The sequence below is a fragment of the Miscanthus floridulus genome, chromosome 19 (assembly GCF_019320115.1).
Source record: "Miscanthus floridulus cultivar M001 chromosome 19, ASM1932011v1, whole genome shotgun sequence".
Taxonomy (NCBI): Eukaryota; Viridiplantae; Streptophyta; class Magnoliopsida; order Poales; family Poaceae; genus Miscanthus; species Miscanthus floridulus.
Window position 1 is genome coordinate 78344052 of NC_089598.1, and position 72089 is coordinate 78416140.

At 42.5% G+C, this 72089-nt stretch overlaps 2 protein-coding genes and 1 long non-coding RNA gene across 4 annotated transcripts; 2 read left to right on the top strand and 1 right to left on the bottom strand.

Moving 5' to 3' along the window:
- The first annotated feature begins 24950 nt into the window (after nucleotides 1-24950).
- On the top strand, nucleotides 24951-32416 carry LOC136527653 (V-type proton ATPase subunit B 1). 2 transcript variants are annotated; one of them, XM_066520445.1, is made up of 15 exons: nucleotides 24951-25086; nucleotides 25434-25501; nucleotides 26273-26328; nucleotides 26438-26536; nucleotides 26663-26722; nucleotides 27046-27157; nucleotides 27320-27525; nucleotides 28254-28382; nucleotides 28752-28889; nucleotides 29768-29918; nucleotides 31160-31242; nucleotides 31439-31486; nucleotides 31563-31616; nucleotides 31730-31813; nucleotides 31895-32416. In XM_066520445.1, exons 2-15 carry the CDS (start codon nucleotides 25444-25446, stop codon nucleotides 32078-32080), a joined length of 1464 nt encoding a protein of 487 aa, XP_066376542.1. In that variant the 5' UTR covers nucleotides 24951-25086; nucleotides 25434-25443; the 3' UTR covers nucleotides 32081-32416. The 2 variants fall into 2 exon arrangements, with proteins under 2 accessions (XP_066376542.1, XP_066376541.1); XM_066520444.1 differs by lacking the exon at nucleotides 24951-25086 and having other exon boundaries at nucleotides 25390-25501.
- A 2536-nt stretch (nucleotides 32417-34952) lies between these two features.
- Nucleotides 34953-40256, top strand: LOC136527652 (transmembrane 9 superfamily member 7-like). The gene is made up of 7 exons (XM_066520443.1): nucleotides 34953-35181; nucleotides 37392-37556; nucleotides 37680-37789; nucleotides 38070-38163; nucleotides 38249-38361; nucleotides 38512-38659; nucleotides 38740-40256. Exons 1-7 carry the CDS (start codon nucleotides 35050-35052, stop codon nucleotides 39895-39897), a joined length of 1920 nt encoding a protein of 639 aa, XP_066376540.1. The 5' UTR covers nucleotides 34953-35049; the 3' UTR covers nucleotides 39898-40256.
- A 16687-nt stretch (nucleotides 40257-56943) lies between these two features.
- Nucleotides 56944-61473, bottom strand: LOC136526765 (uncharacterized). Its single transcript, XR_010776577.1, has 3 exons — nucleotides 61266-61473; nucleotides 60864-61156; nucleotides 56944-57150 (listed from the first exon to the last, which is right to left on the bottom strand). It is a non-coding gene; the product is annotated as an uncharacterized lncRNA (long non-coding RNA).
- Between the last annotated feature and the right edge of the window lie 10616 nt (nucleotides 61474-72089).

Genomic DNA, 72089 nt, shown 5'->3' on the forward strand with positions numbered 1-72089 from the left:
GTGCAGCAGCGTGGCCATGGCGCCATTAATGGTGAAATGACACGCGCGTGACCTCAGCAAGCCCACGTGCATGAATTCGTGATGACAACGACGCAGAGGCATAGGCGGACGCGACGATAGTGTGCTATGGCGTCGACGGTGATAGCATGGCGCTACACGGTGACGGGACGACGGCAGTGACACGGCGAGGCTAGCAGCAGCAGACCAGCGAGGGCATCAGGCCCATGACGACAACAGCAGGTAGAGCGGCCAAGCCAACCGGCCCCTAGCGACCCGTCAAACGCGGCGGTGCACGGCGCGGGCGTGTGCGTGCTCTGCTCGTGCAACACGTGCTTGGGCGCGGCAGCAGCGATGCGGAGCCTGTGCGGCAGTGCGTGTGTGTGCGCGCTAGACAAGCCGGCGCTGCAACGCCGAGTGCCGAGGCATGGTGACCGCGCCAAGTCGCTGAAACCAGCCAAGAGCATGATGCGCACGATTTTAAAGTGCTCAAAAAATCTAACACGTTGATCTAATCGCCCAACCACCTATTGAATTCTTAAGAGGGCATATTAGGCTACTAAAACAAGCCCTAAAACCATAGCACTCCTTAACCCAATTACTCTACAAAAATTGTCAAACACAGCTTTGTCAAACCATTTCTCAGACTTACGAAATCGACTAAGTCTTGATCGGATTCGCGTCAAATTCAATTTCCAACCTATTAGACCAGTTAGCTAGTGAATTCATTACTCAACCGTAGGTATTTCATAGTCATCTATAAGGTTTGTACTTCTAACTTTATTAAAGTTCCGTATATACGTTCTATAGTGTTTTAGTTCAATAAAAATTTGCGAACATCCGTACTTGATAATTTCATACGTCACGAACAGCCTTTTGTTATGCATTTTCGTTGGTCATTTTAAGTTACGTAAATTGATTTACACCCTATATTACATACATTAACACATAAATATGATGCTCATGCAGTGTTTTAGTAAACGATTTACAGTGTAATACCGAGGATGTTATAATAAGATATGTGCATTTCTTTCCACCTAATGGAAAGATCGGAGATCTTTATGGACGTAGTACCTTAACAACAGTGAGGCACAATTTCCTTTGATCTTTAACAAACAAGCCCTAATTGAGGTTCATTAAATTCTTTCATTAGTCCATTGGGATAAAACCAATGTTGATGTCCATTGTCCATGTGGGATAGTGATGCCATCGAGAGCGAGTTCAACAGACTCCTCTGAAATCAGTATCCACAACATGTGACAAACCATTGATTTAATTAATTTACACCTAAGGTAAATTAAAAATTACTATGGTGATGTTGTATCCAATGCAAAATTTAGGGGGTTCCATATCTTGTCACTTTGTTTTGAATAGTTAGAGGTAGTCAACAAAACTGTAAACCTTCCAACAGTTAGAGGTAATCACAAGATGTGTAGACCTTATGAACAAACATTATTAATGTTGACATACACATTGTAGATAATCTCTATGTACGGAACATAAAGTAGATCTCTGTCGACAGAATATCGTCGGCAGTCCTCTGAGGGGTATCCCACGAAGGTAGATTGACCGGCAGAGGAGCGTGAGATCAAGAACAAGAAGGCAACAGAGACACACGAGTTAGATAGGTTCAGGCTATTAGTATGACGTAGTACCCTACTCCTGTGGTCTGTTGGTTTGTATTAGCTATCGTATAATATGTCGTAATTTTAGAGGGGGTCCCTGCCCGCCTTATATAGTCCGGGAGACAGGGTTACAAGTCGGTTAGATCTGAGAGATAACTAGAAAGTAATAACTAATTATAGGAATCTTGGGATCATACATATCCTAATAGATCTCATAGTATCTTCAGGATATCTTCCCGATGTCTTACGGAAGGCACCGAGCAGAGTCGTGCCCCGCAAGGCTTCTTCTTGTGGGCTGGGCCATCCCTAGGGGCATAGCCCATGTGGTCTGCCGTGGGTATCCGGGGTCATACACCCCACAGCTAGTCCCCGAGCGCCTTGTACCCGTTGTGCAACGTCATCTTGAGCTCGTCCGAGCAGGGGCGAATGACGTCGAGCAGTGTGAACCGTTGCCGAGCAGCATGACCTGTCGCCGAGCAGCGTGACCTATCGCCGAGCAGTGTGAACCATCACCGAGCAGCGTGACCTGTCGCCGAGCAGCGTGAACCATTACCGAGCAGTGTGGCCTATCGCCGAGTAGTGTGACCCAAGTACGGCTTGCCATAAGGATGTAAGGAGCTCAAGTTCAGAATCAGAAATTCCTCCGTAGTGGACCAAGTGTGCCCACTTAGAGTCCGAACAAAGTTGTAGGAGTCAATCTTGCTCTATAGGCATGTAGTCTTTGAGAAAAAATCCCGCACACTCACCGTGAGGTGAAGTGTGCCCACTTAGTCCCCGAGCCTAACAGCAGATGATGTAGTCATGTAGTGCCAGGGTCAGAAACTAGAAGAATAATAGAAAACCAGCCGAGCAGGCAGCCAGTCCCCAGGCGTGGCCCAAAAAGAGACAAAGCACATTCACTGCAAGGTGAAGTGTGCCCACTTAGTCCCCGAGCCTGATAGTAGGTGACGCAGTCACGTGGTGCCAGGTCAAAAACAAAAAAAAACAATCAAAGACCAACGGAGCAGGCCGCTAGTCCCCAAGCTGTAGGCGGAGTCATCAGAGAAATCGAACCATGGAGAAAAAACCGGAGTAACAGCTATACAGTGTTAGTTACTGAGCCTCAATAAATGGTGGAGAAGTCAGCGATACTTCGGCGAGGAGCAACTGATGGCAGCGATAAATGAGTGACATGGGCTGCGGTTGCGTAGAAGCCTAGGGAACAGCCCATATGCCACATTGGAGAAATTGGAGCGGCGCAGATCGCGGGAACGGTTCCCAAAAAACCCTTGAATGCGGAACGGTGGGGAAAATCCTATATAATAGTGCCGCCGCAGACCCTGTTCCCACCTTTTCCACTTCATCTTCCTCCTCATCTCTCGGGCCATCGAATCCGCAACCACATTTGCCTCCGCCGCCAAACCCTAACTAGATCTAAGAGATGGCACCAAAGAGAGGAGCTACGAAATCAAAGAAGACGAGTCCCAAGAAGGCGGACGCCATGGCCCGACGCAATGAGGAGTGGGTGTCGTCACGAATAGGAGAAGCTGAGCTGAACTGATTGGTGGAAGCCGGCGTTCTCCCTGACCATGCTACCGCCTAATGGCGGCCAGCCCTCGGTGAGTCCTTTCCCATGCCTCATACTGATGAAGCAGTGGTATTCGAAGACTATTTCTGGCATGGGTTAGGGTTTCCTGTTCACCCATTTCTGAGGGATCTATTGGAGCTCTGGGGGGTTACTCTGTGCAATCTCCACCCCAATACCATTTTGCACATCTCAATCTTCATCCACTTTTGTGAGGCATACCTTGGAATCCTACCCCACTTCAATCTTTTCCACCACCTATTCTGGCTAAATAAGAGAGGTGGCGCTGGTTCCAAGGTGGTCGACAGGGTGTATCTCCAGCTTTGGGATGGAATGGCGAGTGAATACCTTACCGTACCGCTAAACACGTCGTTGAAGGGGTGGAACACCAAATGGTTCTACATGAAACAAAGCCACCCAACGGTTTGTTATAACGCCGACCACATCCCAAAAAGCCAGAGGAGTTGGTCGGAGCTGCCGAGCAATGACAACATGGAGCAAGTGAATGAACTCCTCGGCTTGATAAAGGGCGTAAAGATCAATGGCGGATTGGTAGCGGCAAGTTTCATAGTGTGCCGCATACAGCCCTATAAAGAGAGGGCGCACCCAGGCTTTGAATTCAAAGGGGAGACCGACGGTACCCGAGAGAGGCCAGAAATACTGTCCAGGAACGACGTCGAAGAGCGGACTACCGAGCTATTCGCTCCGCTAGCCTCCTTCAGGTTATCAGGGTACACAAAGCCCTTCAATTGCAAGAATCTACCTCCTCAGGTGAATATCCTGACTATGTGTTTACGAGAAGTATTTTTTTATATGTTGTCATTTGCCGAGCAATAAACTGATCGTACTTATGTGAAGATCCATTCACAGGACAGGGCAGTGTATTTCTCGGGTGTGCCGAGAAAGGATTGGCCGCCGTCAGTGGATGTACAATGACTAGTTCAACCTGAAGAAAGCTCCGTTGTTGTCTCCTCAGAGTCTAGAGGTGTGGATACTGGTCGGACGGAGAGTCCTCCCCCGGTGTCGGCGAAAATCCGGGGGAAGAGGCTGGCGGTAGATGAGCTGGCCCAGAAGAAGAGGAAAACAGTGGCTACTGCTCCCTACAAACCAGGCGGTATCTCTCTTGACGATGATCAGACCAACCGAACACAAAGGATCGCGGTGTTCGATTGGTCCGATGACGATGAGATTATCGCGAACCCTCCCTCGAGCACGACTGAGCCTTCACGCAGGCCACGCGCGAAGGAACAAACCGGGGTGGACGAACAAGTCCATGAAGCGCCGACAAGGAGAGTCCCCGAACAGCGAGCGGAGGGAATTTCTGCGCAGCAGACGACGGAAGTCCCCGCGGGGCGAGCAACGGAAGCAAACCCAGAGTGGCAGCCGGAATCGAGGCCAACCGAGGAAGAGCCGAGAATTCCCCCACCAAGCAGGGGAGTCGACCCCGTGGCTGCACCCGGAGGCTCAGGCCGGCACCGTCAGTTCAAGAAATTGAACCGTCAGACCAAACCGTAAGTGTCCCTGTGCTGAAGTTACTTTACTGTATTGTATTTACTTATGTGGTGACTGAATAACTGATTTGATACAGTGCAAGGCGAACAACAGATCTAGCCCCGCCCACTCAGACTGAGCAGCAACCAGAAACTGGCCCTGGAGCGGTGAAGATGCCAGTAGACCACATCCTAGAGTCCCCGAGTGCTCGGGAGCACGCCGAGGAGCCAATTGCTGCCCCTGGTGGGCTTGGTGGCGGCGAGCGACTGTCTACAATAGCGAACGAGTCGGCGACAGCACCTTCGGCAATGGTGGAATCTAGAGCGGAAAAGCTTTCGGCGCCGAAGGAGCAGACGGTAGTCCCCGACGCTTCGGAAGGCATGGTCGGACCCGCTATCCGACCACCGAGCCCCCAGGTGGTGCCCCCGGTTGCAACAGATGAGGACGAGGTGGAGGAAATCATGCGTGACGAACCTCGACCCCAAGCAGTCTGGATCCTCCGAAAGCGCGGCGATGAAATAGTGATTGTCGAAGAGGAGGACACCACCAAGGAGTTCAGGAGACTGGAGACTGCCCTTACCGGTGTGATGAAGCAGATCAAGGTGAATACTTCGTCTGGAAAGGTCTTGGTTGTTTGTTGGAATTGGTTAACGATACTCTCACCGTGCATTTTGCAGAAAATATCTCGAGTTGCCGAGCAGCGCCGCCAGCTAGTAAAGCGAATGGAGCCCCTTGCTGAGGAGAACGAAAAGCTCAAAGAGACTAGGAACCTCTTGGAGAAGAATATCCAGATGGCCCAACGCGATAGAGACCTTGCGGAGTCGAACGCTCAGGACTTGGAACATGAACAGTGCGCGGTCACTCATCCGGGAGGGAGTGGCTTAGGTGCTCAACCACTTTACTATTCAAGGCACGGGGCCTCGGCAAATATGGTGTGATGTCGCTTTCGCGATTAGTTGCGCGCACAATTAGCGAATATGCTTATGCGGATTAATATTTCTCTGGATCTTTTGCAGGCTGGCGAGGCCAATAGTTCAGCCGGTCGTGCGACTATGCTTGTGACAGTCCTACTCGGTGCTCACCGTATGCATCACTAGCTCGCTTTGGAACCAGGCTAATCCGGTCTCTTCCCTCGCTATCCACAGCCACGCACACATAGAACTCAGGCTTTATCGTCTCCCCAGGCAGTTTCACCCGAAAAGAACACTTCTCTACGTACATAGGGTTCTCTACAAACGCCGCTACCAGGGCTAACACGAGAACAACACATGGGTCCCTTAGTGACATCGCCCCATATGAACGAGCTTAAAGGAAGACAGAGATTAAAACAGAAAAGCTTAATTCATTTCCATAGAGCAAGCTTACATATGGCTTTCCCTTTCGGGAAACCCCAAGCACTTAGCACAAGCCTTAGGGATTACCTTACAAGCGCATGAGGATCATGGGGACCTCCTTTATTCTAATTTACAACGGTGGAGTGGCTACTAGGTAAGTAGAGTGTTACTATTATAGGTGGATGATTCTCAGAGTCCTTCTGAGACCATGTCTTCATGGTGTATGTGTGAGTGAAGAGTTGGTGGAGTGGGTGGTGGATGAGAGTGCGTGTCTGAGGCTGGTGGTTCGATGCTTGGCTCTTCGATGTCGAATGCATGCGCCCAACTTCTCGCTTTATTGCACGAAGGGAGTGTCCTTCATGCTTATCATCTGAAGGAGCCTTCGAGGCGAAATCTTCAATTATTTCTTTCTACTGTAGCATATATATATATCCTGGTTATAAGTGGGAAACTGAGGGAGGGGTGAAAAGATACCCCTCCAATTAATCTCTAATTAAGCATTAAATAATAATTCACAATATTTCTGTCTGGTGTCCTTTTCTAGTTTCTTTTCGTTTTTTCCTTCCTTGCGTTGGGTTCTCTACTCGACTTTTTTCTCCTTTGTTATCTGTCTTTTTTCTTGTAGGCAAAAATAATAAAATAACAAATATAGTATTATAGGTCTGTGAACTCTTTATCGTTCTCTAATCTAATAATTCATCCAAACTAATCTATATCTATATACATGTAGTTCCCTGACTTTTTTTCATTTTTTGTCTCATGTTTTTCTTATAAATAGAAAAAATAAATAATTTGTCATTGAAATCTTAATTAGGTTATCATTCAATCTAATATATATCTATATACCTATGGATCAGTGACCCTTTTTGTTTTCTCTTTTTTCTCCCATTTTTTCTTATAAATGGAAAAATAAATAATAAATAGAGTATTATAGATCTTTGAACTCTTTATTTCTTCTCTAATAAACAAACTGTTATTGAAACCTTAAATAGTTTGTCATCAAATCCAATCTGTATCTATATACATATACCTACCTAATAATAAAATTAAAGAGAGAATTTATTTTCCCGTCACTTCTAGAAACCCACTCAGGACTCGAGTCCATCCTCCACATGTCAATAAATCTAATCCAAATTCAATCTGATGACCCTACCTTACCCTTACGCCTTATGTGTTCCATATGTGACCCTGACATGATTTGTGCCCATACGAGTTAGAATAACTCGTGCCTAACAACAATATAAATTATTAAAGTAAGATTCCAAGATTTATCGGTTCTCTTACAACGCATGAATATGTTTGCTAGTATACTCTTATGTGTCAACTTGAGTCTAGGAACATTCCAAAAAAAAGAAACTTGAGTCTAGGAGCGAAAACAAGCTAATATACACAAAATTAGCTATGTACGTTTTTTAAATGGATAATAGGCATATCCATGTTGTCCTTATGAAGCTCGTTGAACTTTTTTTTTCTATAAAAAAGGTAGAGTTGAACTTGGATATACATCAGCGGAAAAATAATCATAAGTGAATGGACGGTCCCAGCAATCATGTCAAGGTGATGTCTTAATCAACCTATAGCTAATTTCACCTCCGACTAGAAAATGGAGTCAATAATGTTTTCGTGCCGGTTTCCACATTCGAGAGGGGCCAGGTCCAAGCCTTTCAAGGGCATTTCACTAAATAGAAAGACTTAAAGGGTTAAAGGGAGAATAAGGTATATATGTGTGCACAGGAAATTAGCGTTTCATCTGTACATTAAAAAAATATTTTTTAAAAAGCTAAATAAACAAAGCTTCCACACATGTGTAACCCATCAATAAAAAAATGCTCTCTTGGAAGGCCATAGCTAGCGCCTAGCGCTCTAGCGCACACAAGAGTAAACCACATCGACAATATTCACTACTGAAAGCATCTAGGCCCTAGCTGGGTTTCGGTGATTAATGACGACATAAGATTACTCTGACTAAGATATGTTTTGTAGAGGCAACTTGAGTTAGGTCATGGTAATGATGATTATTTGGACAATTATGATTTTTATGCCCCTATTGATGAAAACTGTTTCAGTTTTTAAAGGATGGACGATAAGGTTAAGGACAGACTAGTTCTAAGTGTCGTTTGGCGTTGGAGAGACACTTAGAGTAGTTTAGGACTCTGTTTTTCCTTTGGCCGTACTATTAAGGGGAGTATGAACGAGTAGCTTGACCTAGGTAAGTCTAATGGTTTAGGTGTGGTGCACACTTGTCAAACTTAACACTAGGTAGCTCAGGGTTTGACCTAAGATCGATTGGAGACAAACTCATTCACGAAGATGTTGAATTAGAAGTGAATGGAATGCTCATTTACTGACCGAACGCTGGTTTGGTAGTGACCGGATGTAGCAGTGCAAGTCCAGCCAGTTCATTTGCTCGGCAGCAGAAGGCAGACTGCGATCGGACGCTGAACAGTAATGTTCACCGGATGCACCGACAATCGCAACTGTAGCAACGTGGACTTGCTATTGACTGGACTGGATGCTGGTAGGTAAGTGACCAGACGCAAGGCTTGTAGAGTCCGGTCAACAACAGAGAAGGTTTACGAGGATAATTCTTGATTGAACGCGTCAGGTGGACGTTGACCAGCGTCAGGTCACTCTAACGGTCAAGTCTCACAGCTGATGTGTTCGTGGTCGTTGGCCACTGACCGGCGCGTCCGGTCACTACGTAAATGTGCTGAGTTGGACATTAATGGTTATATTTTGAAGTGGGGAGTATAAATACTTTTTCTACTCGTCCAACTTAGCTCTCTTGCTCATTTATTCAGCTGAGAAACACCTTTTGAGTGTAAGAAAGAGCAAGAGCCTAGTGGGGTGATTGAGATTTGATAATCCAAGATTAAGGACCTCATTAGTGCATAGGAAGTAGTAAGTGTGCATCCACCTTTCTCATTAAGCTTGTCTTGGTCAAGTGAGAGTTTGTGCTTGTTACTCTTGGTGATCACCATCACCTAGATGGCTCGGTGGTGATTGGAAGCTTGGTGATTATTCGGTAGAGCTTGTGGATGACCTAAGTCATGGTGTGAGTGGTTGTGGGCGATTCACCACGACGGAGTGTCAAAGAATCAGCCCGTAAAGAGCACCTGATCCTTACGCAGATCAAGGGGGAGCTACACCCTTGCGCGGGTGCTCTAACAAGAACTAATGGGGAGTGACGACTCTCCGATACCTTGAAAAAACATCACTGCATTCCTCTCCTTCTCTTTACTTTGAGCATTTACATTTGAGCATTTCAATTCATATCTTTACATTCTTAGAATTGTCATGCTAGAGTAGGATTAGAACATAAGGTGCACAACTCTCGTGCGGTAGAACAATAGAAACACTTCTAGGCAAAAGGGGGTGAAATGAGCTAAGTGTATGGCTTAATTATTATAAGAAAATTCACCCCCCTCTTGGGCATCTTGATCCTTTCAATTGGTATCAGAGCCTCATGCTCCTTCAATTAGGCTTAACCGCCTAGAGCAAGATATCCAATGGGGATGGACCCCCTCCCGTCTTTTAGGGTGATGATTTTACTTATTAGAAAATTTGCATGGAGGCGTACCTAGAGGCTTTAGATGTTGGAGTGCTTAGAGCCACCTCATAAGGTTTCTCAAAACCTAAGGATCCCGCCAACCTTTAAGGTGATGAGGTTCACTACGAGAAGTGGAATGTAAAGGCTAGAAACACCATTTTTAGAGGCCTTTGCAAGGATGTCTTTAACAGTGTGCAGAACCACAAATATGTCCATTCACTATGGTTGGACATTTGTGCGCTCCATGAGGGAACCAAGAGTGAGCATGAGGAACGCTATCACCTTGCGATGAAGAAGCTTAATTCATTTGAAATGCTTCCTAGCGAAAGTGCTAATAAAATGTATTCACGATTGAATGTTCTTGTAGAGAAGGTCAATGGGCTTGGACTCACACAAATGCAACCATCCGATGTTGTGAGAAAGATCTTGAGTGTCCTCCCCATTGACAAGTATGGACATATTATGACGGTGCTTCATCAAGGCGATCTTTCCACCACTACGCCAACTTAAATATTGTGGAAGATCAATACACATGAGATGTACATGCACATCACTCCATAAGATGGCTCTTCTTCCACCAAGAAGAAAGATTTGGCTTTTAAGGCTAGCTAAGAGAAGAGGGGCAAAGCAAAAGTTGATCATGATAGCTTAAGTAATGATAAGATTGATGATATAAGCCTTGCTCTGATGGTGAGAAGAAGTGCCAAGATGCTCAAGAAGCTAAACAAGAATGGTGTCAAGTTTGATGGCAAGAAGAAGAAATTCTTCACTAGTAGTATAAGGAAGCCCATCTTTGAAATGGATTGCTACAATTGTGGAGATCTTGGTCATCTAGCTCATCAATGCCCCAAACCCATGAAAGTCATGTTCTTAGGTCCACCCAACAAGAATAGGCTTAAACAAATTTGGGTTGATAAGTCACTAGTTGAGAAAGTCAAGGGCCCTCACCAAGTTTGGGTCCCTAAACAAGTTTGATCTCTTGTGTGTGTAGGTAAACTATAAGACTAGTGGAAGTCATTAGGTTATTGATAGTGGTTGCACTCAACATATGACCAGTGATCCTCGTATGTTCACCTCACTAGATGAAGAAGTAGATGGTTAAGAAAGGATTACTTTTGGTGACAATTCAAAGGGCAAAGTACAAGGGTTGGGCAAAGTTATAATATCAAATGATCACTCAATATCAAATGTTCTATATGTTGCTTCATTGAGCTTCAACTTGCTATCCATTGGTCAATTGTGTGATCTTGGCTTTCAATATTTGTTCACCGAGAAAGTAGTTGTGTCAAAGACAGATGATGATCAAATTATATTCAAGGGCTTTAGATACAATAACCTATATCTAGTGGATTTCACCTCCGAAGATGCAAACTTGAAGACATGCCTATTCCCCAAAACACCACTTGGGTGGCTTTGGCATAGAAGAATTGTACATTTTGGGATGAGCTCACTCAAGAAGTTAATGAAAAATGAGTTGGTGAGAGGTTTGAAGGATGTGAAATTTGAGAATGACAAGCTTTATAGTGCATGTCAAGCCGGTAAGCAAGTTGCAAACACTCACCCAACCAAAGCTTACATGTCAACAACAAGAGTGCTAGAGCTTCTCCACATGGATCTATTTGGACTAACAACTTACAAGAGTTTGGGAGGCAACCTCTATTGTCTTGTGATAGTTGATGACTACTCTAGATACACTTGGGTGTTCTTCCTTCATGACAAGACCAAAGTGGTCGCATGTTTCAAGAAGTTTGCCAAGAGAGCACAAAATAAATTTGAAGTGAAGCTCAAGAAGATAAGAAGTGACAATGAAAAAGAATTTGACAACACAAATATTGAAGCATAATATGATGAAGTTGGGATCAAGCATGAGGTCTCCGCAACCTACACTCCTCAACAAAATGGTGTTATAGAGAGAAAGAACCAGACACTAATCACCCTTGCAAGAACAATGCTTGATGAGTACAATACACCTCAAGATCTATGGGCGGAAGCTATCAATACCGCATGCTATGCATCTAACCGTCTATTTCTCTAAAAGTTTATTGGCAAGACCCCTTATGCGTTGCTCAATGGGAAGAAGCCGGACGTCTCATTCTTCTAGGTGTTTAGTTGCAAATGCTACATCTATAGGAAGTGGCAACACCTAGGAAAGTTCCAAAGACATTGTGATATTGGTTTTTTCATTGGTTACTCATCAAAGTACAAAGCATATTGAGTATTTAATCATGCCACAGGCTTGGTTGAAGAAACATATGATATGGAATTTGATGAATCGGGGGCTCCCAAAGAGCACATGAGAATCTTGATGATGTAGGTGATGAATCATTGAGGGAGGCCACGAAGAACATTCTGGTTGGAGACATCAAGTCCAAAGATGATGAAGATGATGTACAAGTGATTGATCCATTCTCTTCATCAAATGTGCCAAAATGATGATAAAGATGGGAGAGTACAAAATAAAGATACTCATGTCTCTCATGACTAAATGGTGGCATATGCTCAAGATGTTGATGCTCCACAACCTCCTTCTGAAGTGGTTGATAGAAGAAATTCTCATATACTTCAAGCACATCCATCAGATCTCATCATAGGGAGTGCTTCAAAGGATGTAATGACTCGCTCTCAAAAACTTGCTTCCTTTATTGAACATCACTCATTTGTTTCTTGCATTGAGCCTAAGAATGTAAAAGAAGCTCTTCAATATCCGGATTAGATAAATGCCATGCATGAAGAATTGAACAACTTTATCCGCAATAAAGTTTGGACACTTGAAGAGTAACCACAAGATGCAAGAGTCATTAGAACAAAGTGGGTGTTCCGCAACAAGCAAGATGATCAAGGCATCGTTGTGAGGAACAAGGCAAGACTAGTTGTAAAGGGGTTCTCTCAAGTTGAAGGGTTGGATTTTGGAGAGACCTTTGCACTGGTTGCAAGACTTGAAGCCATTCGTATCCTTCTTGCATATGCATCTTATCATGAAATAAAATTATATCAAATGGATGTTAAAAGTGTATTTTTAAATGGCTTCATAAATGAACTAGTCTATGTTGATCAACCTCCCAGGTTCGAAGACCCTAGACATCATAATTATGTTTATAGGTTGTCCAAGGCGCTAAAAGCAAGCCCCAAGAGCTTGGTATGAGCGTCTTCGGGATTTCCTCATTGAGAAAGGCTTCACCATTGGGAAGGTCGATACCACACTATTCACCAAGAAGCTTGATGAAGAGATCTTCATTTATCAAGTGTATATTGATGATATCATATTTGGCTCATCAAATGAAGACTATTGCAAAGAGTTTGATGAATTGATGTCGAAAGAGTTCGAGATGTCTATGATTGGAGAGCTTATATTCTTTTTTGGATTTCAAGTCAAACAAATGAGAGAAGGGATTTTCATCTCTTAAGAAAAGTATACCAAGGATCTTCTTAAGATGTTTAAAATGGATTAATATAAGCCAATCAAGACACCAATGTCATCTAATAGACATCTTAACCTAGATAAGGGAGGTAAATCGGTTGATCAAACTCTCTACCGTTCTATGATTGGTAGCTTGTTATATTTGACCGCATCTAGGCCCGACATCATGTTTAGTGTGTGTATGTGTGCTAGATTTCAAGCTAATCCTAAGGAGGCTCACTTGGTTGCTGTTAAAAGACTCCTTAGGTACCTTAAGCACACACCAAGTATTGGTCTTTGGTATCCCAAAGGAGCTAGATTCCAACGAGTTGGCTATTTTGATTCGGATTATGTCGGTTATAAAATTGATAGAAAAAGCACATCCGGAGGGTGCCATTTGCTTGGTAGATCACTAGTGTCTTGGACCTCTAAGAAGCAAAATAGTGTGGCCTTGTCCACCGCCGAGTCGAAGTACAATGCCGTGGGTGCTTGTTATGCATAAATCCTTTACATGAAACAAACTCTTCTAGACTATGGTATAGTTCTAGAAAAGGTATCTCTTTTGTGTGATAATGAGAGCGCAGTAAAACTTGCTAATAACCTGGTTCAACACTCTTGCACCAAGCACATAGATATCCGTCATCACTTTCTTAGAGATCATGTTGCTAAAAATAATATATCACTAGAAGGTGTAAGGACCAAGGATCAATTGGCGGATATCTTCATAAAACCGCTAGATGAGGTTACGTTTTGTTGGTTGAGGAATGAGCTCAATGTGCTTGACCTAAGTAACTTCACTAAAAAATGAGCTTGTGTTATCATTTGCATTGCATTGTAATATAAAACATGTTTAATTTTTTGTAATACACTTAGGGCTTGTCTAACATGGTTAATATAACTGCCGAAAAGCGTGTGGAAAAGCTTAACATTGGATCAAACTTGACAAGCAACTAGCTTTACCTTTCTCATATTGCATTGCATATGCATGTGTGTTGCTTTGTCATTTCTTTTCGGTTATCCTTTGAGCATCCGCTGGGTTCGTCCACAAATAGAGAGAGCATTTGAGGATCCCCTTGGTTAAATTCTCTATTATGTGGCCACATGGTGCTCCTCGCCCCGTTTTGTTGCTTATTTTCTTAAACAGATATATAGCCTAAGGCAAAATAATTTGAAAACTTGAGGGTTTGAGAGACGATTCCTTGTGGTGTTCCTGTGTACCCAAGGCTTATCATCAGCAACCTTTTTGGCTAGCTACTCCACTCCTTCTGGTGAGCAACCATCGTAGGCCAAGTGTTTGACTTTGTGCTGTAACCATCCTAGCAGCCCTGTTTGACTTGGATTGTGTCCCTTTGCCCTTGCAGTGATCTTGTCGATTCCCGTGTGGTGCCCTCGTGCTCGGTGTCTTACCTTTTTGTAGGTCCCGGACTTGATCTAAGGTAGCAAGCCATATTCACTCTTTTCTTACCTATTGCTTGCTTCCGATAGGTTTTTGCTTCTCTAGATACATATGTTGCTTACATGTATATCTACCTATCTATCTACTGTGCAGCGAGTTGGGCAGTGAGGCACTTCTTAGCAGTGGACAGTGACAGACAACTCGAGGCCAAGCCCACAAGTATGGATTGAGGCCAAGCCTCTAAAGTGTCAGTGGACAGTTGTTCTTGTCAGGGGCAGTGATGGCTTAGGGGATTTCTTGCCAAATGGCTTAGTCAGTTCTCTCTTGTCAATGGCAGTGAGTTAGGGGGAGTTCTTGATTGCTTGATATTGTTCAGTGACAGTTGTTCTCTCAGTTGATAGTCATGGCTCATTGCAAGAACGTCGGGGGTGGTCCCGGTGATGATGAGAGGCGTCCGCCTCGTCTGACAGAGTAGGAAAAGGCGAAGGGGCCAAAGAAGACAGTTACAAAGAAGAAGCACAAGTGTGGTGACATAGAGGCAGAGAGAGCAGTAGCAGTGGCCGCCGCAGTAGAGCATGCTGAGAGAGGTGGCAGAGGCAGTAGTGTTCGTATTGGCGATCAGTTGTCACCTGCTCAGAGGGCTACAGTGGAGGAGTTTGCGGCTAGACATGGTAGTCCACGTGGTACTATCATGCTTGGAGGTCAGCGTGTATCTCTGGAGGATGCACTAGAGGGCACTCATGTGGAGGAGATTGAGCCCTAGGAGGAGATCGAGCAGCACTAGGAGCAGGTAGAGCAACCATGGCTTCGATGTTCTAGTCGTACTCGTACCTAGGTGTCATCGAGGCTTGAGACACAGAGACATAGTTCTCGTCCACCTCCTAGACCACGGGGTCCCCCTCTAGTGGTACACTTGGACTTGAGGGCAGCCACAACTAGGCAGGTGTAGTAGCTTCATTTTGTAGAGTTTGAGCAGTGGTTTCCACCGAGGCAGGATGAGTGAGCTTCGAAGCAGTTCTACATAGTGTTGCAGGAGGACTTCTACAGTGCCTACCTCAATAGTGGTGTGGCATTCAAATCTCAAAGAGTGTGCTCCTTAGAGGCTATAGTTGTAGTTGTAGGAGAGCAGATCCGTCCCCACCTCAGCTACCTGCTAGGTCTGGTAGATCTCCTAGGATGGACTGGTCGATACGTTCTGTCATGGGTCAGAGAGTTATATGCTTCTTTGTGGATTGACCCGAGGCACAGGTACATTCACTTTGCTTTCAAAGGCCATGACTACAGGCTATAGAGCTCGAGGGCTAGAGAGATACTGAGGATTCTAGAGTCTTCTATTCGGATTCATGAGATCTGCTATGTAGAGACAGAGCCATCGAGACGCTGAAAGGTCCTTGTTTGGTTTTGTCACTTGTGTTTATGTGAGATACATAGGTGATTAGTCCACAGGTACATGTGTGTGAGCAACATATGCCATGAAGGTGAAAATGGCTTCGAAATGTTGCAAAGCTCACACATGTGATGATGAAGGAGCTTAAATGCACATGAGACATGACATTGAGTCATGTGATCAAGGTGGAGAAGATCAAGACAAGACTTGGCTTGATGGACCGGTTGCAAGCGTGAAGGGCAAGTCGAAGGCTTTGGAGTGATGGACCGCGTGGCGGTGAAGCTTGAGCAAGACTTGGCACCGATGGACGATGGCAACGGTGAAGAGCAAGTAAAGTCAAGATCGATGAACCAATATGATCACGTGATGATATGAAGTGGATCATATCATTGTTGATCATGTTGGTGCATGTGTTGCATCAACATTGGAGGAGATGGAATGGAATGCGCAAGGCAAAGGTATAACCTAGGGCATTTCATTTCACCAGTCATAGGTGTGTAGAGAAGTTTATGACCGGGTTTAGGATAGATGGCCATACTATCAAGAGGGGCAAACTTGTTTGCATATCGGTCATCTAGTGCCACTTGAGTGATCTAACTTTGCATTGTCGCTAGGATCGAGTGGCGTGGCAAGTTGAGTGGCTAACATCCTTTGGGAAATGATTGCGAAAAGCTAACACACATACACATGGTGGTGTACACTTGGTGGTGTTGGCACATTTACAAAGGAGATGGAGTTGGAGTTGATGTGGATCAACTTGGTGAAGAAACTCCACCGGTGGAGTGTCCACCTGTAGAGTGCGGACAGTCCGACGGTGCCACCGGCACCCTAGACAGAAAAGACCGGGTCTCACAGAGTGCATCGGACACTGGTCACGTGGTGACTGGACGCTAGGGTCCTGCGTCCGGTCAGTGGTGGCCGAGAGCATGCAGCGTCGGTCTTCGACCGGACGCTGGCACTGGAAGTGACCGGACGCTGGCAGGGTGCGTCCGGTCAGGCTAACGTACGGTGACGCAGAAGCTGGAGTGTGACCAGACGCTGGGCTACGTCCGATCACGTCCGACCAGACACGTCCGGTCGGGGTCGGTACCTTACTGTAAACAACCGGACGCTGAGGGACCAGCGTTCGGTCAGTTGAAGCTGCTGCGTCCGATTAGAAGATGACCATTAAGATTGGAAGAATACCGTTGAATGCAGGTGACACGTGGCTGTCGTCAGGCGATCGGACGCTGAGGTCCAGCGTCCGGTCAACACGACTGGAGCGTCCGGTCGGCCCGACTTTTGCCCAGTGAAGGGGTAACGGCTAGTTTAGCCCTTGGGGCTATAAATAGAAGTGGCCTTCGGCCATGGCTGGTGTTGAGCACCTTGGGGGACTTTGTGTCCATGCTTGAGAGTGCTTGGGAGCCCTCCATCTCACACATACTTGATAGTGATCATCCAATTGTGTGAGTGAGCGATTCTAGTGCGGTTGCTTCGTGAGGTTGCATCGAGTGGCACTAGGTGATCGAGTTGCAAGCCGGTGGTGCTTGTTACTCTTGGAGGTTGCCACCTCCTAGACGGCTTGGTGGTGGTCTCCGTGGAAGCCCGTAAGAAGCTTGTGCGGCGCTCTGGAGAAGTGCTTTGTGAGGGGCATTGTGCTCGCCCCGTGGGAGCCGCGAAGAGCAACTTTAGTAAAACGTGTCATTGAGCTACCCTCACTTCTGGGGTAGGTTCTTGTGGCGTCCAACGTGCGGGCTTGGCGGGTGATGCCAATTAGCCACCGAACCACTAAGTGAACGGTCGACACAACGGGGACTAGCGTGTTGGCAAACACGTGAACCTCGGGAGAAAAATCATCGTGTCAACCTTGTTCTTCCCGTTGGTTTGCATTCCTGTTACACAAGTTTGCAATTACTTTTATATACATTGAGCTTATGTTGTTGCTTTAATAATTAGTTAGCTTGTGTAGCTTGCTAATTATCTTCTTGCTTGTGTAGCATAGAAGTAGCTCTCTTGCGTGGCTAATTTGGTTTATGTAACCTTATTAGTCACTTTGCTTAGTTTGTGTAGCTAAGTATTTGTGTTCTCTAATTCGGCATTGGTTGCCTTGTTATTGAGCATTGCTAGTGAGCTTAGTTGACTTTGTGCTTTTGCTTACTAGCATGTGTAGGAGCTCCCTTGTTGCTTAAAAGTACTAGTGGCATAGGTTTGAGTGACCTTGCTTCTAGAATTGGTTAGGAGAGCTCTAGCTAGCCCAGCACCTTTGTTGCTTGATTAGTATCTTTGCAAGGTGCTTGTGAACATAGATAGAGGGGTGTAGTCTTGGCTAGACCAATAGTTTTAATTCCGCACTTGTTTCGGTTAGCCAATGTGATTAAGTTTCAAAAAGGACTATTCACCCCCCTCTAGTCACCATCTCGACCCTTCAGACGCCCTCATGGCAGATGGATACCAACCATAGACTTAGTCAAAGCTTGCTTCACTGAGCCATTTGGAGAGGGATCGAGCCGCACACCGTGTGACCTTACACCTATAGCTCGTATCCTTGACTCGGCCATGAGGAGGTCTTTGCTCCCGAGGGGTGGCTATCACGAGGGATTGACACGTATTCAGCTATGGTTTGTCCACCACTTGATCTCTTAGACTGTGTTTGATATTTGGGATGTGATGCTCTCAGAGATGGAGGACACCTTAGCAGAGGGTTTTAGGGGCCATCGTCAGTTGTCATATGCTCACTGGATCACCTTTCTTATTTGGAAGGTAGTTTCACAGATGTCCCTAGAGACAATGGTTGAGTGGAGTGGTGCTACTACAGAGTTCCCAAAGTACGACATGAGCCACATGTTACGTCACAGTCATGGGAAGACTCCTAGCTAGCCAAGCCGTAGACTAGAGGTGCCAAAGACTGCAGCTGAGTAGGACGAGGCCATCAGGGCCATTGCCGAGACCGAGCTAGAGCAGCTAGAGGCACAACAGGAGGACATGGTAAAGAGTGACCCGACTAACAGCTTAGACGAGGACTACTAGCCTATCCCGCATATGCCACCACGTGCACATGACAGAGAGGCCGGTGGCTCCAGCTTAGCTCCACCACAGCTGCCGCAGATAGACCCCGCCTTGCTAGCTATACTTGAGCGCATGCGGTAGGACCAGGCTCATCAGGCATAGGAGACAACAGCTGCCATTGCTCAGGTGCAGGCATGTTAGGATCAGTTCCAGCAGCAGCAGTATTAGGCCATTCGGCAGTAACAGCTAGTCACTCAGCAGCAGCTTCTTGGTTTCATGTAGCATGTCCTTTCGGCTACAGGGATTGCTCCTTACCAGCCCATGTTGCAGCTCGGTCAGACTGTTACTATTACCCCCAATGACTCTAGCTATATAGCCTAGTGGGCTTTAGAGTCAGGGACAGCCGGCTACACAGTTTGCCTCACCTACCGAGTAGGTGTCTTAGTGGTTCACTTCACCAGGGATAGAACAGGCTCAGCGCTTCACTCCTATAGTTATGGGCTTCACTCCTACTTAGTCTGAGTCAGTGCTAGTGATAGAGACTCTAGTCTCTAGGAGTTTGGTTGCTACTTTTAGTGACCTCATAAGATAGCCTACACCTCCTGAGTTCTGAGTTCTTGCTCCTACCATAGCAGCTCCGGTCATAGGGACTACCGAGACGATCCTGTCTTCTGTTGCTTCGTTCGAGCTGCCTCCGATAGTCACTCCTACACTTGAGGCTTCAGTGATAAAGACAACGGTAGTTGTGGCTCCACCTCCTACAGAGACACCTTCTAAGCCACAAGGTTAGGCTACTACCACAGCTTTAGAGTCTCCATAGGCCGACCCAGCTACCGAGTCCACCGAGCAGACCAAGACCGCTTCCCCTCCACTTCTAGTGATAGAGGGTATGCTTGAGTCCGCTCTAGAGGGTCTGACTACTCAGAGTTCAGGGTCTGAGGATGATGTAGCTTAGTTTCAGATCTATCACCACACCCAGCGCCCAACTCGTCTGCTCCTATCCCAACGTCCGACCCTTAGGTTTTGGTGCTTGACGCCAAAGGGGGAAAGGGAGCGAGTATGTTAGACTTAGGCGGAGCGTGTGAGATGGACTCATTCTTTTACGTGCTACTTCATGCATTCACGTTTACTTCATGCATTGTGATATATGTGATATATGTGTGATTGTGAGACTTATGTGACATATATGCTCTCTACTTTGATATATTTATGTCATGTCACATGGTTATGCTCATTTGCTTAGCTTCCGCGTTCTACTATGATTCAAATGAGCTTTATATTTTCGTACTCATGCTTAATTCATATCTTGTGAGTACTTTGTGTTGGCTTGGGTCATATAAGCATACATAACCCCCTTGTTCTTATTGTCAAATTCTTATATGAACCAAGCATGTTGAAAATCTCACCCATCTCTTATACACATACTTGAGGTAGTGTTGTCATCAATCACCAAAAAGGAAGAGATTAAAAGCATCTGGGCCCCTAGCTAGGTTTCGGTGATTAATGATGATATAAGATTACTGTGACTAACGTGTGTTTTACAGAGGCAACTTGAGTTAGGTCATGGCAATGATGATTGTTTGGGAAATTATGGTTTTCATGCCCCTATCGATGGAAATCGTTTTAATTTTCAAAGTATGGACGACAAGGTTAAGGACAGACTAGTTCTATGTGTCGTTTGGTGTTGGAGAGACACTTAGAGTAGTTTAGGACTTTGTTTTTCCTTTAGCCATACTATTAAGGGAAGTATGAATGAGTAGCTTGACCTAGGTAAGTCTAATGGTTTAGGTGTGGTGCACACTTGTCAAACTGAGCACTAGGTAGCTCAGGGTTTGACCTAAGATTGATTGGAGACAAACTCATTCATGAAGATGTTGAATTGGAAGTGAATGGAGTGCTCATTTAATGAATGGACACTGGTTTGGTAGTGACCGGACGCAACAGTGCGAGTTTGGTCAGTTCATTTGCTCGGCAGTAGAAGGCATACTATGACCGGACGTTGAACAATAATGTTCACCGGACACACCGACAATCGCAGCTATAGCAGCATGGACTTGCTGTTGACTAGATTGGACGCTAGCAGGTAAGTGACCGGACGCATGGCTTGTAGAGTCCTGTCAACAACAGAGAAGGTCCATAGAGGATAATTCTTGACCAGAAGCGTCAGCTGGACACTGACCGGACGCTAACCAGCATCAGGTCACTCTAACGGTCAAGTTTGACGGATGACGTGTTTGTGGCCGATGGCCACTGACCGGCGCAGCCGGTCACCACGTAAATGTGCTGAGTTGGACGGTAACGGTTATGTTTTGAAGTGGGGAGTATAAAACTTATCTCACTAGTCCAACTTAGCTCTCTTGCCTATTTGTTTAGCTGAGAAACACCTTTTGAGTGCAAGGAAGAGCAAGAGCCTAGTGGGTTGATTGAGATTTGAGAATCCAAGATTAAGGACCTCATTAGTGCATAGGGAGTAGCAAGTGTGCATCCACCTTTCTTATTAGGATTGTCTTGGTCAAGTGAGAGTTTGTGCTTGTTACTCTTGGTGATCGCCATCACCTATACAGTTCAGTGGTGATTGGAAGCTTGGTGATCATCCGGCGGAGTTTGTGGATGACCTAAGTCATGGTGTGAGCGGTTGTGGGTGATTCATCATGATGGAGTGTCAAAGAATAAGCCCGTAGAGAGCACTTGATCCTTGCGCGGATCAAGGGGGAGCTACACCCTTCCCACTCTCCCCACGTCGAGCCCCTCTCCTTCTCCCACACCATCTCCTCCCACGCCGAGCCCCTCTCCTTCTCCCACACCGTCTCCCCCATGGCGCCCCTCTCCCTCTTCCCCACGGCAAGCCGGCGACGAGGGGCTGCGCACCCTGATGGCATGGGGCCGCACGCCACATCGGTGGTGGCCCTGGCCTCCTGCTCCGAGCGCGGGGCGGCGTGGATCCGGCGCGGGGCGGCGAGATCCGGGTGGCGGTGGTGCTCCTCCCTCCCCACGGCGCTCCTCCCTCCCCATGGCGTGGATCTGGCGTGGGGCGGCGAGATCCAGCTGGTGGCGGTGCTCCTCCCTCCCCACGGTGCTCCTCCCTCCCCATGGCGTGGGGCGGCGAGATCCGGCGCGCGGAGCGGCGTGGATCCGGCTCAGAAGGGTGAGATCCGGGCGTGGATTTGGATGCGCTCTGGCGGCTATCTAGCGAGCGACGGTAGCGGCGACCCGTGGATGGGCTTGCCAGGCCTGCCCATGGATTTTTTTTATTTAATTAACCAAGGCGGGCAGCAAAACGCCTCGAAAAATACCTCCATTTACCGTGACCTTTCATCCAAGGCGTTTTTGTTGCCCGCCTCAGTTAATCCAAAATGCCCACCTCGAAAAAGATTTTCTGTAGTAGTGATTGAAAATTAGCTTCGAATTAAATTTCCGATTTAAACATTGCTGCCTCATGGTTTATATGTACTTGAGAGCAGGAGAGATTTCGCGGCCCCAAGGAGGTGATGTATAATATGGAAGAGAAATAAGAGAAACAAAAATCAGTCCTTATATAACATGGAAATATGAGACTTAACGTAGACGTGACGTTTCTTTGATTGCTTTCAAGAAATATTTTATCGATCATAGTTGGCTCATGCCCAGATGGCTCTACGGTTGACGACCGATAATCCGATTTTAATCAGTTCGATACATGGCCCTAGTCAATCACTTCATAACATCCTGAAACAGCGCAAGGATACACTATACTTACATATCTTCTACTTTTAGTACTAGACTTGGGCCTCGTTTAGTTGGCGATTTTTTTTTGGAAAATAGTACTGTAACACTTTCGTTGTTATTTAGCAATTAGCGTCCAATCATAATCTAATTAGGCTTAAAAGATTCGTCTCGTGAATTTCATCTAAACTGTGTAATTAGTTTTATTTTTTATTTATATTTAATGTTTCATGCATGCGTCCAAAGATTCGATGTGACGAAAAATCTTGAAAATTTTTACAAAATTTTGGGAACTAAACAGGCACTTGAGAAGAAGCGCTATTCTTTTTGTTTTTGGTTTTTCCTAAACATCTCATGTCATTTTTAATGCAGGATTAGAAACGTAGGAATAGAAAAACAAACGTAAAACACAGCCTATCATCTTGGATCCTATGGATTGAGAAAAAACAAAGAGAGACACAAAGAAAACTTTTGGTGAGGTTCAACCTCTTGTAAAATTTCTTCCAAAATTCATATGAAAGAAATCACTCCATAAAAAAATCATAGGATTTCTAGGTAGTGTTATCCTAAACACTAAATGGTAAACAATCGGCCATTCTTTGTTTAGCATTTAGGTCATTTAGACGACACATAAACGAAGCTAACGGCCTAAATAGTTTTGTATAGAAACAATAAGAATATACATATTTATGTATGTAAAAGTCCAATATGCTAGAAAGTGTACATATTTACACATGTAATGTACACTTGGAACTAGTTCGTCCTTAACCTTGTCGCATATCCTTTGAAAACTGACATGAATTCCATCAGTTAGGGGCATGAAAACCATAATTGTCCAATATCAATTATCATTGTGACCTCACTTTAGTAATGCTGCTTCAAAATATACGTTAGTCGCAATGATTGTGTCATCATTAACTGCCAAAACTAAATTAGTGGCCTAAATGCTTTCAAAGTAGTTGAATATAGTTATATTATTTTTATCTTGAGCATAGGTATGTCATACTATCAAGGGGATGCAACACGAACACTTAGACAAGTCTCAAGTGCTCAAACTAACTGAACCAAGTGCTAGCATGAAAGAAACACATGACACAACACTTGCACTTGTTGATCTTGGGGATTGTTCTTGGTTGGTTTGAATAGTCCTCTGAACAAACTTTTCAAAAATTCATGTAGTGACCGGTGCTGTTTTTAGGGTTGTGGAAGTCCTGCACTCTACACCGCGGAAGTTCACTCCTAGGTGCGAAAGTTTCACGTCCTGCGGATCATAACAATTAGTTTTAGAACTCTAACAATTAGTTTTGGGGTGGTTATATACCCATCCCACAACCTTTGGAGAGACTGATGACTCCCAAGTGATCTTGGAGACATCCCAAGCTTGTGAGAGCTCTCCCCAACCTTTTTTTGTGAGAATAAGTGTTTAGTGTGAGGTAAAGTGTTGGGGTTAAGAGATTTTAGGTTAGAGAGCAAGCCAACCTTGGACACTTGTTGGGCTTCATCAATCTTTTCACGAAATATTTGTTATTTGTGGAGAGAATCCTCCTAGATGGCTAGGTGTCACCCGACGAGCTACCGAGCTTGTGGTGAGCCGTGGGAAAATTTGTGAGGGCCGCGATCTTGTCCCGGAAGGGAAAGATCAACTAGTGGAGATGAGGATAGTGATCGAGAGGGACCCAGCACGAGCACAAGCTTTGTGAGTTGCTCACCGTCACCTCAACAGAGATGTATGGTTGAAGTGGGAACCCAAAGTTTGGTGAAACAAATATCTTGTCTCTGTTGTGTTTTGAATTGCAATATTTTCTCTTCATTTGATCTCCTTGATTGTGAGTATAGGTACTTCGTGGACTTGCTATTGAACATCTCCTGGAGACATCTCTACAAGTTTGGTTTGAGCTTGACTAGGCGCAGTAAACTTCATATTATCTTGTCTTGTGTGGAAGTTCTGTGAAATTATGCAGAAGTTCTGCAGAGCGGAATTTCGGCACTCTATAAAGTTTTATTTGTCATTAAATTTTAGAAACTTTTATTCACCTATCTTTAGACGACATTAATATCCTTTCAAATAACCGTACAAAAAAGTCCATCTACTAATCAGTATAATATGACTTTATAATTGAAGAGTATGCTCCACTTACAACCACATAAAAATAAAAAGAAGTATAATGACCCAGTAGTTAAAATCACCTGGGACATAGAACTCATAAATTTACTTGGCTTTTGGGTTTAGTGGACATTTTGTTAAGATTCTAGCACAGCATTTGTTTATCTTATAAAATCAAATTTCAACTCGATGCATGCGCATACTCGATTCTAACCTAGCTGAATTGAGGTCCGAAGACACTTCCCGGGGGAAAAAAAAAAAGGAGCAGAGGAATCAGCGAACAGCGACCACTATCAGGTGCGGCGGTTTGGGATTCAACACCAAAATTCCGTAATCGGCCAGGGCAAACACGCAAAGCGTCCTTCTGCGCCTCTCTGGTTATAATTTCGGGCATTATTAATTGCGCGTCTCCTCCCCTCCCCTCCCCTTCCTCCCTCCCACCCTGTGTGGCTGTGTCGTCGCCTCGCCTATCCGATCTGCCACCTCCTCGCCGTCTCGCACGTTCCTTCCCCAACTCCGCAGCGTAGCCTCTCCGCGCAGCGATCCAGATCCAGGTACGTCTTCTTCCAACCCCCGCAATTTCACCTCCACCCCCGCTCCTCCTGCGGCAATCCATCGCTCGCGTTGTCCCTACTGGGCGACACGAGGGCGGCCACGCCCACCGCCGAAACACTCTCCTACCTGTGCCCCAGCCTGCCGCCGCACTTTCTCCATCTTCCGTCCAGCAACAGCGGCTGCGGTTTTACTCTGTCTGTTGCGGATTTGTTTGGATTGCTGGTCTCTCTACAATTTCCCGTGGATCGGAGAGTCCGAGTGATCTGCGTGGATTGGGGAGACACTCGGACCAGCTCCGCTCCTTTTCCTCGGTTCTGATGGCGTGGCTGGCTGTTGCCCTGTGCAGGTTGTTCAGCATGGGTCTCGTGAAGGAAGGCGTCGACATGGAGGAGGGAACCCTGGAGATCGGCATGGGTGAGTCACGAGTGACGAGATCAAGCTCGCGCGCAGTGTGCCTTAGGCTGTCTAGTATTGTGCTTTCAGCTGTTGATGTGTTGCTTAGTCATACCGACGCATCACTGGTACTGGTATCATTGCGTGGATATGTAGAGATGATTTGCACTTTGAGGAGATAAAGAGTTTGCTTATTAATGATCCTAAGCTATGAGACAATATATTGGGTCATGGGCTAGATTGTAGCTTGGTTGCATTACCAATGCATTGAGTTATAAACGTGTGGTATTCGTAGATAACACTATAGATTTTCCAAACAATACATCAACTCACTGTCTCAGGGCTTTTATTGAACCATACAACAATAATGCAACAGGATGCATCTGGTTCATTGTAACAATTAGCTTGTAGCTTTGCTCTTTCAACTATGTAACTAGTTGTCAGATCTGGCACACTTGCTAGATCATGCTTTTAGTTTAAAACTAGTTCATCTATTTGCATGTATTTTTTTTCGGGAATTGTGATTCATGTCACGTCCAATGTGGAAGCTTCATGAATAAACAATTAGTGAATCTTGGATATATTGGTCTACATGCCTGCATTGACACATGCCACTGCCATTATAAATAGAGACTTTTTTGCGTTGTATCGTAACAGAAATTTGCCGATCAAAGTACTGCATATCTTGGGCTTCTTTTGTGCATGATGTATGTCTGTTTGAAATCATGCTTTTTAGGCTACCTTACAAAGGCGACATGTACTAGTTAGTAATTTACTTGTGTACCTGTGCAGAGTACAGGACTGTATCTGGTGTGGCTGGGCCTCTGGTTATCTTGGAGAAAGTAAAGGTGTGTACAGTTTTCTCCAATATGATGCTAACTACCCTGCAGATTTTGAACAGCTCAGTCTGCTAGCCTCCTATGCTCATAGTTCCTTTGCTTGCATATCCATCTATAGGGCCCAAAGTACCAAGAAATTGTAAACATCCGACTTGGAGATGGCACCACTCGCCGTGGTCAAGTCCTGGAAGTTGATGGCGAAAAAGCTGTTGTGCAGGTTACTTCTCCATTCTCTTGATTGTCTTTTAGTACTAGTTCTAATTTGATGTTGATTCTGCAGTATGGTCAGGTTAGGTCCATTCTCAGAAAACTTAGTTTGTTAATTAACTGCATTATTCATCAGGTCTTTGAAGGAACTTCTGGAATAGACAACAAATACACAACCGTGCAGTTTACAGGCGAGGTACATCATCTTGTGACTTTATTTGCTATTTACTTATCAATAAAGTGTTTAGTAGGCAAAAACACTTTGAACTAGATCATTTCAATTTGTGAATCTAACTCATAAGGAAAATTTACAAGATCTATGATAAGCACCTAGTTTCACCATGAAGTTATCTATAGTAGTCATGTTAATTGACAATTGTATAGTGTATACCAATGGAAGAATAAAGTCCACAGATCTACCAGGCTAAATTTAACAGTGAAATTGTTTTCTTTATTACCCTGTTTATTGAGAAATTCCTGTCTTGTTTGATTATACAGTACATTGTGTTTCTTTTACAGGTTTTGAAAACTCCTGTCTCACTTGATATGCTTGGGCGCATTTTTAATGGTTCTGGAAAACCTATTGACAATGGGCCCCCGATATTGCCCGAAGCCTACTTGGATATCTCTGGTAAGTAATTTCTGGTTCTAGCATGCTGCTCTGCAATGCTCATGGTTAAGTGCATGTTTGTTGTGGAGAGTAGTAGGTTTTAGAAGTATTGATTGATTAACAGCGTTAAATCTATGAGTCCATCTTTAAATTTTGTAATTATGTACTCTGATTTTGTTGCAGGAAGTTCTATTAACCCCAGTGAGAGAACCTATCCAGAGGAGATGATCCAAACCGGGATATCCACCATTGATGTCATGAACTCCATTGCTCGTGGGCAAAAGATTCCCTTATTTTCTGCTGCTGGGCTCCCTCACAATGAAATTGCTGCTCAGATTTGTCGTCAGGCTGGCCTTGTGAAGACATTGGAGAAAGGAAAGCATGCAGAGGTAGAACTGCAACCCTACCCCCTCCCCTACCCAAAAAAACATATTTTTTCAGAGTACAAAAGTTGAACACACATCTGAGCTCTGAGCTCTTAAAAAAATCAGAGATCTCTCTTAAATAAAGGTGACTAGGCTTAACATTTCATAACACAACTGAAATTCTGTGCGCACATTGTCTTAAGTTGGATATGTTGTGCTGATAGTTTTCATATGTTTCAACATCCTGTTCTGTAAGCTCCAGTATTTCTTTTGGTACACATGTATATGTACTTATTTTCTATTTCCTGTGAGGTCAACATTTATATGGAGCATTGTGTATTAATGTATGCTTTACATGTCTAAGGGGGTGTTTGGTTCCAGGGACTAATTTTTAGTCCCTGTCACATCGGATGTTTGGACACTAATTTGGAGTACTAAATATATTCTAATTACAAAACTAATTACACAGATGGAGACTAATTTACGAGACGAATCTATTAAGCCTAATTAATCCATCATTAGAGTATATTTACTGTAGCACCACATTGTCAAATCATGCACTAATTAGGCTTAATAGATTCGTCTCGCAAATTAGTCTCCATCTATGTAATTAGTTTTGTAATTAAAATATATTTAATACTCCAAATTAGTGTCCAAACATCCGATGTGACAGGGACTAAAAAATAGTCCCTGGAACCAAACACCCCCTAAATATGGCTTAATCACTGGTTCTGATTTTTTATAACCTGCAGGGTGGTGAAGATGACAACTTTGCTATCGTGTTTGCTGCTATGGGAGTCAACATGGAAACAGCTCAATTCTTCAAACGTGATTTTGAAGAGAACGGTTCCATGGAACGGGTCACCCTTTTTCTGAATCTGGTACCTACAAGGACTTGTGAATTTGTGATCAACATTCATTTATCATTTTATTTCGCCATAATCAATTCTGCAATGTTTTAGATGCATCTTGACAAAAAAACCCACATAATCAGTGACAAAGCTTGAACAATATCTTAAGGGGTGCTATCAATGAGTTAGGGGGCCACTAATGATGCATGAATCAAATCAGCCATGGATTACTTTATGTTTATTGAGAAAAATTAAGATCCTAGGGGTGGCCATGGTGCCCATGTTGGTCTGAACTATGCTTCGCCCCTGCACATAATGATGAGCCAAACATATTCTACATCTGGCATAATTAGTGTATAACACCGCATATTTTTAACACCTCGATCCTCTGTTTTACAGGCTAATGATCCCACCATTGAACGCATTATCACCCCTCGGATTGCTCTAACAACAGCGGAATATTTGGCGTATGAATGTGGGAAGCATGTACTTGTCATCTTGACAGATATGAGCTCTTATGCAGATGCACTTCGTGAGGTATTGAGTTTTGATATTGTGTCATATCTTGTATTTTGAGTCCATCTTTGTTTTAGTACCATTGTTATTATATTTGCCCGTCCTGAGATCTTTAGGGCCTGTTTGGTTGCTTACCCAGGCATGGTTGCCTTGCCTGGCCAGGCAGCAATCCAGCCATCGATTTCGAGTTCCTGGCAGCTAGGATTGCTGCCTGGCTGGCAGGTTGCTTGCCCGGGCAAGGTTGCCAATGCTTTGTGCTGAGATTCTGTTGACCCGATTCAATCATTTTTAAATTCATTGGGCGTACCCAGTGCAGAGAGCTCCCGCTCTGTGCGGGGTCTGGGGAAGGCTGTTAGTGGCAAGCCTTACCCTCGCCTGTGCAATGCGAGGAGACCGCGACTCGAACCCAGGACCTTCCGGTCACAGGCGGTACTTGCACCAGGCCCGCCCTTCCATTTTTAAATTCATTGATTCCTGAATTATCTAGTGCTACTGCACATGGGCATTTATTATCCATGTAATTGTGAGTTTCCTGTCGGAATAAACTATAAAATAAACTACATGTTCTATTGGTGCCACAATGCTTGTATATAGTGATTTGTTATCAAAAGAAATCGCATGATTTTGGTAATGATCTGGTGGTAGAATTACTTTTTTTTTTGTCTTTGACATCTTGTTAACACTGCCCTGAATGGATGCTGGAAATACGTGTTGATATTTCTATTAGCTTCTGGTGCTATTTTGTAGTTCTTCATTAAAAAACAACTCAGAAATGTTTTATTATGGTATATTCCATGTCCCATTTATATATTTAAGATTAACCTTTGTATTTAGCTAATTAGATGGCAAATTGATGTCATGTTTCTAATAATGGTACATGGGCATTGTCTTTTTTGTAGGTTTCTGCAGCCCGAGAAGAGGTGCCAGGTAGGCGTGGTTATCCTGGATATATGTATACTGATTTGGCAACAATATATGAGCGTGCTGGGCGTATTGAAGGAAGAACAGGTTCCATTACCCAAATTCCTATTCTAACAATGCCTAATGATGGTAAGTAACCATGGCTTTTTTAATCTTTCTTATTATATATAATTTATACTATGTGCTTTATTGTTATTGGTTTTGTACACTTATCTTCTGAACATTCTGGAGACATTATTTGTAAAACTCTTTCCTGATGATGCTACTACTCCCTCCAGTCACTAAGAACATAGTTATTAGGACCAGACTGGTCGTTGAACCAGCAAGGGCGTGGTTCACTGCTTCACTGGCTCAACTGTCGAGAACCCCTTAGAACAACAAGAACTGCCAAGAACCAAATTGAGCTGCCATTTCAATAGTTTTGGATTGAATTGAACTGGCCACAAATACATAGAACTGTTGCAATATAGTTGATCTTAAATAAAAATAAGCTCATAAATAACACAACTTTATATAACCACACAAGATACATCCCAGAATTCAACTTGTGAATCAAAGTTTACACTTCATAACATAGGTTCTCAAGTTCACAAGTCACAAGCAAGTGCTAAATCGTGGAGCCACAAGTGCCAAGCTAATTTTCCCCCTACCAACTGCTCCTGTATAACCCTAATGAGATAAAAACTAAACTTCCCAGTTGTACCCCTAGATTGATTATGTTATACTGAATAGATAAATGGGTACCTGTGATAAAATATTGAAAACAGTCCAGTTCATATGGAACTGGCCATTTTACTGCTTTCATTAAAAGCAGTCTGTTGGTTTTTAGCTGTTCGATTGCACAGACGATCTTTTGAGTAAATCAAACCGGTGTAGTATCTTCTTGTTGTTTTTAATCCTGATAACTATTGAAATAAGTAACATTTAGATGTCTAAGTTAACAATTCGAAACTTTGGTTACAAATTACATTTTAGATAAGTTTCGATGTTTGGAAGTGGTAGAGTAGAATTTTCTCAAATTGTATAGTTTCATAAAGTATGCTTTTACTATGTTCTATAAATATGTTAACAAAAAGTACTAGTTGAACTTGTTTTTGAGACCATGTCAATGTCCAAGGCGCCAGGGAGTAATAGTCAGGCGGTAAATGAATTGTGTTACAATCAAGTATTTGCAGTTGTCCTTGTCCAGCATGAATCACTGTTGCTTATTTTGGTCTGGGTGCACAATCTACTGAAGTATGGTCTTATCATTTTTTTGTCTGTCCCAGTAGACTATTTTTTTCATGTTGGTCGCACGATTTATTTACCATCTATTTCATTTTGTTGGCCATTTAACGCAAGTATACCATATCAATCTACTCCTAAAACAGATATCACACACCCAACTCCCGATCTTACTGGATACATTACTGAGGGACAGATATACATTGATAGGCAGCTCCATAACAGACAGGTGCTTTTCTCTGTCTTTTATTCTTGATGAGTTATCAAATGTTACACCTTCACATGGAGCAGCTCTGGAATTGTTTATAACTAATTTAGCATTTGTTATTTTTTCTCATATTGATATAGAATGTTAAGCATTTGTTTATTTTTTACTACCTTGATAGCTTATCTGTGTTGATGTGATGACATTATATTTCTTTCAGATTTATCCACCTATTAATGTCCTGCCATCTCTCTCTCGATTGATGAAGGTAAGAAAAGGTTTCTGTATGTTTTCAGCATTTATGTTGAAGGTTAGTTCTAAGATCCGCTTAATAACTCCTGCAGAGTGCTATTGGTGAGGGCATGACACGTCGAGACCATTCGGATGTGTCTAATCAGGTACCTATTATGAGTCCATAGGGTTTTTTTTTTTTGACAAGGGAGTCAATAGGCTTTGTTTTCCTTCAGCCATGATGTGTAAGATGAACTGACATCTACTGTTTTCTGTTCAGCTTTATGCCAACTATGCAATTGGAAAGGATGTTCAGGCCATGAAGGCAGTCGTTGGAGAGGAGGCACTCTCGTCTGAGGATCTGGTCTGTTGCGAGTGAAATAAATTCGTAAGTTAGTGCTTTTTCAGACTTCCAAAACCTAATGTTCTGTTCCTTCTTGCACAGCTTTACTTAGAGTTCCTTGACAAGTTTGAGAGGAAGTTTGTGACACAAGGAGCATATGACACACGGAACATCTTCCAGTCACTCGATCTCGCATGGACATTGCTTCGTATCTTCCCTCGCGAACTTCTCCACCGTATCCCTGCAAAGACCTTGGACCAGTACTATAGCAGAGATGCCTCCCACTGAATCACTGATTGTTGATCAGTGTTCCAATATTTTGGCAAGTGCAGCTTTGAATAATTGAACAGATTGGCCTTATGGCCTTTTTTCCTGTATTTATCTGTAGTCAGGTCCAATTCTTTTCTGTTGGTGAGCGTAAGTTATTTGTAGATGACCCTCGGTCACGGCAATATCTGTAATATTATGTCATGTATCGTTAAATTCCAGTTATTTGGTCTGTTTCACCTGCCAGAACTGTTAGCAAGAGCATTCTGGACCAGGATGCTCGAACACAAGTACACAACTGGTTGTATCTACATTTGTGAATGGTGAATAAAGGAGGGGCAATAAACTGCAGCCAAATATGTACTGCCTGACATTGTTGAAAATTTTCTCTATTTTGCTGTTTTGACCATAAGTTTTGCGGATTTCATGTGTAATGTGTACGAACTTGTTATCTGAAGGCTCAAAAGGCCTTGATTAGATTGTAAATTTTTGCAATCCGGACACCGTAGCACGTTTCGTTTGTATTTGATAAACTTTGTCCGATCATGGATTAACTAGGCTCAAAAGATTCGTCTCGTGATTTACAATCAAACTGTGCAATTAGTTATTTTTTTTATCTACATTTAATGCTCCATGTATGCATCCAAAAATTGATGTGATAGAGAGAGAGTGAAAAAACTTGGAATTTAGATGTGATCTAAACAAGGCCCAAGTTTCAATTGTCCCTCTATCCGAGGTAGAGCCATACGGTGACTTCGGCCCAGTTTGGTTGCCAAATTTTTTTGCAAAACAGCACTGTAGCGCTTTCGTTGTTATTTGATAATTAGTATCCAATCATAGTCTAATTAGGCTTAAAAGATTTGTCTCGTGGATTTCGTCTAAACTGTGTAATTAGTTTTATTTTTTATTTATATTTAATGCTTCATACATGCGTTTTCGTATTCGATGTGACGAAGAATCTTGAAAAATTTGGCGTTTTGAGAGGGAACTAAACAGGTCCTTCTTTGACGTGAAGAGAAGAAAATGCTTTTTCTTGGGTTTGCAAACAGACGTAATCTGATAGAGGACGTCGGGTTCGTGGTTGCTGTCATCTTGAGTTTTGGCTGCGCTCCCATTCTTGATTGTCTGTATGCCTTCTGGCCTTTTGGGTACATTTAACATAAATGTCTTCAGGAACTTCTTTCTGTAGCATTTTTTTATTAAGGTATTACTTCCGCTTTTCTTGATTATATACAATTTTGTTAAAACATTTATGCATTCTTTTTTTTAGTATTACCTTCATCCTAGTAAATGATATAATTCTAGATTTGATATGAGTCAAACTAACTGAAGTTTAATTAAGTTTATAAAAATAGTGTCAATATTTATAACTCTATATATATTTATGATAAATGCGAAAATACATTCTACAATGAATCTAATCATACTTATTCATTACGACTCCCCATTCTAAATTATAAGACATTTTGGCTTTTCTATATTCATAGCTTTTGCCATGCATTTAGATATACACTGTCTAGATGCATAGTAAAAATAACGTATCTTGAAAAGCCAAAACGTCTTATAATTTGGAATGAAGAGAGTAATATTTTTTTATATAAATTTAGTTGAACTTAACACGGTTTGACTTAACCATATGCTATTAGAATTGTATCCTTCATGGTATACATTATGAGTTCTTTTTCAAAATGAACCTAATACTAATTGCATCAATTGAAGCCCTTTTTGGTAGGGCTTTTAGAGGACTGTGTTTGGCTTCCGTGAGTGAAGCCTTGTCAAACGCTAACTTATAAAATGGCCCTACGAGAGAAGTTATAGAAGGAAGAAGTCGTTTTTTGAATAGAAGGGCAAAGCCGTCTCTGACTTCTCTACCTTCTTTTGTGAAGCCGTTGGCTAAGGTATACTAAATAGGGCCTCCATGTTAACTACCACGATCTATATATTGTAAGCACAACATATTTATAAACTAGAAAATTTCAAGATGATGTCGTGATGGACATATTCTTAAATGAAAATAAAAAAACAGTACTTTTTTAGCGAAGAAATATTGTTTTTCTCTTACAATAAATCAGCAAGCAGTACTTTTCAGCCTAGTTTATCAGCCAAGTGAACGGGGCCTTAGTCATCAACAACGAACTATTGTTGGCTTGTCAATTCAATAAACTCTATATTTTCTAAAAATAAGCTCGAAAGTTCATATTCTTGTGACAGATAGGAATCTTATATATTTTTTGAAAGACACTTAATTTTCATCGAAATAAGGCATCTTTTGATAGTGCTTCTCTTTTCAAAACGGTTTTGATTTCTTGGGGTTTTTTAAGGGATCTTATATATTATAGTGTAGCAAGAAGTTATTTCTCTCTTTTTTTAAATGAGAGAAGACAGATGAAGATAAAAACTAGCTTTGGCTCTTTTCTGAGCTCCGGTGAGTGCAACCTAATAATAGGTTGTTTTATCATTCTTTTTTAGCTCTTCTGCTTAGGGGGTGTTTAGTTGCTCCAGATTCCAGAATTTGACACTATGCAAAAAGAAGATTTCCCGTCACATCAAACTTATGGTACATGTATGGAGTACTAAATGTTGACGAGATCAAAAACTAATTGCACAGTTTATACTTTGCGGGACGAACGTTTTGAACCTAATTAGTCAACCTCTGAACAATTAGTACCAAAAAAACAAAACGTCACTGTAGCTACAGTGTAGCTACAGTATATGTACAGTGGATCTGCCACCACCAACTCTGCCCACCTAAACGAGGGGCAACTGTATAATAAAAACTGGCAGCTTCAAGCTAGAGCCCCCAAGCCCGCTTTGAAATTTACAGCGTTATTCTCAATTCTTTTACCAGAAATGGAATAATCACAGCCCCCTCGGCCCTCGTGTCTCGTCTCCGTCTTAACTACTCGCACTTCGTCACCGGCCACCACCCTCCCTCGCCCATCCCACTCCTTTCTCCTTTCTCCGCCCGCACGCCTCCGGGACCCCCAACCATGGCGACCCACGGCGGCGGTCCGCGCCCCTGCCACCTCCTCATCCTCCTCGCCGCCGCCGCGCTCTATTCCGCGTCCTCCCCCGCCGGCGCCTTCTACCTCCCCGGCGTCGCCCCCCGCGACTTCCAGAAGGTGATCATTCGGCCTCATTCCCCGGCTTCTCGCCCGCATGTTTATCCGCTTCCACTCCCGGTCGGATCCAGCGCTAGGTGTTCCCTCGCGGCTGTCGGTGCCCGCGGATCTGGCAGTGCTTGTAGGAGCGGTCTCAGATCTGGCTTCCGGGACGCGCGGGGGAGCAGCGCAGTGTCGGTCCTATGATTTTAAGGGCGCTTCGGCGATCTCGTCGTAACGGTCCTTTTGACCATGTATAAAATCTTATAATATATAGACGCTAATTTTACTTACAAAACGAAAGCAAATTCAATAACATATTTTTAATTTAACATGTCTAATAAATATCGAGGAACAATATAGATTAAGGAATATATTTGTAGATGTATGATAATTATCGAGGAATAATGTAGATTAAAAAAATAATATATTCGTTTTATTTTCTCATCCATGACAAATGTTTCTTAGGTAACATTATAAAATTCTAACATGTAAATTAGAAGAAAAATATGACTATATGAGTACAAAGTACTAGAAGTCTGGAATACTATACAAATAATTAATTTGGATTAAAAATAAAAAGGAAAAAATACCTTGGACCTAAACAACTAATCGGTGATCGCAATTCATAAGAAGCAAAGAATCAAGATGTCATCGTCGTGGAGCCCTGCCTGGTCGCCGTCCTCGTGCGCCGTGTCCGTGTCTCCGGTAGTCTAGCTCTTCGCGGCGGCGTGGCTCGCCAGCTCCGCCCGTGTAAGGCGCACGTCCCGAATTCACGATCAGAGTGTGTTGTGTACAGCGTGACTCCTCGCCTCCTCTCTACCCGAGGGCCGTGGGGAAAGGAAACTAGAAAAGAAATGTCAATGTTATCTTTTTGGACAGCCTAGCCAGTTCTATGTCTCTCTTCTTATTAGTTTGCTAATGCCTAATAAACTATAGGACCTGAGGGTTTGTATACCTGGGCTTGGGCCCCTCCTCCGCTTGGGCCCTCGGCCGTCGCACCTCGTGGCCTACCCTTAGGGCCGGCACTGGAGCAGCGGGTAGGCGCGTGGTTTAGGGTTTAGGGATACGAAGTGTCTGAATGGATGGACGGCAGCATTGGTGCGTCTGCCTTTTTTCGACGTGGGAAGAAGTGATGCGTCGCGCCATGCTCCCATTCTATCTTTGATCGCCCGCCTTTTCGTTTGGCAGTACGGGTAACATGTGTTTTTCGTCGTGCAGTGAGGACACTAGTATAGGTTTTGCATTTTAGATACCTCGCTGTACGGACACCTCGATGTTTTTGGCAGTACGGTTAATTACATATATTTTTTTGTGTGGTAAATATGGAGTTTTTGGTGTTTTCTTGATATAGGTTGCAAGTATTTAGCTCAATTTGTATGATTATAGTTAACTAGCAAAGAGAGTTCATCTCTAGCAAACAAGTAGATGTGTTGCTAGCTAAGATATGAAGGATTGGGATATACAAATCCTACAGTGTTATGTTCCATGATTCCATCACAAGTAGATGTGTTGTGTTTTGTTAATCACGTTTGGATCTCTTGGTTAAATACCTAAATGCTATTCATTTGGGTTTCAAATGCATATCCTGCCAAAGGGCGCCTAGTCCAAGCGGTTAGGTGGCTCGGCGGCACTCCTCAGGTCCTGAGTTCGACTCCCCGTGGGAGCGGATTTCAAGCTGAGGTTAAAAAAATCCCCTCGCCCGCCCCCAGGTGCCAAAGCGCAGTTTGGCCCCGGCCCGGTTCTCACAGGGTTACGGTACCACTGCGTCAGGCTAGGGGCGGGGGTTCGGGGGTTTTCTCGATCTGTGTGAGAAGATCTTCTTCTTAAAGGGAAAAACCCGGGGGGCCGTCATACCCCCCGCAGGTCGAGTTTTTTTTTTTTCAAATGCATATCCCATCGTGGCAACAATTATTCTGAAAATGCTGCATTTTTATTGTTGGTTGTTGATGCCTCAAGTAGTCAAGTGTAATAACTATGATATGAGGCAAGAGGAACAACTAATACACTGTTGTATAACTCAATCAACGCATGTTATTGTCCTGTATGTTTTTAAACTGGGTATTTGTTTGATTCATTACATGGTGGTTGATTCCTGATATCCATCGATTATGCTACCATGATGTTTGCCATTTCATTATAGAAGTGGAGACCACATGTCGGCTAGATTATAAACAGAATATCAGATACTAGTATTCTAGTATTAATTTTTATGGCCTTTCACTATGCAGGATGATGAACTTCAAGTGAAAGTCAATAAATTGTCATCTATAAAAACACAGCTTCCATATGACTACTATTTCCTGGATTACTGCAAACCTGTGGCGATTAAGAACAGTGCTGAGAACTTAGGTGAAGTCCTTCGTGGGGACCGCATCGAAAATTCTGTCTACAATGTAAGGACATGAAACCCTTTGATTTATACTAGTCCAGCAAAAACAAGTGGGATTACTTGAAAAGAAAAAAAAAGTACTATGAGAAGCTGTGTTAACTGCCATTTTGTTTTTCGATTCATGCAGTTCAAGATGAGGAGGGATGAGAGTTGCAAGGTTGTTTGTCGAAGACACCTGTCTCAAGAAGCTGCGAAAAATTTCAAAGAAAAGATCGATGATGAATACCGAGTAAACATGTATGGTTTTAGTTTGCAGCTCATACCTTATTTCTTTTCTATGTCAGTATAACAATGTGACCATCAAATCAGGGGAAGATTGAGGATTTGCTCCTCCAATTATGTACAGATGATATATATTGCTCCATTGTCACTGTCATTTACTTGTTTGACTGCAATGCCCATGAGACATTGAATTTAAATTTCAAAAGTGTCCATGAGTTATGTCGCTATGTGTTTGTTATGTTCAGTGCTGTGCCTAACTAAATTTAATTTGTTTCAAAAAAATTTGGGTATGTAGGATCCTAGATAATCTCCCAGTTGTGGTACCTAGGCAGACACGGGAAGGAAGCCAAACACCAAGCTTTGACCATGGTTACCGAGTTGGTTACAAGGTGAGCATAAAAAATTCCTACCTCAAATGAAACATGAATTGGTTAATACTGGTTACCTTATTTGATTTGAATGAAATATTGCCAGCTCAAAGATGACAAGTATTATATCAACAATCACTTGACTTTTAAAGTGTTGTACCATGAAGACCAAACTTCTCCTGATGCTCGCATTGTTGGCTTCCATGTGATTCCTAGCAGGTATGCCATATTTCATGATCTACAACTTCTCCTTTCATCTGTTTTCAATATTTTGTTCTCTTACTGCTTACATTTGATTTCCCACTTCGGTCGGCATATGAACTATGGAGTCATCTATATCTGTAACTCCTTTCTGCTGATTTGTTACAGCATCAAGCATGAATATGGTGCCTGGGATGACACTAATCCCACAGTGCAAACTTGCAATGCTAACATTAAGATTACACCTGGTAGTCACACTCCTCAAGAGGTGGCCCCTGATGCATATGTTGTATTCTCTTATGACGTTACTTTTGAGGTATAGTTCATTTCATATGATTCTCTCGCTAAGATTCTTGTTCTCCCAATTTTGATTAATCTTGAATTGACCTATTTCAGTCCAGTGATATCATATGGGCATCTCGATGGGATGTATACCTTCTTTCCAGTGATAGCCAAATACACTGGTTCTCAATTGTTAACTCATTGATGATCGTCCTATTCCTTTCTGGTATGGTGGCCATGATCATGATGAGAACCCTTTACAAGGACATAGCAAATTATAATCAGCTTGACAACCAGGATGAGGCTCAGGAAGAAACTGGATGGAAGTTAGTGCATGGTGATGTATTCCGGCCTCCTGTTCACTCAGGCCTCCTTTGTGTTTATGTTGGCACTGGTGTTCAGTTCTTTGGGATGACACTTGTAACCATGATGTTTGCTCTTCTTGGATTCTTATCGCCTGCAAACCGTGGAGGACTCATGACTGCTATGGTCCTTTTGTGGGTGTTCATGGGTGTATTGGCAGGATACACCTCATCTCGCCTGTACAAGATGTTCAAAGGCAATGAATGGAAGAAGATCACCCTCAAAACTGCCTTCATGTTTCCTGGTATTATCTTTTCGGTCTTCTTCTCCCTGAATGCGCTGATCTGGGGTGAGAAATCATCTGGTGCAGTTCCTTTTGGAACAATGTTTGCATTGTTCCTCCTCTGGTTTGGCATCTCTGTGCCACTGGTTTTTGTTGGAAGTTTCTTGGGATTCAAGCAGCCAGCCATGGAGGACCCAGTGAAGACAAACAAGATTCCCAGGCAAATTCCTGAGCAAGCATGGTACCTGCAGCCAGCTTTTGCAATCCTAGCTGGTGGCATATTGCCATTTGGAGCTGTCTTTATTGAGCTATTCTTCATCCTGACATCTATCTGGCTGAACCAGTTCTACTACATCTTTGGCTTCCTCTTCATAGTCTTTGTCATCCTCATTGTGACATGTGCTGAGATCACAATTGTGCTATGCTACTTCCAGCTGTGCAGTGAGGATTACCACTGGTGGTGGAGGGCATACTTGACTGCAGGCTCCTCAGCACTCTATTTGTTTGCTTATGCTATCTTCTACTTCTTCAATAAGTTGGAGATCACAAAGCTTGTCTCAGGCATCCTTTACTTTGGTTACATGCTGATCATCTCTTATGCCTTCTTTGTGCTGACTGGTACCATTGGCTTCTATGCCTGCTTCTGGTTCGTGAGGAAGATATATGCTTCTGTGAAGATCGACTGATTAAACAACCACTGTCTAGAGAAACTTATTTTCTGCTCATAGAGTACCGTCCTGCCAGGGTTTTGCTGCAATGTCGTGCATGCTGCTGCTTGATTGATATATAAAGGAAACTAGGATTCGGGATGGAATTCCATGGTTTTGGTAGGAATATGTGTAGCCTGTTAGGAGCAAGAAATGCTGGAAGTTGAAGTGAGATCTTAATACGCTATGTTGTAGTGCAACATGGATTTTGTACGCCTAAAGATATTTAGTGCTGCATTGTAATATGCCTTGATTTACCCTGCTTGTTCCACATTATGCCCTGTGCGCTTGATGTGCTTCGGTTTTCAATTTAACAACAGGTGGCAATGCTTACTCATTGTCGTGTCTGGGTTTGATATGATGTTATTAGAATGATGTTTTGGTTGTGCGACCATGGGAAACCGATGGTGGTTTTTGGTCGTTGCGTGTTATGTGGGAAGCATATTCATGTAGCCTGTTTGATGGGCTGTATCACCACACCACCTTCCGATCATATACTAATATTATTGGAGTATGGTCTGACATCATATAATGGCTCATACCGCTTCTCCTCTCTGAGAAGCTGCACGCCTGCACAAACGTAAGAAAAGCACGATCAAGTTGGTTTGATCTAGGTTGTACGTTTTAGTATAAATGGGAGTTGTGGGGACAATTGTGGCAAAAAATGCTGCAAAAAGAAAAACTTACTATTTGGCTCACCTTATTTTGACTATAAGCAACCTATAAACTGCATCAAACAAGTTATGTCAGATATGAGATAATGTACATCCTTCATCCAAATACAACTCTAGATTTAGATTAGATTTGGCCAATCTAACTGAAGTTTTAGAAAATATTATTATTTATGATTCTAAATAGGCATTTTATAAAAAATATATTTCATGATTAATCTAGTCATAATTATTTAGTATTATTAATATTAGTATTCTTTATAGATTTGGTAAAATTTGAACTGTTTCATTACTCAAAAAACGAGATTTGTATAATCTACAATCCTTCTATCTACTATATCTAGATAGGAGATCCCACTAACAAATTTCTCTATGATTACGTATCCATTTCTAATATTATACTAAATAGATATATCCGAATTCGTTTTTCACTGTTTTCTCTTTCCGATTTTAGATCCATATTCAACAATATCTGACAGTATCTGTAACCACAAAAAAAACAAGGTATCATGAACCTATTTAAAAGTTTTCTCTCCATAATGAGTGACCAATTATTTAATTTTATTATTACAAACGATGCATTGAAACCATTTAATAGTATATCACTATATCTAAATAACTTTTAGTATTAATTTAAAATTATTAATGATACATAGACTAAAGAAATTTAAATATTTTTCTAATATAGTTAAAACCTAATATATTTGCTGTTGTAAATTATTTCAATACTTCAGTTTATGTATTTATTGATGCAAAATTATTTTATAAAATTTATAATTTCATGATAAATATTTATATAAATAGAATATTGATTGATTAATTGATACATTTAATTATTAAATATTTATTGATAACTATATTATTTTTATGAGCTGTCATTGTCTATGTTATATACATAGGTACTTTAATCTCTACTTGTGTAATAATTTTGTAATCCAAAAATATTGATAAAGAAAATTGGCTATTTGTTTTCTACCATTTTTATTTGAATTTCTTCACTTGACTTATTATTTTATTAAATAATATCCATTATAATTTAGTTTACTTCAATATTGGAGATTATTAGAAGTGCGCTTTTATTTAGTTCACTTTGATTAACGATGGACTTAGTAGAAAAATTTTATTCATGTATGTTGAATTTAACAATATACAAAATTGAATTGAGTAAATATCTCAATAGAAATCCAAATCTAAAACATCCATTTTATATTCGTATTCGAAAATATATGTATCCATATTCGTATTCGAATTGATAAAAGGTAATATCCGGATCTAATTCCGTGTGAATTTGATCCGTTTCAATCTCTATCAGCCTGGACTAAACGAAAACTATTTTTAAAACTTGTGTGGATCCTATTCGTTGAAAACAAAAGCCTACTAGTGTTAAGTTTAATTTATTTGTTGTAAACTAAAAGAAAAGTTTGGCTCCATGAGAGTACTAGAAAACTGAGTTACAACGTCTACCATGTGTAGAGCTGCATACAAACAGATAACGTGGAGGATTCGCAGTCCGCACATAAACTGCACTGGCGGTTTAAATCTTGTATATGCACACAGATAAGTACAAGAATTTTTACTATGGGATCCTCTTTTTGTCAAGATATAAGACATGACATACTCGTTCAACTCGCAAACCTTGTAATTTTATTTAATTAATTAGGACAAACCTTTGACCACGAATTATAGTCTACTAATATATAATTTCTGCAACACAAAAGTTGTTGTCATTAAATTTATATGTATATTTTTTGAATAGCAGTACAAACACAGACGCTTACCTTAGGTGCTTCCTAGTTGATGGGCAAAGTTGCCTACCACCGGCAAAATTGGCCTAAATCGTAGAATAAAATTAGAAAAATGTGAGAACCCATCTTAAGTCAAAGATTTAAATCCGACTGATAAAAGACAACGATAATAAAATAATTATTAGTCTGAGGTTTCTCCTTAATAAAAGAAAGGGGAATTTTGCCGTGGGACACTAGAGAAATAGGAAATTGGCCAGTGAACACCGCCAACGTCGAAATTTGCTGACGGACATTACAAATTTGTGATTCTTTGCCGAGAGACACCGCGCTAATTATTTTATTCATTTTTCAGTTTTGAGGAGAGAGAAGGTACGGCAAATGTCTAAACTGCCCTCGTCTTCAACCGTTGTTCACCGGCTATTTGCTATAACACACCGCCGCCGCCGATTTGGTCGTCCTTCTTCGACGAACAACGTTTGCGACCGACGCGACCCTCTCCATCCTCACACGAGCGGTGGTGCGGGCCTCTCCATCCTTGCGCGGGTGGCGACGAGGCCTCCCCAGCCTCGTGCGGGCGGCGGCGCGAGCTCCCCGGGCTCACTTCCTACGCGGGCGGGCGGACGGAGCGCAGGTTGGGCGTGGAACGATCGGCGTCGCGGCCTGGGCAGGTGTGGGTGGCCTCGCCGGAGCTGGCCATGGTGGGCGCGGTCGGTGTCGGGACCGGGCTCGTGGCCTGGGCAAGCGCAGGCTGACGGAGCATGGGCTGGGCGCGGGGCCGATGGAGGTCGCGGCTTGCGTCGCGGCCTAGGCAGTTGCGGGCGGCCCCGCGGCCTCGCCGGAGTTGGCCATGGTGGGCGCGGGCACGCGGCCTAGGTAGGCGCCGGTGGATGGAGCGCGTGCTGGGCACGGGGCAGATGGAGGCTAGCGCCCGGTGTTGCGGCCTGGGCATCGATGTCGGCCAGGAGGCACTGGAGTTGCGCGAGGTCCGCCTCGGACTGCGCTGCTGGGGCAGCGAAGGCACAGGCACAGCCATCAGATGCAGCGGCGGCGGAAGATTCGAATGTGGTGGTGGCTAACTCGGCGGACCAGGTGGTGCTGGAGTTGGCCAGAGCGATTCCTGCCCGTCGGCGATTGGAGGACATGGACGGACCTCATGGGGTGGAGCTTGAGGAAGATGACCACGGGGGCAATATGGTCTTTTCACTGCCCTTTCTCAATCCCAAACTATGAAAATTAATATTTTAATTGCTGCGGTGTCTGGTGGCAAAGAAACGCGATTTCATAATGGTACTGGGCATATTTTCGAGTTGACGGTGTCCACCGACAAATACCACGTTTGTCCGATGTCCCACAGCAAAATTCCCCTAAAAGAAATATGTTGCAGCCGTTTTTCCACCACAAAAAGGCAAACCTTATCATCGGAAGGACATTCCAACAAAAGATCGTTCTCAGAATTCTCAGCCAATAAATCGTCTGAGGCTGATCCAACACTGCATATGCGCCATACAAATGGTTGCCGGTAGTCCGAGCGTTGTAGCGTGTCAATCAATCTCGAACCCTGTGGCCTTGGGACGTATTTGCACGGTTTCTCCACACGCACTACACTGACGCAGACAGAGCCCTCCGGCTTTCGAATGCGTAACGGACTCCACTGCCGCAGACAGAGCCCTCCCGGCTTTCGAACGCTAAACGGCCATGGCTCTGTGTTTTTTTTTTCCAGAGCATGAGAGCGTTTGGTGTGACTCTGACCATTCCGATGCCGGAGCCAGTGTAGAAGCCTGTATGAGAGTCACATCAAACAGATTCTTAGTTTTAATGTGTGGACGTGGGTAACAGGAGCGACGTGTGATTATCTGCCACGCCACCCATCTCCACCATCTAAGGCCATTCTTAATGGAAGTTTTAAAGGAGTTTTATTCTCCTTTAATACTGGGATATATGAGCATATTTGCTTAGTTGGCAGGATATTAACGAGGAGAAAGGTGACGAGAGTTTTATCAGAACGAAACCTATCCTTCACAGTTATCAACACACATGAAGCTCAATGACACTCCACTGAACGTTTTCTTTCATTTTCTGGCACACCTCGCGATCCCATGTGCACGGTGCTCTCTTCCGCTCTACGGACTACGGTGTAGCTCTGCTCAGCCATACAACAAACGAAGGCAAGGGATCCGGACTCCGGAGGCCTGCCTAGACAGCAGGCGCTTCTGCCAGCTCGGAGCAGCTGAGCAGGCTTCCTCTTCGACGATGGATGTGACGTTTGTTGATAGCAAGAGCACTCAGCATGGGCATTTGACACCTAGCAATGGATATTCAAAGAAAAGATGACGATGAAGCATCTTTTTAATCCATGAAAAGAAACCAACTAATGAATTGTTCCATTTCCTAAATCAAATTACCGATGAAGTAGTTACCAAAATTACTATGTTTAGATATAATTTTAAATGGTTACATAGTTTACATAGCACAATGGATCATAATAACATGCATATATTAACCCATGCATCATGACTTGGAAACAGTGAAATAAACCCCCCACCGAGAGAGCTAGTTTCATTTCTTATTTCAAGTCTGCAAATCTAATGTAGTAGTTTAGAAAACAGTGAAATGAAACTCACCGTCGAGACTGACCTAACTCTAATCAGAAGAGAAAAGCTCGGGGCACCTCAACCCCATCGCCAGCGCTGGCTAGGAATACAATCGGTCAGATGCGCATGGATATTTACGATTGCGAATACAGATAGCTAAAGTGTATCTCGGAATCAGATATGAATAGTGTCAGACGTGTCAGATAAGTTATGAACGGATAACAACATCATATATATTCTATTTGTGTATTCGTATATGGATGCCATATCGAATACTTAATATCCGTACATACAAATGGATCTAAGTTTCCCTGAATGGATTCATATTCGGATACAGATGGAAAATATTTAGTCAAACTTAAGATAACTTGACTTAGAAAATGAAACTAAAACATCAAGTTCTTTTTGATGGATGGAGTAGTTAAAATGTTTGATTACATACATGGCATAATATTGATTGCGACATTGCTACAATATATTTTAAATGCCGCTAAATTAATATATCGCTAATGATAAGCCACGGGTGTATGTTCCATGACTCCCATCCGGACGTGGTCGCTCCCTTTGCCTGGGCCAAACGGCCATCAGCCCAACCGGCCCACCTCACTTATTCCCTCCCTCTCTTTTACACACATGCCCCAACGTCAAGTCCTCTTCATCCTACAGACGAGAAATGCAGCCGCTGCCTGCCAGCCTGCACCCGCTCCTCAACACCCCCCTGACTCCCAGCTGCCCACCCCGACGGGCCGCCACCTTGCGCACCGCACCGCTTCCCCGCATTCTGCCGCCTCGCCGCCGACTCCGTCGCTCCTCGCGGACATCCTCTCCGACCTCATCGAGATCTGCGGCTACTTTCGACCGCCGTGTGTGGCCATGTGGCCAGGAGAGGGGGTCGTCTCAGGCCGGGCCCAAGCCAGGCGCAGGTGCAGCTGGCCGCTGCTAGGCCGTGCCACCATCCTCGGCCACCGGCTAGCCGAAACCAGCCATTCCCCGCTCTGCTCTGCGTCATTTGGAAGAAGAAGGGTGAAAAACTCATGTTGCAAGCGTATATTTCAAGTGTTTCAGATGCTTCATAGGTATGTTGCAAGTGTTTCATATGGATGTTGCAAAAATAGATCGGGATGTTGTATATGCTGCAATGGTTGTACATAGATGTTGCAAGCTTCTGTTCCCAATGTTTCATCTATTTTTTCAGATGCATGTTGCAACTTTGTTTATCTGGATGTTGTATATGTTTCACATATATGTTGCAAGTGTTTTATTTGGATGTTGCGTATGTTTGCAGTGGGTTCAATTGTTTTTCATGTGCGTTTGCAAGTGTTTCATACGCATGTTTGAAGTATTTCATTTATCTTCAGACATATATGTTGTAGTGCGCGTGAGAAGCGGAGGGGATGCGAGAGGTCCCCGCGCATGGTCTGGCGGCGCCCGTCCAGGCAGCATGGGCCCCGCATGGGCGCGTGAAACCCAGGCGCGCAGGCGGGGGGGGGGGGGGGGCATGGTGGTGCGAGCACGGGAAACAAAGTGTGGCATGGGCGTTTGGACGTGGGCCTCGGGCCGGACGTCCGGGCGCTAGTCGTTCCGTTAATATATACTCCCTCTGTCTCTGAATAAATAGATTCTTGGAGTTGACTTAAGTCAAACTTTTTAAACTTTGATCGAATTTCTAGAATAAAATGTTAAGATTTATGGTATCAAATTAGTATCATTATATTAACTATAGAATATATTTTCATAAGGTGCTCATTTTATGGCATAGATGTTGTTACTCTTTTATATATTGTTTGTCATTTTTTTAAAATTGACTGGCACAGATTCTAGAAATTGATTTATTTGAGGACGGAGGGGTAGTACCTTAGACTTGTCGAGGAATTAATTTGAGGAAACCGGTGGAGAATGAATATTTCAAATTTGGTAGGAAATAATATTCCAAATTTTGAAAAAGGACGAGCTGCTATCTCCATTGCCTAAGAAAATTTTTACCGCCATCCTACTGGTCCCTAGGGCGTAGTCGAGGTCGTCGCTGCCGGCGGCAGCCCCCGACTCTATCACCGTTGGTCCCTCTCCGGCAACTCGTAGGAGGCCAGGGGATATGGGGATCCATCTCTCTAATAGTTTTCTAGTAGATCGGGTCTTGTTAGGGTTAGTGTCTTTCCATGCTAAGTTTCTTGGCATTGAGTGTTTGTTTTCTCCTCCTCCTTTCCGGTGACGGCGAGGAGGTAGGGTGGATTTGTTTTCTCCATGACGACTGATAAAGATGAGGGTGACAACTATTGTTGGGAAATAGGGATCCCGACAAAGTTAATGTGCCGAGGGGGAGCTCGTTGCAGCTCAGCACCCAGGGGTCGAAGGCTCTACTTGAGGGCGAAGGCCTTCGACTAATGGTGGCATAGATATCGGAGCACAACTTATGCAATAATCGAAGCAACAGTTAGGGTTTCAAGCCACTTGAATTGCTCTCTCCCCTCTCAGGGGCTGAGCTCCTCTTTTTATAGGGTACGGTTACAATCTTCTGATGGTATAGAAATGCCACTGCAACAACTACAGCATATGCCAAAATATTTTGCTCTTTTACAAATCCTCTCGGGGCACCTGAGTTTTTTTACTCCTTTAACCCCTCTCGCTGATGGGACCTCGAGCCAGCGCCTTAGCCCAAGAAGAGGCCCAGCTACTAGCCTTTGACTAGTCAGCCTTCGATCCGGCTTCGTAGTACCATGGCCATCGCACAGTCTTCATTGAGTGTTGGCCTTCACACAGTCTTCACTGAGCGTCGGCCTTCGCACAGTCTTCACTGAGCGTTGGCCTTCGCATTGTCTTCGTTGGGCGTCGGCCTTCGCACCGTCTTCGTTGGGTGTTGGCCTTCGCACCGTCTTTGTTGGGCGATGGCCTTCGCACCGTCTTCATAGAGCGTCGGTCTTCGCACCGTCTTTATAGAGTGTCGGCCTTTGCACCGTCTTCATAAAGCGTCGGTCTTCGCACTGTCTTTATAGCGCGTTGGCCTTTGCACCATCTTTATAGAGCGTCGGTCTTCGCACCGTCTTCATAGAGCATCAACCTTCGCACTGTCTTTATAGAGCGTCGGCCTTCGGCCTCTGACTTATCATCACAACCTCTAACTTATCTTCATATTGCCTTGGCCTCTGACTTATCTCAAGCTACTATGGAAAATTCTATTGGGCCTCTTCGAGGGGGAGTTGGCCCATATTCCATATGGGCTCCCCCAACAACTATGGCATTAGCAACTTCCTCGACATGAAGAATTAGGTTTTTGGATGGCAACATCAAGACAGAGATGATGTTGTCGTCCGTTTTGTTGTGGTTAGATCTGATCATGATGAAGGACTAGTGAGAATAAGTCTGGCCCTCAAGCCGATTACGAGTATTGAGTTGGAAAGATTTAGATCGGTTTTTCTTATTCTTCGGTTGCAGAAGGAAGACATGAAACAAGAATTTTATGCTCAACTCCGCCAACAGGAATGGTGGCCGCCGTTCGTTGGGCACTTGTTCTCGGGCCTTTTGCTAAATGTTTGCCTGTACGATCATCCATATGAATCGGCATGCATGTTTGACAGTGAGATTTGGAGATATATGAGGCATGAGTACAATGTAGATGAAGAACAATTTTGGGACTCACGTATTATATTCCAGAGTGCTTGTAACATGTACTTAAAAAAACAAATAATTATCTCTAAAAATTAATTTGTAGAGAATATATAATATGAACCACCACTAAAAATCAGTTTTTAGACGTGATTACACATCCGGTTCTACAAATGCCTAATTTCTATAGACCTTTACACAAAGACGGTTGTGAATCTTGTCCTAAGGAATCGATCAGACTGTCAGACTGTAACTAAAAATCGATTACGTAGTAGTTTCGGTAGATGTTAAAATTGATATTACACCAAACATTTTGATTGTCCGTTAGACAAGAAGGTACGTGAGTTGTCAATTGTCATGTTTGTCTCCCTCAAAAAAAATTGTCATGCTTGTCGAGACAATACATGTTGAACTGCATAATAACTAGTATTGTCAATAATGTTTCGACTTTCGACATATAACTTCTGCTTACCAGAAGTGTAAGAGAAATCCTCCATTTTGTTTAGCAAGAACACGAAAGTCCAGGAAAAGGAGAACTTTTATGGACGTCCTAGAGCTGATGCAAGAGGCTACAAATGGAAAATATTGGGGTCTGCCCGTGTACATGGGGAGATCCAAAGTCAATTTATTTACTTATCTTAAAGAGAGAGTGTGGAAGCAGATTCAAGGTTGGAAGGAGAAGCTGCTCTCCAAAGTTGGGAAGGAGACTCTCATAAAAGCTATTGCCCAAGCTATTCCATCTTATGCAATGTCCTATTTTGACCTCACTAAATCTTTATGTGATGAAATCAACAGCATGATCTGTAGATTTTGGTGGGCACAACAAGACAAGGAGAGAAGATGCACTAGGTTTCATGGGATGTTATGAGTAAAAGGAAGGAGAAGGGGGGCCTTTGTTGGTATTTCTTTACGCATATAGAAATGATCCGCAAGCACACAGAATTACTGTTATAGCATTTTACCTGAAAGTATTTAGGGTATCGTATTTTCCACAGGGAACGGAGATACTCTTCTAGCTAGTTCGTCCAAAGACAACATAAAGGTAAAGTTGGTAGAGGTTGAGATGGATTCCTATGGTCTTTGGGTCTAAGGATAGATAAACTCTACTTCTACTTACTCACTTCTGGCACCGGCTTACACCTGGTCTGTCAAGCGATAACGGCCTCCAGCTCTACATCGAACCCGAATGTAGGGGATTATAAGGGACGGACAGGGCTGTCACCACCTGTCGCCTACCCTTCAACCGTGGGGCACGAGGCAAACGAAGGTAGCCTCTAGCCTAGACACCACGTCTACGCTATCGACTACTACTCTAGCGTTGTACAGGGTGATCCGTCTTTATCAGAAGCCCTCTACTAGAGTATCCACTATGTGAACGAACGATGAACCCACAAGCAAATAATAGCAAAGCTTAACTAATTAAAAGACTATACTATAAGAAACACGAACACTCACTTAGCGGGAGAACCCATTGAGGTACATGTGTTCGTCGAGGTACAAGCTCAGGGAGACTACCAACATGTCCGACACTTCCCCTTATTACTCTCCCTCACATCTCTTCCAACTACTCAACTCTAGCTAGCTCAAGTGTGTAGCTCTTCTTCCTTGTGGTGCTATTCTTAATGAGGAGGGAGCCTCTTTTTATAGGTGGAGAGGAGGGGGTTCTTTAGAATATTCCCTATTCCCATATGGATGTATCAAACCGCCATCTTGTGCATTGATGTTACCGTCATCCCCACCTGAACCAACCATGGGAAGGCGGTAAGAGGTAGCTTGCCAAAAATGGGGCGATTTGGACCTGGTGGCGGTCCGGCCGCACCACTCAAGTGAGCCCAAATTGCGGAAATCATCCCATCCGAACGTTTGGACGGGACCGTGTGCCGAACGATGAGCGCGGGAGGGGAGCTACGTGCCAAATCGGCTGGGTAGATTGCCTTTTTTTTTCTGTTTCTTTGGTTGCTTCATTATTTGACTGGCTGGGCTGTTTCCTATACTTTTTTTTGGCCCAATAACGATACGTGGAGCGAACAACGCATGCGCTCTAGCCTCTGGAAGACCAAGTACGTGTTTCTTTTCTTTTCTGTTTTCTTATATTTCCTTTTTATCCTTATTTTGTTTTGTCTTTCTTTTATTTCTTTTTTAATCTATTTATTCTATTTTTGTTTTTATGTTGATTCCCAGGTTGGTACGTTTATCTTTTTTCCTTTCTTATTTCTCTTTTTTCTTTTTGTGTGGTTTTTTCTTCTTTTTATTTTCTTTATCCTTTTAAATATATTTTTTATATATTTTTTTCTTTTACTATGCATTTTATGTTTTACTTTTATGATGATAATATGGGCTATAGAGTTAGCACTTTGTGTCTGGAGACTAGAGCTACTAGCTACACTCGATCGTCGAGGCTTAGCTGAGTTTATTTTTATGTTCTTTCCTTTTTTCTTCTATTTCATTTTCATTTCCCTTTTCTATTGATCTTTTACTTTTATCTCGTTTATTCCTTTTATTTTATTTTTCTCCTTCTTTGTGTTACTGTAATAAAATATATTTTCTCATTATTCATGTTCTACTTTTTTTTATATTCGATGAGATATATGTGATGTTCGCGTCGTAACTATTATATTCTATGATGTCTCAGATATTCATGTATTATATATGGGATGTTCCATGATTATTTTTGAATATTCGCATAGTACTCGTAAGATGTTTAGTTTGTTCAAATAGTATCTATGAGATTTTTTTTTACTTATTTTTTCGTTTCATGTGGTTTTTTATTATTCTGTTCTTTTTTTATATTTTATAATTAATTATTATTTTTGCTTTATTTTATTTTATTTTTATGTTTTATTTTTTGTATTTCTTTCTTTTTCCTTTGCTCTTTTATTTTTATGTTTTTATAGTTTTTTTTATTTTCAATTTTTCTATTTTACCTTACTTAATTATTTTTTCATGTTTAATTTTCTATTTTCTATTTTTTGTATTTCATTCTTTTTCCTTTGCTCTTTTATCTTTATGTTTTTTATAGTTTTTTTATTTTCTATTTTTCTCTTTTACCTTACTTAATTATTTTTTCATGTTTAATTTATTTTCTATTTTTCCATGAGATGCTATGTTCTAGTATATATATGTGATGTTCTATTATGTTTTTTTCAATGTTCACATGGTATATCATGTCATGTTCTATGTTGTTTTTTGTGGTGTTAATATAGTATACATGTGATGTTCTATGTTTTTATGTTCATGTGGTATACATGTGATGTTTTATGATGTTTGCATAGTATATATGTGATGTTCTATGATATTTTTTTGTGATTTTCACAAAGTATATATATGATGTTCTATGATGTATTTAGTGATGTTCATGTAATATATATATGATGTTTCATAATATATTTAGTGATATTCTATGGTGTAATTAGTGATGTTCACTTCGTATACATGTGATATTCTATTGTTTTTTAGATCTTTGAAAAGTATCATGTGATATTCTTTTTAATTTTTCTCTATTACATTTTTATTTTTTTTCTTATGCTTTGTTCTAGATTTTATTTTTTATATTATAATACCAATATTATGCACCTAAAACTAGAATATTGTTCTTCTAAACTGAGAATATTTTTCTTACGAAGATGGAACATTATTCTTTGAACCTAGAACACCGTCTCTGCTCAATAATAGAAAATGTTATATCTTCAAAGGATAAATGTTCGTTAATAAAAATTTACCTAAATACATCCATGTGGGATCTTGTTTTGAAGAATTTAGTGCAAGAAACCTAATTGTGTAATCGGAATTTAATTTGGATGTTTGGTTTGGTAGTTATGACTTTTTTTAGTTCATGCATGCTTAGGTGGGCCTTTATCTGCGCTAATTATTTTTGGCTTCGTTATCTGCGCTAATTAATTTAGATCCGCGCGTGCCCTGGCCGCCATAGCTCTCCGTTCCTACCCGTGCGCACTCCCGCGAAAATTATTTCCCACGTGCTACGGCCGGCATGAGAACCTCGTCTGAACGGTCGGACCGTAGGAGCCCCCCCCCCCCCCCAAAATTGGCTCATCTTTGGTGGGTCGACTCCTTTGGACCTCTTGAGTGGGTCTGTGGGTGCTCTGCGAAGATGAGGTAATTTGATTTGGGTTTATCCTTGTTCTCCTCTCTTTTGGGCCCTGTTTTGCCCAGTTGTGGGCCTCTCTCCATTGGGCTTGTGTAGAATGGTATTTGTGCTTTGTTCTCTTGTATATTTTTAGCCCTTTTATGTGTATTTCCACAAATGCCCTCCTACAAATGAATAAACACCAAAACTCGTGGAATTGATTAGTTATACGTCCTAATTCTAAGTTTGGTGTCCATATTATGATAGTTGGTGGTTAATAAAAGGAGTTAAGCATCACCAACAGTCTTCGCTTTCGGGATCTACATTTGTTCAATTTAGCAATGTTGTCGGCTTGTGCAAAATAACGGCTCACTTTGTGCTCAAGTGCCAATGGCGAAGTATGGCTCCAGTGATTCACTCCTAGATGCACGGGAGGGACCTGGGCATATCTTACACATGGCGTAGCATCATAAGAGGTTTTCAGGCTTTGAAAAAAGGTTAGTTTGGAGAGTGGGGGACGGTAGCAATATTAGAATCTGAGAAGATCCTTGGCTCGAAAATGGGTGTATTGGAGGCCGGTCACTCCAAGGCGGCACACTATCTTGACACGGGTTGAGGAACTCCTGGAACCTAAGACAGGATCGTGGGATGTACAACTCGTTAAGGCCTCGTTCGTTTGTGTTGTATTGGCCCGTTCTAGGTGGATTGCTGTGACCCATTTTCAATCTAGATGCGAGGCGACGGCGCGGCACAGCACCGACGGCAACCATCTCCCATCCAACGTCCACCCTCTCCGCCGCCTTCTCACCAGTAAGGCGCCGCCCCCCTCTTCCTTCCCCTCTCCGGTCCTCGTGTTTCTTATTCTTGACTTGAGGTGCACGTTGGTGGAACAACGATGACACAGCTAGTCGGGCAAGCTCCTGCTGCCGGTGAGGATGCTCGGAGGTGGGGCTTTAATTTGTGTGGGCAGCGGAGCGGCCGGGGGAGGGATGGAATCATGGGTCGGTTGACCGGGTCTGAGCTCGTAGTGTTGTAGCTGCTAGCTTCTGGACTGCTGTAGCTTGGATGCTTCATCTAATTTTGGGAAAAATAGAGAGCAGAGGGAGAAGTGTGAGCTGCTACTAAATTTGATTTCCTGAGTTATGGGGGTGCATTGATTGTGCACCACTCCTAGCTTTTACCGGTTGATAGCCATGTTCTAAGGTGGTTTTGCTGGTGTAGTGCATCATCAAGATTATATTCAGGCATATACACATGCAACAATGTCTTCTAGAAACAACACTTTGCATCATCTCTTGGTTTGACCATATGCTCGCCTAGATGGTGTCTCCTTGTCGAAACAAAATACTCCATCCATACTAAAAAATGAAGGTCTTTTAGACAAGGCTTGGATTAAATATTGGGAATATAAATCATGAATAACTTTTAAGTTGTTGAGTTTGAAATATGAAAACCATATGTATAGATTTGTCTTGAAAAATACTTTCACAAAAATTTACATATATCACTTTTTGATAAATATATTTATAAAAATAAGTAGTTAAATATATTTATAAACTTACACTTGAGAAGCAGTTTATGTGGAGATTAGCATGAAATAGTTTGCCTCTGAGAATGAACATTCAGCGGCGAGGGATGACTCTGGACACCAGATGTCCGGTTTGTACGAGGCTAGATGAGGATGGCGGCCGCTGCTTTCTCAAGCGTAAGTTTGTAAAACACGGTTGGCTTGACTTACAGTAGGAACCGGTCCGTCAGAAGCTTCTCCCAAAGGCGTCGGCATGGGAGGTGATACAAGAGATCCTGAACCTAAAGGAAGATGAATGCTTAAAGACTGCCCTTCTGCTGTGGCGATGGTGGGATGTCCGAAACAAGCTAAACAAGGGAGAAAGGGGCTTATCATGAGATGGATTTATGGCTGTTGTCCTACGTCTGATGGGTGAACTTGGGCACAAGGAAAAGCAGATGTCGGAGAGGCCAGCCAACGTGCAGCAGAATTGGGCACCTCCACCACCAGGTTTGCTGTAGATCAACCCAGACGGAGCTTTTGTTAGCGATACGATAACAGGCGGATGGGAATTCGTCATCAGGGATCACAGTGGTGAAGCTGTTGTTGCTGGGGCGGGGCGCTTAGCTGCTGTGCCGGATGTGATTACAGCGAAGTCGTTTCAAGGGTCTAAATGGCTAGAGGGACCTAATAAAATCTTCTACAAATTACTAGAGAAAATGTTAGTAAATAATTAAGCAAAGCCTTTTGCTCTAGCTTCATACAAGGATTGCAAGCCACCTTTCGAATCAATTCTAGAAGATTACAATCTCTAAGCACACAAGAGAGACTAAGTCACTAACTTACTCTAGTTGAGCTATCTACCAAGCAAGGTTAACTAAACAACTAACTAAGCTATTCAACTAACTACTTCTACACAAGAGAGCTACACTACACGAGTAGTAACTAAAGTAAATGCAAGGGATGAGATGAAAATTGATATACCAACATGACAAAAGACAATTGATCAATCACAATGAAAACCAAGTGATGACACCAAGATTTATCCCTGAGGTTTACTTGCTTGCCTGTAAGCTACGTCCTCGTTGTGTCGACCGTTCACTTGGTGGTTTGTGAGATAATTGGCACCACGCCAAGCCCTTCACTAGGGCGCCACAAGAACCTACCCAAACTGAGGGATAACTCAATGATACGCGCAATTCACTAGCAGTATCTTTTGGCACTCCGTCGGGGAGAGGTTAAGAACCCCTTGCAATCACGATCGGGATGGCAACGAACAAGCTCTAACTCGTGCCAATCACCAACAACTTCTCCAAGCCGTCTATGTGCACTACTACACTCGCACCTTTCACAGCTGCGTCGTAACCCACATCGCTAGTCAATTTCGGCCTCAGCAGTAAGCTATCGACAGTGATACCGATAGCCATCACCGTCAGTATCTGAGACCGACTAGGGTGTAAACCACACCACCATCCGTCGCATTGGAACATAACCCGCGTGTGTGGGTATGCACTAACACCGTCTCATGGCTTATGATCCGTCCGTGATCAGATCCTTATTCCGTCACATTGGAGCGTGACCCACCTGTGTTGAGGCGAACATCACTGTCGCTTCAGCGTATGAACTGTCTGGTCATAGGGCATGGTCACCGTCGCATTGCAGTACGATCCGCCGTGATGATCCCTTAGTCGATGTCAGGTTACTAAATGATTCGGCGGTGATGCACTATTGACCCCTACCGCATTAGACGAATAACGGTGGTGATGGTCGTCTGCTTCACCAAAGGCAAGTGGTACGGCGGTGATGACAAAACAACCAATGGCCCTTACATCCAACGGTGATAGAATTGCATCTAGTTTTTACAATGTATTTACTAATTTAGCCGGGCCTTAATAACTTACTAAATACACACCATACATATATAATCATTACACATCATTCATCTTGTCCACAATGGAGAGTACTTGTTATAATAACAATGCTCGACACTAACATAACAACTATGTCAACTGATGAATTAGCACAAACGGTACATAGATAGTATAATAAAGGTTCTACTCCCTACAGACTTACGTAAGGTAGATGTGCTCCGCTCCTTCATATTAGCATCCCTTGATCAGCTTAGCTAGCCAATGCAGCATGGAACCCCTCTTCTTCCTCCCATAGCCATTGCAGGAAAAATCAGTTCAAAAGCAGTGAGACTCCAAAATCTGCACAATGCAAAGCAGCAGAATTAATAATATTTCAACATATCATTGGTTTAGTTATCAAGTCAAAATTAGACTATATATAGACTCAAAACAACTCCCTACCTGAACAAAGACATGTCCCTAACAATAAAATACAGCATATACACCTTTACTTGCTATGCTAAATGACTCTATGAACAAGGGAACATAAGGCAGATAGTGAGCTCAGTTCAAATAAATACTTAGGTACTTTTAGGATAGCGGACGACCTAGGCAGGGAGGACATGAACTTTTCTGTGGCTCAGGTCATATGCCATCAGTGTTCTGTCCTCCTCAACAAGGAAAATTAAATTCCATTCTAGGTGAACTGCAATCACTCTGTAGTCCACAATGTCAGTCTCAGAACCGAGTCCAATATTATTCAGTCCAAATAGCTACAATGTGTTTACCATATGTGTCACACCCAGTTTTAAGAAAAAAACTAGATGTACACCATATATGTGCCTAGGAAGTTAAATCATATATACAGAGACAAATTATAATAGTATCAAACGACAGTGCTTTATTATATAACGAATAACAATATAACATTATCACTTACATAGCTAGAGACAAAGGTTACATCAAAGTAGCGGAATCATAAATTCTAATCTTCAAGCCAAGCCTCTAAACACCATAGGGATGGTTGATTGGGGTACTGTCGGCGTAAAAACGTGTCGATACGCCTGGCACATAGTAAGCCGGAAGGATCTGCTTGATGGAGCAAGGCTGGAGATTCGCTTGGCTTCAATCGCAGGACCCATCGACCCTACGAATTCATCCCGAGGCGTGCTAGTCAATTTGACCTGTAATTGACAAGGAGAGAAAGTTTATCAGTAATTTAAGGTGAAACATGCCGGTCTTTGGTCAGACAGTTTCAAGTGTGCCGCTTCGGAAGCAGCCAGACAGAAAAAAATCGACTAAACGACCGATACGCGAAGAAATCAGCTATTTACGGACTGTAAAGCTCGTGGATCGTGATTGATTTTATGTTGACAAGTACAATACACGCATATTTAAGTAAAATCATCTGCTAGGTGGGTGTTACCAGTGTAAAGCATTGAGCCGATGAATCTAACGAGAAAGGATATAACATGCGAACAAATCGACTGTTTAGTATAAATGGATCTACAAACGCTCTGAATTTAATCTGTTACCATCAACAGTGAGGTTCGACCGGATCGATGACAACTATGATGATAATAACAAACCAAAACCAAAGAATCCATAAAATCATCTATACATTGACAGGCTTTTCGAAACACATGCTATATGTGTGAAAGCTCAAACGAATTGGCTAAAATAGCCGATTCAGGTGGAAAAAGGAACTACAGCGTGTGAACAATCGACTATTTAATATGGACAAATTTATGAACTCATCAGACTTAACCTGCTATCTCTAACAGTGGGGTTCAACCGGATCGATGACAGTCGTGATAAAGACAATAAATTAAACCTTTAAAGTAAACAGATCTATTCACATTTAACGGAATTATGGAGATACACTATAGGCGTTAAAGCATAGGCGATCGACTATTTAGCCGATGCGGGCATAGCAAACAGTCAAGGTTACGCCGAATTGAAAACAAATCTACCAACTAGCATCCTCCGATCTAAAGTGCCATCAGTGGGGATCGACCGGATCGTTACAGCCATAATAGCGAACTATATACCAGATTTAACTAGCCAGCAAACCTCCTCAAGATCAGACATGCCTTAACCGCGTACTATGCATGATCAATATCGAAGTAGAACAACCGATGAAGCATAACCCGTCGCTCAAAGTAAGAAACATCGTATTGTAACAAAGCAAACGGCGGACTAAAAGGATATGAGGCCGATGTAGATCAATCTCGACCGGACAGGTTGATGTTGCTGAAAACTAATGATAATAAGAACATCAGCAAGATCGGCAACTTAATGAATCTACCCAAAGGATGCCACTCTTAGGTAGAGCCGATAACTTGATCTTAACCTAATTCGAGCAGTGGAGGTCAAACTTAACCGATGCAGCCGTACTTGAACTAGATAAAGATCGATAACTAGGTTATGCTAGAGCTTGCAGTGGAGGTCGAACTTAACCAATGCAGCCATACAAACCAAAGCATAAGCCATGACGGTACTTACAGACAAGCCGGAGGTCGGCCGGACCGATGCAGCCCTGCTTGTTGAAGAACTTGTCGAGATCTACATTACTCATACTCCTAAGGGTTGGCGTAAAGCCGAAAAAGTAACTTGTATTAATTGATTGGATGTCCTTTTTACAATAGCCGGGGTCCAATATTTATACCCGGAGCCTAAGCATGAATCCTACTCAAGTACGGCTCATTACAATCTTTGGTATAAAAGAAAACATTCCTAACTTAAGATAACTTGGACCCTAATCTTTCCTTTTTTTAGACTCCGACATGTATTTCCTGACGTCAACCGTAGCTCATTGTCGTTATCTGCTGACGTCATTCGAAAAGAGCCGATTTCAGTGCCACATCAGAATCAGCTGATATCGATTCTTATGCAATCGATTCCTTAATTGACACAATCTTGGAAGCTTTGAGTTCCCGCGTTCTTTCTCCCAAATTTTATTGTAAACAGGTACATACACCTAGCACTTCTTAGGAAACCCGCTAGCTCCACCTTCTATTATCCATCTAGGATTTTTTCGAAAATTTGAATGTAAAGCAAGCGTAAGTACATGTCGTACTCAACAATTATAACGTGGGGTTCATGAGGCTCAAAAGGTAGACACTGGTTTAACTGCTTTTAGCTTTTATGTCACAATTTTAAGTAATTGAGTAACAACAAGTTTATCACAAGCCCATATAAACACATGATCAGGTAAATATGAATAATGAATAGCATAAACAATTAAACATTAGTGATCGTCTATTCCATAAGGGTCCAAGGCGACTCGTGACCGTGAGCACGGCTGATATACCAGTTTTACATTCTGCAGAGGTTGTACACTTTCACTATGAGTCGTGTTGCCCATATGCCCAGATTAATTACTCCCAAAACACTTTCAAGGTGAGCAGACAGAAAAACACTATGAAGTCTTTCAAAGATTCGTCTAACAAGTTTGGGCCACTAGGTTTCCAATTGGCAGGCAGATATAGAGCCCCCCTTTCGAAAGGCACAGTCACGCAGAAGTACTCTTAGGAACAGAGGTCGCGCTATATCTATCGTGTCATGCCCCTTTTGCGCCCTTTCGGGTAACTACTAACGAGCTAGAAAATGTCCTCATACTTGACTAAAGACAGAGCCATGTAGCTCTCATGGTTGCACTGTAAGTCCCGGATTTTTGCTTACAGATAAATTCTTAAGGAGAGAAATCTAGAGCATTACAAAAACTATGCTCTAGCCCCCTTGTTCCTTGTTGCTAAAAAGCATCTTTTTGTGTTTATTGCATATATTATTAGTCAAGTTACAAGATCATGGTCTTTAATTGAGCGCTAGCATCATACTACCCAATACATAAACCTATAGGTGACAAGATACAAGTACAAATGCTAGGAAATCCTTAGTGGTAATCGAGGTAGACACATGCATATGATTAAAATGTGATTAATGGGTAGGACAACAAGGATGATCTCATGCTATACTTGCCTTAAACATGCTTTTCAACCAAAAGAACGTCCTTAGAGAACCTTCAGTTATCTTTTGGTCTTCCGATCTCTGGAACTCACGGACATCTCTTCTACTCGCAGATCGTAGCGACCAAGCACACCAACAAACATACAAGCATAGAATAAAGCAACTAAGAACAGTACACCATACGAGAGAAAACAACGTTCTAAAAGAAAGCTAGTGCTATGGTCATGAGATCACAAGAAACGCCAATAACGGAACTATCATAAAAAAGAAACCACTATCAAGATATTTATATTACAAAAGAAACAACTACATGCTTGATTGATTTTAATTAATACAAACCATATGAATGATATTAATTCAGATTAGTCACATCATATTTTAATCCAAAATCAAGTTAGAACTAGTCATATTTTTATTTATATAAACATGTCTCATATTATTTAATTAATTTAAAATTTATTTGGCAAAAATAAATAAACATGTAAGAGCATCTACTCTAATTATATAGGACACGTGTTTTAAACTAAGTAAATCATTAACATTAATATTTATGTATAAAATGCTCAAGTGTAACACCTACATTGTTTTTAAATTGAAAAACTAATTACATGCATTTAATCAAATTAATATTTAATTATGATCACATAAACATGTGGCACGGTAAGCGTCCATGCTAGGCCGTAGATCACAGCGCAACAAACGAACTGAAACAGAGATAAAATAGATAGGGTATGAATTGGACAAGTGCACGCATGTGGGTTGCCTTGTTTGCTTCTGCATTGCATGACGAGATGTGTTCTCTAAATGATGAATGTGCTCTTGAAAGTACAGGTGGGCAGAAGACACATACAGATGCATGTGCATGCACTTCTGATTTTGTTGTAGGATGTTTGCATGCTGTACAGGAGGGAGATGAACAACAGACCACCTCACGGCCTTGCTTCTTGGCCTTAGCTACGTCGGACAACGGCGAGATCATGAGTTACGTGGTGATATGAACTTCACTTGACGCCAATCCGGTGTTCCATATATAAGCAGAACCATGATGTCGTGAGTAGGAGGAACTAGTGGCTGGGTCCTCAAGAAGTCGGCGGCAGATACTGTGACTTAGGCAGCCACGGCCAAAGTCATGGTGGCGCTCACTCCCGCGTGCGGGCGACGACCGAGGTGGCCAAGACGATGCACAGCTAGCGCAGGGCCATGGAACAGGGACGGGACAACCTGAAACGAGGGTAGACAAATTTGATGGTCGTAGACCTGAGAGAGATGAAGATGGGAGCACGTGCTAGAGATCCCCATCGGATGTAGCTGGACAGATCGATGAAGCGACCTGACAGCCGGAGGCCGGACTCCACGCGTGCGTGGGTGACGATGACGAGGTCCAGTGACGAGGAGGCGATGTCAAGGAGCAATCGTGTAGAACGGCTCCATGGCAGCCTGGCGAAGCTCTCTCAGAGATGGCTTTTCCTCCGGTTTATTTGCTGATTTGGGCGAGATCATGCGGAGGCTGATAACGACGAGCGGAGCGGCGGCTTGGATCAGGATTGATTGGCTTAGTTTTAGGGTTGTAGAAAAGAAACGATGGCCCAGGCTTACTATTTATAGGCTAGCAGATCATCGGCCAGGGTGTGTTTTAGGATTGAAATTGAGTTGGACTTGGCTTCCTGGTCTCGCGATCGTGGAGTTCGAGTGGGACACAAGACGTTGGACAGCTGATCCATGTTGAGGACGTCCTTTGGCTGGCTGCCGCCGGGTGGTGGGTTTGAGCCCAAATTACGGAAAGAGTACACAAAATCAGGGAGAGACGAGTCGATGATGATAAGCCAAGAGCAAGAATTCCAAATAGAGTAAAAATAAGCTTTATCCAAAATATAAAGGCTCAGAGATAGATTGGAACATGATGAACCCAAATAAATTATTTGGAGCAGAGGAAAGATTTTGGGAAGCTCCAATAAAAAGATCAAGCTCGGGACACATGGAATAATTTGATTCATGAAAAGTTGGAGATTGATGATCGATTGCCTTGTAAACGTGTTTTAAGAAAACTCTGCACACTCACAAAATACATAGTCAAGCAACAAGCAAACATCACATCAACCAAAAGCTCATCAAATTAATTTAGAAAAGTTTGAAAATTCACATTTTTTCTATAACTAAATTTGTGCTAGATCAAACTAAACTTGATAAATTTTATCCAAATATTAGAACCATTCATTTTTATTTAGTGTTTTTTATTCATAACCCAAAATTAAAATTTTAGGGTGTGACAAACTACCCCACTTAACTAGAATCTCGTCCCGAGATTCGCATAGACTACAGAGAAAGATAAAGTTGATCTTCAAGTCTTCACTCTTATTGATTCGAGATGTATTAGAGATGACAAGGATGATAAAGATCAACAAGGTTTGTAGAGGATGCTACCCCACTTAATAAGAGTTTTGCTCATCTTCAAAACTAACTTCAGGACCTTCTTCAGAACACATGGATGGAGACAACGTAGAAACATCACAACAAACAAGATGAGAACACATTACAACATCGAAACTATACATGCTTCTGTAGCAATGGCGGACATCCTAAGGAGTGGATTATGATGAAAGGCCATCGTAAATTTGAATAAGGTGAGATCAGAAAACTTTAGTAAACCAAAAAAAAAATAAAAAAAAAATTCAAGGAGATAAGAAGCAATAGCTCAAAGGAAGCTATCAAGATAGGAAGACAACGTGACAAGGATAGAAATAGTTAAATCAATAAGCCAAGGAGGTAGAAAAATAGTTTAATAGCAAAATAAGCTTCAGAAAGCGGCAAGTGCTAACTAGGCATACATCCTACAGTCAACACAACTTTGATACCAATCTGTCACACCTAGTTTTAAGAACAAAACCAGATGTACACCATATTTGTGCTCCGGAAGTCAAATCATACATACAGAGACAAATTACAATAGTATCAAAAGACAGTGCTTTATTACATAACGAATAACAATATAACATTATCACTTACATAACTAGAGACAAAGCTTACATCAAAGTAGCGGAATCAAAAATTCTAATCTTCAAGCCAAGCCTCCAAACACCACAGGGACGGTTGACTGGGGGTACATACGCCTAACACTTCTCAGGAAACCCACTAGCTCCACCTTCTGTTTCCCATCCAGAATTTTTCAAAAATTTGAATGTAAAGCAAGCGTAAGTACATGTCATACTCAATAATTATAACATGGGGTTCATGAGGCTTAAAAAGTAGACACTGGTTTCATTGCGGTTAGCTTTTATGTCACAATTTTATGCAATTGAGTAGCAACAAGTTTATCCCAAGCCCATATAAGCACATGATCAAGTAAACATGAATAATGAATAACATAAACAATTAAGCATTAGTGATCATCTATTCCATAAGGGTCCAAGGCTGCTCGTGAACGTGAGCACGACTGATATACCAGTTTTACAATCTGCAGAGGTTGTATACTTTCACCATGAGTCGTGTTGCCCATATACCCGAGTTAATTACTTCCAAAACATTTCTAAGGTGAGCAGGGAGGGAAACACTATGAAGTCTTTCAAAAGTTCGTCTAACAAGTTTGAGCTGTTAGGTTTCCAGTTGGTATGTAGATATAGAGCCCCCTTTCGAAAGGCACAGTCACACAGAAGTACTTAGCTAAATGATATTTCTTTTTTTGCTCATCACCTTGCCAGTAAAATCTAGACTAGAAATAATCCAATTTCTTTTGGACTCCTTTTGGCAAGGCAAAGGACATCATATACATTGGTAGGCCGCTAAGCACTAAATTTATCAATGTTAAGTGTCCTCCAATTGAAAGATGTTTCCCTTTCCAACAACCCAGTTGTTGGTATTTATTAATGTGTCACTTGTTTTAAGTAGTCACCCTATGTTATTAACATTCCTTAATATCTCTTTTACTAAGTTGTCATCCCTAGTGATGGTGCCAGAAATACTTGTTGGTAGTACCTAGTGCCACTTCTAAAATGACACTATGAAGTACTTTAATATTGCATGTGACTAGAAAGAATATATAAATGAAAGGAATCTGCAAGCGCACAGATAATATACCATTGTAGCACTTTATCCGGGAGTATTCTAGGTATCATTATTTATATTTTTACCACAAGAAAGGACGAGCAATTGGAATATATTGATAACTTATACACATGATAGAGAAATAAACCATAACCAACTTCTAGTCACAATAGGGATAAGTCAAGAGATAAATGTATATGAATGGGAAGTAATAATTATCATTGATCACTCAGAGTACTCCTTTCTATGGCATTAGCATGACTAAGTAGAATATTAGAGGAATAATTCCTAAATCATTCTTAATTACAAGTCAAAACATATGTTGATTAGTGCAATTACACTTAGTAGTCATTGCTAAGATCAACTTCATATCTACATATAAGGGATATTACTAAGGAAGATTAAGAACAGAGCTTGTCTTCCTTCGTAACCGCATCATACTTGTCCTATATTCGGGGAGTGGACTACAAAGAACTCAACAGGAGTGTCACATCTGCGATCTACCACATGGCCCAGATATAGGGTGCATCCGCAAGTAAACAACGTATAAGCACCATGCTTACACAATGTCGACCACTCACCCCGTGTACACTAGAGCGAGCACTATACGAAATTATGTTTGAATATAATGATAATCTAGCTATACTAAGCATATAATCAAAGTAAACAATGAACATTATAAGTAGGAACATGAATGATATAAAGAACATTGTCATAACAATTGTAGAAAATATATAAAACTAATTAGAGATATAAATGAGAGGGGTACTAATGGGAACGGGGATCCCGATCTTCCGTCAGGTAGAGGTAACTATCGTTGTGGCGGAGAATGACACACCGATCCGGCTTCAGATCGAAAGATCGAACCCTGCAATCTTAGCACCACAACTCCTCTGGTTATTAACCAAGACACGGATCCGGTTGACCTCGCCAAGAAAACTAATCCCTGCATGCACAACGAAGAACACAAGCAAGAACAAGAAAGAAAGCAACCAAATTGTAGATGAATGATTAATCTCACGAAGTTGGGGTCTCACAAACCGATGAACGATGAAACTGTTCTTGACAGATTAATCTAAACAAAACCCAAAACCTAATAGCGGTGGTAGCATATGGTTATAAAGGTCTTAGGGTTGTCGCCTACCCTAGATGCACCACGTAATGGGCCCAAACACGATACACGGTCCAACGGACCAAAAGACGGTGTCGCAGCACCCTGGTAGATTCTGGATGCTGACTTATTTCAATGATTTCCGTTGAGTCTGAAGGGCTTTTGACATGAGACCACTTGGATTAGCTTCCTTATCAAATTATCTTTCCAACCATATGTGGATCGTCGAAAACAGAGTCCGTATGTGTCCTGGGTGACCAGTTTAAGGCAGACTAGTCCTGGAGGTCGAGACAGACTCGAAATCATGTTGAATCGGGCCTCCGGTTTCTGTTGGACATCCTTGCTGGTCATCATCACCTCCACCACGTCCTCTAAGTCCCTCATGACCCTCTCCAATGTTCCTAAGCAAGATAACATCATTAGGTAGTAGTCTATTCTCAAAAGTATGAAAATGATCGATTAAGAACGAGCTCACCTCTAAATTGAGTTGACGCATTCGAGCCCGGGTCATTGGACCTTGCATGACGGTTGGAGGATCAGCGGGTACATCCAAAGGAGTGATGTCCTCATCATCCTCCCCCTCTTGAATTTGAGTCGACTCAAGCCCGTCTTCTTCTCCCAAATAAGGCTTCAGTTCTGCAATGTTAAAGGTGGGACTAACCCCGAACTCGGGTGGCAACTCAAGTTTGTAAGCATTATCATTTATTTTCTCAATTATCTTATAAGGACCGGCTGCTCTTGGTATTAATTTAGACTTACGCAGCTCAGGAAATCTATCTTTTCTCAAATGTAACCAAACCAAATCACCCGGTTCAAGTTTAATTTTTTTTCTACCTTTACTACTAGCAATTCTATACTTTTCATTCATTCTTTTAATATTTGCTTTAGTTGTTTCGTGCAACTTACGAATGAATTCAGCACGCTCTCTAGCATCACTATGTGTTCTCTTAGTGGTAGATAAAGACAAAAGATCAATAGGAGCGCGAGGGTTAAAACCATACACTACTTGAAAAGGACTTACCTTGGTGGTGGAATGTTCCGCCCTGTTATATGCAAACTCCACATTCGACAAACACTCTTCTCACATCTTCAAATTGCGCTTCAAAATTGCTCTCAACATGGTGGACAATGTTCGATTCACCACCTCAGTTTGCCCATCAGTTTAGGGATGACATGTTGTAGAAAACAGCAGCTTGGTCCCCAATTTATTCCACAAAGTGCGCCAAAAATGACTCAAGAATTTGGCATCGCGATCTGAAACATAGTAGAAGGCATACTATGTAAGCGAACGATTTCTTGAAAGAAAAGGTCAGCAATATGAACAACATCGTCGCTCTTATGACAAGGAATAAAATGTGCCATCTTAGAAAAATGATCAACCACCACAAAAATACTATCCCTCCCCCTCTTAGTCCTTGGCAAACCCAACACAAAATCCATAGATATATCGGCCCAAGGAGTAGAAGGAACAGGAAGAGGCATATACAAACCATGTGGGTTCAAGCGTTACTTAGCTTTTTGACATGTCGTGCACCGAGCCACGTACCATTCTACATCTCGCCTCATCCTAGGCCAAAAGAAATGTGTGGACAGCACCTTCTCTGTCTTCTTAGCTCCAAAATATCCCATCAATCCGCCTCCATGTGCCTCCTGCAACAACAAAAGACGAACGGAGCCAACTGGAATGCATAGGCGGTTAGCTCTAAACAAAAACCCATCATTGATCATAAACTTATTCCATGTACGTCCCTCTCTACAATTTAGCAACACGTCCTTAAAATCAGGATCAAGCACATATTGTTCTTTTACTGATTCAAGCCCAAAAATCCGACAATCAAGTTAGGACAGCAGTGTATATCGTCTAGACAAAGCATCAACAATCACATTATCCTTCCTTTTCTTGTGTTTGATAATATAAGGAAAAGATTCAATAAATTCAACCCATTTAGCATGCCTACGATTTAGATTATGTTGAAAGCAAAGATACTTAAGTGATTCATGATCAGAATGAATAACAAATTCTTTAGGCCACAAATAATTGTCGATGGGAAACCCTACGGGCCCCCCATAGACCATACTATAGGGAAGTGGACCTTGGTAACAAGGCCCACAGCCCAATCGCCAAGAAGAACACGGAGCAAAGCAACGTGCAAGACCAAAACTCCAATTTGGACTATACAAGGAAAGGCGCCCGAAGCAAAGCTTAGGACTCTGACCTTGTATCTGAGTAGAACACAAACAACTCCTCTCAGCACCTGTACTATAAAGGGCTGGTGAGGATATCCCTTGTAAACAATGGAACACACCCAATACTCAAAGCAATACGACACAAACAGGCTAACGCCGAACTGGACGTAAGGTTATTACTCGACCAAGTCGAGGGCTCGAACCAGTATAAATCATGAGTCTCTTTGCGTAACCGCCGAGTTCCACTATTCGTCGAAGCCCAAACAACTGTCCTAGGTACCCCCGTGGCAGGCTATCTGTGGTAAAACATCGACAGCTGGCGCGCCAGGTAGGGGCTTTCGACAAATTTTTTCTTGAGAGCTCGGCGGACCTCGACCTCAAGATGGCTTTTCCGGTGGGAACAACCTTCGTCTTTGGATCCTGGATCTGCGAAGCTGACGGCGACGGCAAGCTACGTACCCATCTCCGAGAAGAAAAAGAACTCGATGACAAAGTGGAATATGAACTCACCGGGAAGATGACGAAACTTTCAACTTCGGATCCAACTCGGAATGAAGAAGGAAGAGGATACGAAACCGACTCTGAGAAAGGGATACAACCTGACTCCAAGACAATCTTCATAGCGAAAGAGCCAAGCCTAATTGGACTCGGAGACGCAACAACAATCATGAAGGAATACAACCCGTACGACTCCAAAAAGAACTCAGGAACATACGGACTATACAACATGGCATCAATCTACCAACACTTTACCCAAGACAAGATGAACTCAGCAAGAAAAATACTCCTGGAGGGAGCACAAGAAGGGATGATCATGATAGTTACCCCACAAGACTGTGTGGTGCATCGGCTGGGTTCTTTCACCTCAAGCAAAGCCCAGACTAGCACGTACATTGAAGGACTACCTTATCAAGAGGGAAAATAACTCGGATCCAGCTCAGAAACTACTGATAGCTCAACCAAACGAAGGATGAAGTACCGTACAAGAAGAGCTCAGAAGAGGTACACTGTATACATGGTGGAGCAGTTAGAACAACCTTTGGAACCACCATAGATACCAGATATAAAATCTTCAGACGAATCAGAAGGCAACATCTCGTCGGATGAGAAAAGCGACAGCAACGAAAATGATGAGGAAAGGCTAGCAAGACTAAAGAAGAATAAATTGAAGGCTAGAAGAAGGAATAGGGCTAAACAAAGGAAGCAAATCTGGAATAAGTACAAGGCGGAACTAATGGAATACAACAGAAAGAAGGCGGAAAGAGAAGCTGCAAAAAATACAAAAAGGGAAAGAATTGAAGAATTAACAAAGGAGTTGCACACCCTCACGAATAACGTAAAAACAAAGGAAGATCAGAAGAAAGAAGTCGGGGGATCAGAAAAACAACCCGGCAAAGAAGTTCCACAGGAGCCACAAGGAGAGCAACCACCCAAAAAATCAAGCTTTCAAAGGCTAGGACCAGTAGAGAGTGCTGATGTTAATGGAAGGTAGGAACATTACTTCAAGCAACAAGAAAGAGGCAAACCAAAATTGAGCCAACACTACCAGGAAATATCAAGAAGATTTGACAAAGAAGATGACTACGGAGAGTCCGGGTTAAAAGAAGACAGGTCTTATTACAGAAGGGCAAGATCACTAGACTACGGAAGAACAAAACCATACGACAGATTCCCTTGTTTCGCAGGAAGACTACAAACATTGAAGCTACCACACAAATTTAAACCAGCAAATCATTCCAAGTACGATGACAAAGTAGAACCAAGACAATGGCTAAGAGTTTATTCCCAATCTATTGAGTTAGCCAGAGGAGATGACGACATCAAGGCTCTATTTTTCCCAATGGCCCTCGAAGCAATGCCACTACAATGGTTTGACAAATTGAGGCCAAGATCAATCAGATATTGGGAAGGCTTGCAAGAAGCTTTCTGCAACAACTTTACAGGCATTATTACCCATCCAATGACCACAGCCAAGTTGAAAGGAGTAAGGCAAAGGAGAGGAGAAAGTCTAAGGAAATACTATAGAAGATTCGGAGAATTTAGGGCTCAAGTCCATGACATTACCGACAGAGAAGTAATAGAAGCCTTTGCGGAAGGAATCTTAGCAAACTGGCAATACAAAGACTATTTCAATGAGAACCCAAGAACAAATGAAGATTTCAAGAGGGTTGTTGAAAAGCTGATTTCATCAGAAGAAAGAACCCGGCATCAGTTTGCTAGGGACGACCCAGAAAATAGGAGACCTGATTACAGACAACAAGATAAAAGGCCAAGGCAGGACAACATGGTGGCAACCACAGACAACAAGAGAAGATATAATGACAACAGCAACGATGGCGATTACAATGGCAACTACAACAATAACAACAATAGTAACAACAGCGGATACAACAGTAATAGCAACTATCAGAGCAACAACTACCAAGGAAGAGCACCGGAAAACATAGAGAACATGCCATGTCACATACACCTAGGAACCAGACACAAGTTAGTTGAATGCAGCACTTTTCAGTGGCAATTCATGAAGAGAGAAAACAGGAATCAAAACAACTCAGAGCAAAAGCAAGAAGAATCCAAGAAGGAGGAAAAGAAAGCTAAAGGGGATTATCAAGAACCCCAACGCCAATTAGCAGTAATATTCTCAGGTGTTCCTAACACACGAAGTAAAAGGCAAGAGAAATTAGCTCATAGAGCCATCATGGCAGCTGAACCTGCCACCCCAAGGTATCTAGATTGGTCAGAGTACCCCATCCACTTCACAAGAGAAGACCAATGGACCAGTGTAGCAAACGCAGGATGCTACCCATTGGTACTGGGTCCAACTATTGCAGGAGTGGCAGTAACTAAAGTACTCATCGACGGAGGAGCCGGGCTCAACATAATTTTCACAGAAACTCTCAGAAGGATGAATCTGGATTGTGAAGGACTAATGACACCAACAAGCACACCATTCTATGGAATAGTACCCGGCAGAGCAGCTATGCCACTCGGATAGATAACCCTACCAGTCACCTTTGGCACACCAGACAAATACCGGACGGAATTTATCAAATTTGAAGTTGCAGACTTTGGATCATGCTACCCGCAATACTTGGGAGACCAGCTTTAACAAAATACATGGCAGTGCCACACTATCCATACCTACTACTCAAGATACCAACAACAAAGGGTGTATTATCATTGAAAGGAGATCTAAAGAAAGCACATGATTGCGACGTACAAGCAGTACAAATATCTGAAAGATTACAAGACATAAAGGAAGGAAAGGAGATTGCAATACTAGCCAACGAAATGAACCCGGATGAGATTCAAATACCGGCTAAGAAGCCAAGCAACTTTGCACCACCAAAAGAAGCCGCTACCAAGACTATTGACTTGTTGACTGGTGACCCAGAGAAGACGGCAATCATCAGTGCAAATCTCGATCCCAAATAGAAACTCACACTCACCAACTTTCTTCGGGACAACAAAGATATTTTCGCTTGGAAGCCGGCCGACATGCCAGGGGTCCCAAGAAAGTTGGCTGAGCACATAATTGATGTGAACAAAGGGTCCAAACCTGTTAAGCAGAAACTATGAAGATTCGCTCCAGACAGAAAAGCAGCAATCAAAAAAGAGATCACCAAGCTCATGGCAGCGGGATTCATCAGAGAAATAATCAACCTAGATTGGCTTGCCAACCCGGTCCTAGTTGAGAAGAAGAATTCAAAAGAATGGCACATGTGCATTGACTACACAGACCTCAACAAACATTGCTCAAAAGATCCATATGTTCTACCAAGGATTGATCAAATAATCGACTCAATAGCAGGATCAGCTCTATTATCCTTTCTGGATTGCTATTCAGGCTATCATCAAATATCTCTAAGAGAAGAAGACCAAAGCAAGACATCGTTCATTACACCATTTGGGGCATATTGCTACAAATCAATGCCTTTTGGGCTAAAGAATGCAGGAGCAACATATCAAAGAGCAATTCAAACTTGTTTGGGAAATCAAGTCGGAAGGAACACAGAAGCATACATTGATGATGTGGTAATCAAGACAAAAGAACCCAGATCATTGATAGAAGACCTCGAGGAGACTTTCAAGAATCTAAAAGCATGGCAGTGGAAGCTAAACCCCACAAAGTATGTTTTTGGGATCCCATCAGGACAACTACTCAGATTTCTAGTCAGCAACCGAGGAATTGAAGCAAGTACAAAGCAGGTTAAAGCCATCATGGATATGAAACCTCCAAAGAAAGTTAAAGACATACAGAAGCTTACAGGATGCATGGCAGCACTCAACAGATTCATCTCCCGACTAGGAGAAAAAGGGCTACCTTTTTTCAAATTATTGAAAAAGGCAGGAAATTTTGAATGGACAGAAGAGGCAGAAGAAGCATTCCAAAAGTTAAAAGAATACCTGGCATCATCACCAGTAATGACACCACCAAAAGGCAAAGAGGACATGATGCTATACATTACAGCAACCAAGAACGTTGTCAGCATAGCAATTGTGGTTGAGAGAGAAGAACCCAGACACGCTTACAAAGTACAGAGACCAGTCTATTACATAAGTGAAGTACTAACAAAATCAAAAGTGAGATACCCACACGTGCAAAAACTACTTTATGCGGTGTTGATATCATCAAGAAAGCTGAGACATTATTTCCATGAACATAAGATTACAGTGGTAACCAATTTTCCACTTCAAGACATTCTACGCAATAAAGATGCAACAGGTTGGATATCAAAATGGGCAGTAGAACTCGGTGCTCTCAACCTAGACTTCAAACCAAGAACAGCAATCAAATCTCAAGCATTATCCGACTTC

Bases quoted from the DNA above. Each gene is read 5' to 3' on its own strand.
- LOC136527653 (XM_066520444.1), top strand. From the start codon at position 25,405: ATGGCGTGGCTGGCTGTTGCCCTGTGCAGGTTGTTCAGCATGGGTCTC. The intron at 26,537-26,662 runs GTTACTTCTCCA...ATTATTCATCAG, and splicing joins GCGAAAAAGCTGTTGTGCAG to GTCTTTGAAGGAACTTCTGG. The intron at 29,919-31,159 runs GTAAGTAACCAT...CTCCTAAAACAG, and splicing joins TCTAACAATGCCTAATGATG to ATATCACACACCCAACTCCC.
- LOC136527652 (XM_066520443.1), top strand. From the start codon at position 35,050: ATGGCGACCCACGGCGGCGGTCCGCGCCCCTGCCACCTCCTCATCCTC. The intron at 38,164-38,248 runs GTGAGCATAAAA...AAATATTGCCAG, and splicing joins GTTACCGAGTTGGTTACAAG to CTCAAAGATGACAAGTATTA. The intron at 38,362-38,511 runs GTATGCCATATT...GATTTGTTACAG, and splicing joins TTCCATGTGATTCCTAGCAG to CATCAAGCATGAATATGGTG.